Raw genomic sequence first — 69,668 nt, forward strand, 5'->3', positions numbered from 1 at the left:
TTAATATTAACACAATTATTTAAAATTTCCTATTTATCAGTGTAAAATACGTCATGTACATTCATCATTTTGGGAAGGTAAACATCACTGGAGGAAACAAAATAAGGAACTTGAACTTTGTTTTTTTGAAAACTGCAGCATGATTTCCTGTTGTTTGTTTATAAATAGGAAAAGCCCTGCTCTTCCTACCTAAGCAGGGCTCCAAAGGAGAAACCCTAGACCAATATCTATAGGAGAATGATGCTCTAAACTGAAAGGCAACAAAATTCAGCCTTTAAAATGAGGAAAGATTTTTATTAGATGCTCTTTGAAATCTTCTTCCTTAACTATACAATGAAAGCTCTCCAATTAGCTCTACAACTCTTGAAGACTTTAAGAAAATGGTGGGAGAGATATGGCTCCTTAGGAGTTTCTGTGTTTTAATGAGTTTCATGGTGTATTTTGGTGCTGAGTCAATGAAACTTGGGTACTGAGAGGAGAATGATGCAATTGTGCGAAAAAGTAAAGTCAGGAGGAAAATTTGAAGTGACTTGGAGTATTAATGGGCAGAACTGAGGGCTGTTACTAAGAAAGCCTCCCTGGGGACTTGTTAGGGCAGATAATTGGAGGCCATGATTACAGACAGGCAAAGACAGTGTGCTGAGAAAAGTCTTGGTTGGTTTTAGTGAAGCAGAACGGTCAAGGACTGACCCAAGCCACTGGGAGGGGAGATCCTGCACCCCAACGTCTGGATCAGGAATGTTCCTGGGGGTCTGTGGGGTGTGGTGGGCAGTGTGATGCCACGAGAAGAACAGTGATATGACACCTCCCTGCTTCTGCACAGGGTTGCAAGGAAGCAAAGAGGCTGCACTGCAATGACTATATTTTATCTCCTCATAAGCCCTAGCCAAAGTGACAAAAACATCAGAGCTGTTGGGGCCTTCCCTTCTTGCCAGCACCCTCGGCCTTCTCCTCTGCAGGCTTTCCTGTGCTGTCCCACACTTTGCCCTATTTCCTTGAAGTCTGCAGACACCCATCTCTGTTCACCACCTTGCTCTCATCCCAGCATTTCCATCATTTCACCGATGTCTCATCAACCCTCACCTGCTGTTCCTTGAAACACAAAGTAAGGGTCCGATCATAGATACTCACCAGCATCTTCCAAGCCATGGGCCAGCTGCTGGCCTTGCAGATTCTTGGCTAGACACACCCAAGCCTTGTGCCTCCTGCTGTCCAGTCATGTACTTGAGCAGAAGGGACAGGACAACCCATATTCGAGCCTTCTTTCTGTCTGGGTGTTGTGGTTTAGCCCGGCTGGCAGCTAAACACCACACAGCCGTTCGCTCACCCTCCCCACTCCCTCTCTGGGATGGGGGAGACAAACGGGAAAGTGAAGCCTGTGAGTTGAGATAAAGACAGTTTATTAAGACAGGAAAATAATAATAACAACAATAATAATAATAATAATAATAGTAGTATTAATAATAATAATGTGTACAAAACAAGTGATGCACAATGCAATTGCTCACCACCTGTTGACCGATGCCCAGCCTATCCCCGAGCAGCCACCCCGCCCCACCCCGGCTAGCCACCCCTATATATTGTTCAGCATGACGTCAGATGGTATGGAATACCCCTTTGGCCAGTTTGGGTCAGCTGTCCTGGGTCTGTCCCCTCCCAGCTCCTGCTGCATCCCTAGCCTGCTCGCTAGCAGGACAGAGCGAGAAGCTGAAAAGTCCTTGGCTTGGTGTAAGCACTGCTCTACAACAATTAAAACATCAGCATGTTATCAGCGCTCTTCTCATTCTAATCCAAAACATAGCACCCTGCCAGCTACTAGGAGGAAAATTAACTCTGTCCTAGCTGAAACCAGGACACTGGGTCCTCCTGGGTATGTAGGCAGAGGGGATCCCACAGTCAGCATGCCAACTGCTGGCCTACCAGGTCCACTGGCAGATGTCAGCCAAAAAGTGCAGATCCTAGGTAGGAGTCAAGGGTGACCTGTCAGCTACTTCAGAAGAAGTGACCTCACAGTCCCTTTCTGTGACACGTTCCTGCTGCTGCCCTATCAACATCTCTCCTGGCCAGGCTTATCCTGACTTCCCCATATCAGTCATCTCCTTAGGGGCAGCTTTCTGATGGCTTTCATGATCTCAGAGTATCTGCCTCACCTCTCTTGGCTACTCTGTTTCCGAGAAGGAAGCAGCTCCTAAGCTAGCATGGAGAAGGACACAAAGGCTGTAGGAGAACCCTGCACAATGTGCCCAGCAGCTCTGCAACACCACAGAAGTGTGCTTCCTACCTTCAACTTTGGTTCCAGAATGGACCTATGGACACAGGGTAGGTTTTTCCAGGCCCTCATGCAGGCTTTATGTTCCCCCAGGCATCTGGGAGGCAGTGGCCTGCTCTGTGTAGAAAACTGAAAGCAGCCCTGAAGGATGAATTAGGGAAAAGCTGAAACCTCTGACATGACAACCCCTATCCAAGACCTCTTCCACTATGGGGGGTACCAGCTACTTAGGAAGAGAGGATCTCACAAACTGTGTGCAAAGCAGATGCATCTGCTGTCCCGTCATGGAGACCAGCAGATGTGAGCGTAAAGGCACAGATCCCAGCCAGAAGCCAAGGGATAACCTGTCAGCTCCTTCAGAAAAAAGTCAACTCACAGGCCACTTAACAGCCATTAGCTTCCTACTGGACTTAGAGCTTCTGAGGCACCACTAAGCTCATAATACCATACCTACAAAACACCCCCTTTTTGGGCCAGAATCTGCCCAGGTAGAAGTGATCTGGTTTTGGTCCTTCAAGCCCATAGCACACCTGCTGGGCTCCCAGCCTGTCTGATGCATGAGAGCCAGTTCTGTGCCAGTCCTGTGAGGTGCTAGGGCAGGAGGGACTTTGCAGGCAATGTCCAAGCCCCATGCCTGTTGGTGGTCTCTCAGCTCCTTACACAAAATGGAGATCACATTCGTATCCAGAAGCCCTGTGCCTGAAGGTGGCCTAGAAGACACTCAGGGGAAGCGCCCTCCCAGCCCCAGCCCCAGCCCCAGCCCCACCTGGCGGTGCTGCTCTGCAGAGCGAGGGGGCTGTGCTGCCCGGGGCACGGGGGCACTCTGCAGGGCTGTGCTGGGCAGGCTGGGAGGCAGACCCAGCTCATGGGGTCACTGCCATTGCCCCAGGGCTGCAACGAATCACTCACCAGACTCCTTTGCTGGGGCTGCTGCATGCCCTAGGGCTGCAGAGCTCTCATCTGCCTGCTCACACCAGATTGAGCACTTGAGCTCTGGTCAGTCCACAAGGGACAGGCTCATGCTCTGCGGGCTCCATTCACTGCTGTCTCCTGGGCTCACGCTGCCCTTGCATATATCCCCAAATGCTTTGCTCACATTACTCTTGCCCACAGGTCCCACGTGTCTCTCCAACCTTCCCCTCTTCCCCTGAAGTAATGGCATCTCACTGGAGGAAGTTTGTGCATCCCTCTTAGCACATGGACTGCTCAGATTTGACTTTTCCTTTACCAGACTTTTCTTTGGATAGTCACTCATTTTGTGAAGTTTTCTATTCACTATGCACTGAGCTCATTGTCCCTGGGTTCCAGTGACATCTCCTGGCAGCTCCGGATTCCTCTCCAGGCTAGCATCAACCATGAGACCCACTGCAGGGGGCACAGTCCCATTCTGATGAGTCCAAGACCAATTGTTGTCTGCTTGGGGAAGTGCCACCACAAATGCAGCTCTTGGTCCATCACTTTGTTCCTTCACAGACCGCCCTGGGACTTTCCGCCTCTGTCCTTCACTCCACAAAGAACCCCAGAAAACAGAAAAACAAGGCGCAACCCCTTGGCTGTATTTCTGACAGCAGCTTTGGAAGAGGCCTCCAGGCTTCTGGGTTTGCCCTGAGCAGCCACTTTCATTACTGCCATGCTAGCAGGCAGGCCAGCCGTGACCCAGAGCTGCACATTGCCTGCTGCTGCCTGCTGGGACTGGGATGCCACTGCAGGGACAACAGGACTGTCACCAACATACATGAGATCTAAAGGCTTACCCAAATACAAGAGCACAAGAAAACAATGTGGAAGTCAAAAGAGAGCAGCAGTGAAAAGGCCACGTCCTGCTGCTGGCCATGGCCATGGCTCCAGGGAAACAGCAGCCCTGATCCGAAGACAGTAGAGGGGCAGAGTCCAGCGGGAAGTGAGGGGCAGCCCTGAGGGCCACCGGAGTTGCTCCTCCATGTAGCAGCTTGGTTCTTGGCCTTGGGCCCCTCCTGCATGCTGGGGCTGCTCCCCCAGCTCCAGAGGAGATGGGAAGAGATACCAACGAAATTCACAGCTTCTTTATTCTCTTTATCCACACAGAGAGCCTAGTTCTGTAGGTATATTAGATGTTTGGGTGACAGAAAATAAAATAATTAATAGGCAGGATGACATGAGTAGAATTCAATCAAAATCACAAGTTTAAGAAATAATTTTAAAAATAATAAAAGAATTACAAGCTATTGTATGAAGAGGTTTTTCAGATAACCTGTCTGTCCTGTTAGTTTTATAGGCACGTTATTGATGCCAAAGAAGCATGTGTCCAAAGAGTTTCCACAAGGCTTCCTTGAGCTCCTGGTTCCTCATGCTGTAGATGAGGGGGTTCACTGCTGGAGGCACCACCGAGTACAGAAATGACACCACAAGGGAAAGGGATGGGGAGGAGATGGAGGTAGGCAGGTAGGCAACTATGACAGTGCTGATAAACAGGGAGACAACGGCCAGGTGAGGGAGGCACATGGAAAAGGCTTTGTGCCGGCCCTGCTTAGAGGGCATCCTCAGCACCGCTCTGAAGATCTGCACATAAGAAAATGAAATGAAAACAAAACATGCAAATGCTAAACAGAGACTAACTACAAGAAGCACAATCTCCCTTAGCCATGACTCTGAGCAGGAGAGCTTGAGGATCTGGGGGATTTCACAGAAGAACTGGTCCACTGCATTGCCTTGGCAGAGGGGCAGGGAAAATGTATTGGCCATGTGCAGGACAGCATCGAGAAAGCCACTGCCCCAGGCAGCTGCTGCCATCTTGGCATAAGCTCTGGTGCCCAGAAGGCTCCCATAGTGCAGGGACTTGCAGATGGCAACGTAGCGGTCGTAGGCCATGGCGGTGAGAAGGGAATATTCTGCTCCAAACAAGAAGACAGAAAAAAAGACCTGTGCAGCACATCCTTGATAGGAGATGGCCCTGGTGTGCCAGAGGGAATTGGCCATGGCTTTGGGCAGAGTGGTAGAGATGCAGCCCAGGTCGAGGAGGGCAAGGTTGAGGAGGAAGAAGTACATGGGGGTGTGGAGGCGGTGGTCGCAGGCTACAGCAGTGAGGATGAGGCCGTTGCCCAGGAGGGCAGCCAGGTAGATGCCCAGGAAGAGCCCGAAGTGCAGGAGCTGCAGCTCCCGCTTGTCTGCGAATGCCAGCAGGAGGAACTCGCTCACAGAGCTGCTGTTGGGCATCTGCTGGTTCTGGCCATGGGGTCCTGCCCAAGGAACAGAAAGACGATGATAATTAACCATAGATTTATCTGAGAAAAACAATTTCCATTCCTTTTTTAAGCACTCCAATGTGCTTCCCCACTTCCAGGCACATATTGGCAGGTCTCTTTTATGTGTCCTGATTGATGCTGAGGGTGTCTCTGGGAGCACGGGACTCTGCTATGGGCAATGCAGGTGTCAGCTCTGCCCTAAAGAAAAGGAACATGTGAAAATCTCAGATTAAATTCACTCCTGAAATATTGAAATTATCCACTTTGTTGTTCCTTGTTTACCCATCTGTGGTGGAGGGCTGATGGGAAATCTTTGTTGTATATTTTCATTCCTTTTCATTCATACTCAGAGGCAAAGGACTGTCCCTGTAGTGCAGAGTGTCCTTCAGAGAGGACAGCCAGTCTGTCCATAAAGGCTGGTCTCTTCTGCTGGCATCTCTTTGAGCTTCACGACAATTACATTCAAATATTCACCTGAAAAAAATCAGGACACTGCTGGAAGTAGAAGAATCTAGGCTCAGAGGGCACAGCTCCAGACACCTCAACCTGTCCCCATACCCCCCTTCCCCCAAACCCACCAAGGGCTCACTCCATGTGCATGTGAAACCCCCATCCCCAGCCAGCCTGGAAACAAGAATAGCAGCAGCACGGCCAGGTGGAGAAGCCAGGAGGAATGCCAGCGTGCTGCTGCCAGGGGAGGCAAGACCAGGGAGGGACAGATGTTCATTGTTTCTGTCCTCACCAGGAGCTGTTTGTCTCCACCTCTCCTCCCTGTCCGCACTCACAGACCCCATTCCACAAGCTCCGTGCTCAGCTCTGCCCTATAGAGGACTCCTGAGGACAGGGCACTGTCCAGGAGCATCACAGAGGTTGCAGCTCCTAAAGATCGGCTCAGGTAAGCCCTGAGGAGAGTATAAGCATGATATTGCTGTCGTCTGTACGCTGAGATGTGAGAAGAGAGTTTATAAGTCTCATCATTTCCATATTGGTCTCTCAGTTCAATACTCCAGGAGTCTCAGTCTCCTGTACAATCCTGACAACCCATTATCATGAAACCTGCCTTCCCACCACTGCAGGAATCTGAAAGCAGACTACATAAAATGCCTTCCCCTTCAGATAAACCAAGTCTTCATCTTCCTCTCGAGATTTCCCCTCACAAATGCCATTCTCTAAAGCATCTTCTACTCCTCGCTGGAGAAAGAGGAAGAGCCATCCAAACAGATGCTATCAGGCATCAGATGTGCCAGCTGTAGAAAACACCTCTGGCAACCTCACCTGCATTGCCCTGCTGCCAGAGACTCACAGTGTCAAGAGTCTGCAGATCTCTCCTGCCACATGCTGCCCTCTGTTGTTGTGCTCCTCACTGCCTCCAAGCCCTCTCTCCTTCTCTCCTCTCCCTGTGCCACCTGCGGTCAGAGCCCCCAGCCCTGCTGCGCTGTGCAGAGGAGCTGCTCCTGGGCAGAGCTGTCTCTCTGCAGTGCTGCCCACTTGCCACGAGCTCCCTGCAGCACAGGAGCCTGGCCCAGCTCAGCAGCACAGCACCCAACCATGATATCACTTCCTCTGTCCCACTGGGCTCCCTCAAGATGTCCCTGGGCTCCCCACAAACCTCCTTGGAAACACACCAAAGCAATCACCGATGTTGCCTCCCTCAGCTGCTGGGAGGCTTCTTTCAATCCGTGTCATTCCTCCTGCCAGAGACAGAGCTGGGTATGAGAAACTCCTCCCCTTGTCCTGTCACAGGCAGGACAGATGGGCAGTGACAGGCAGGGATCTGTGTACCCCTGCTAAGGGACAGGATTCAGCTGTGTCCATTGAGGCATCTCATTCGGGGTCTGTAGTCCTGGGGCTGGAAGGGGGCTCAGCTCCTTCCATCCACACCTCATCTGGGCATTCCCCCTGCCTCTGTTCTGCTGGGCACAAAATCTCCTTGTCCCATGTTAAAGGATGGAGATGGAGAGCAGCAGGGAGTGGTTTGGATGGAAGCACCTGGTGACATCTCAGGTGCCAGAGCTGCTCCAAGGTATTTGTGGGTATCTGCAAGCTCCAATGCAGTAACTCTGGGAGTCAGGGCCACATCTGAGGACATCCTCTTGGATCCTGCTGGGAAGTCCCTTTGGCCAAGGGAAATGAAAGCAAAGGCCCACAGGTAGACCAACGAAACCTTCTCCTTACTCACTATGTTCAGGGCAGCCTGCAGAGGTAACTGTGGTGATTTTACCTCGCTAGGCAGCTGAACTTCACAACAACTGCTCTCTCTCACTCCCCCTCCTTAGAAGAGGGTGAGAAGAAAGCATGCTAGAAAGAAAAAAACTCATGGATTGTGATAGGTACAATTTAAGTAAAGGGAAAATGAGAAGGGAAAAACAAACAAGTAAAAAACAACAAAACAACAACAGAAAAGGCTGTGTGGCAGCACAGAGATAGATGAAAGAGATAAAGAAATTACTCTCTATTTCCCATCAACAAGTGATGTTAGGCCACGTCCCAGGAAGAAAGACTCCAATATGCATAGTGGTTGTATGGGAGGATGACCGTTATTATAATGAGAACCTTTTCCCACCTTTTATTGCTGTTTTTATAACAAGAGCCCTTTCCCACATCTTATTGCTGAGTGTGACATCATATGGTTGGTTTAGCTCAGCTGCCCTGGTGATGTCCCCTCCTCACCTCTTGCCCAACCCCACCCTGCTGACTCTTGGGAGGGGGTTAGAGTGAGTCCTTATACTGTGCCAGCATTGCTCAACAATAGACAAAACACTGCTGAGATAACAATACTCTTCCAGCCACAAGTGCAGAGCACAGCACTGTATGGGCTGCTGTAGGGAAAGTTAACTCCGTCCCAGCTAGACCCAGTACACAACATAAGGGTGAATTATTTATAGCTCGATGGGCACATGACACCTCAGGCCATCAAGGCAGAGATGAAACATACAGATGGGCTCATGATTGAGGGGTGAACCTGACCATGGACACTATAGCACAGGTTATTCATGATTGTGAAATGTGCTGCAAACAAGCAAGCCAAGCGGTCAAAGCCTCTTTGATATGGAGGATGATGGCTGAAATACAAATATGGAGAGGCCTGGCAGATTGATTACATCACACTCCCCCAAACCCGCAACGGCAAGCGCCACGTACTTACAATGGTGGAAGCAACCACCGGATGGCTGGAAACATATCCTGTGCCCCATGCCACCGCCCGGAACACTATCCTGGGCCTTGAAAAGCAAGTCCTATGGCGACATGGCACCCCAGAAAGAATTGAGTCAGACAATGGCACTCATTTCTGAAACAACCTTATAGACACTTGGGCCAAAGATCATGGTATTGAGTGGGTATATCACATCCCCTATCATGCACCAGCCTCCGGGAAAGTTGAACAATACAATGGACTGTTAAAGACTACACTGAAAGCAATGGGTGCTGGGACATTCAAAAATTGGGAAACACATTTGGCAAAGGCCACCTGGTTAGTCAATACTAGAGGATCTGCCAACCGAGCTGGACCTGCCCAATCAAACCTGTTATGCACTGTAGAAGGGGATAAAGTTCCTGTAGTGCACGTAAGAAACATGCTGGGTAAGACGGTCTGGGCTACTCCTGCCGCAGGAAAAGGCAAGCCCATTCGTGGGATTGCTTTTGCCCAGGGACCTGGATGCACTTGGTGGGTAATGCAAAAGAATGGGGAGGTCCGGTGTGTACCTCAAGGGGACCTAATATTGGGTGAGAATAGCCCATGAGTTGAATTGTAGTATGTTAATTATCATATAACACTGTATGTCATCACTACCATGGTTGCTATATATCATAGATGAAAATGGTGATTAATTAGAAGGTATTGGAAAGAGTGTAACCTGAGCATGACATAAATGGTATGGAATAAGGGGTGGATATCTGTCCTGGTTTCAGGTAGGACAGAGTTAATTTTCCTCCTAGTAGCTGGCAGGGTGCTATGTTTTGGATTAGGATGAGAAGAGCGCTGATAACATGCTGATGTTTTAATTGTTGTAGAGCAGTGCTTACACCAAGCCAAGGACTTTTCAGCCTCTCGCTCTGTCCTGCTAGCGAGCAGGCTAGGGATGCAGCAGGAGCTGGGAGGGGACAGACCCAGGACAGCTGACCCAAACTGGCCAAAGGGGTATTCCATACCATCTGATGTCATGCTGAACAATATATAGGGGTGGCTAGCCGGGGTGGAGGGGGCGGCTGGCTGCTCGGGGATAGGCTGGGCATCGGTCAACGGGTGGTGAGCAATTGCATTGTGCATCACTTATTTCGTACACATTATTATCAGTAGTATTATTATAATTACTATTATTTTCTTTTCTGTCCTAATAAACTGTCTCTATCTCAACCCACAGGCTTCATTTTCCTGTTTCTCTCCCCCATCCCAGAGAGGTAGAGGGGAGGGTGAGTGAACGGCTGTGTGGTGCTTAGCTGCCGGCCGGGTTAAACCACAACACCATCCCTGGAGGTCTTTAAAAGACATTTAGATGTAGAGCTTAATGATATGATTTAGTGGAGGACTTGTCAATTTTAGGTCAGAGGTTGGACTAGGTGATCTTGGAGCTCTCTTCCAACGTCAATGACTCTGTGATTCTGTGATTCTTGATTTTGAAACATGTCAAGGCATTAGATTCCTCAAGGAATCCCTGAGCTCCTGGTTCCTCATACTATAGATGAGGGGATTCACTGCGGGAGGCACCACTGAGTATATCAATGACACCACCAGGTCCAGGGGTGGGAAGGAGATATAGGGGGGCTTCAGGTGGGCAAACATGGCAGTGCTGACAAACAGGGAGACAACGGCCAGGTGAGGGAGGCACGTGGAAAAGGCTTTGTGCCGGCCCTGCTCAGAGGGCATCCTCAGCACAGCCCTGAAGATCTGCACATAGGACACCACAATGAAAACAAAACAACCGAAAATTAAACAAAGGCTAAAAGCAATAATCCCAGCTTCTCTGGAGTAGTCTGACTCTGAGCAGGAGAGCTTGAGGATCTGGGGAACTTCACAGAAGAACTGGTCCACTGCATTGCCTTGGCAGAGGGGCAGGGAAAATGTATTGGCCGTGTGCAGGACGGCATTGAGAAAGCCACTGCCCCAGGCAGCTGCTGCCATCTGGGCACAAGCTCTGCTGCCCAGGAGGCTCCCGTAGTGCAAGGGCTTGCAGATGGCAATGTAGCGGTCATAGGACATGATGGTGAGAATGCAATATTCTGTTGACATAAAAAATACAAACAAAAAGACCTGTACAGCACATCCTTGATAGGAGATGGCCCTGGTGTCCCAGAGGGCATTGGCCATGGCTTTGGGCAGAGTGGTGGAGATGCAGCCCAGGTCGAGGAGGGCAAGGTTGAGGAGGAAGAAGTACATGGGGGTGTGGAGGCGGTGGTCGCAGGCTACGGTGGTGAGGATGAGGCCGTTGCCCAGGAGGGCAGCCAGGTAGATGCCCAGGAAGAGCCCAAAGTGCAGGAGATGCAGCTCCCGCGTGTCTGCGAATGCCAGGAGGAGGAACTCACTCACAGAGCTGCTGTTGGGCATTTGCTGCCCTTCATCAGGGACACTGCCAAAGAAGAAAAAATGTAGAGTGTTAGAGAAAATTGCTCTGAGCTATACTCATTTGATTCTTCAATGAAGCCTTCACATTGCCTTTCTTTCTAGGGGACCTTTGTGTCTCTCCCTGTCTGAAGCCCTGCTGTGTGCTGGCTGAGTGTCCTGTACACAGCAGCCGCCTCTGCCCATCAGCTCCATTGGCCGTCGCTGCTCCAGAGCAGTGGTACACAGAGGTGTCAACAGAGTCATGTGCTTGGAGGAGGGTTCCAGGGAAGGGGATCCCTCTGTTGAGTGAGGGGTGTTTGGCCGTGTGATTCCATGTGAGTCTTCCCTTCCCTTCTCCACCCAGAGAGATGAAATCATCTTGCAGACCACCTGTATCTGGCAGGAGAGAACAGGGAGCATCTCCTCCTGCTTCACCCCCCTTGCACAGCACTCCCTGTCAGAATCAGACACCACCAGCTGCCACGCTGGGCAAGGGAGAGAAGCAGGCATGGGCAGGCAGGGCGGACCCAACCCAGTGCAGAGGCTGCGGTGTTGGTGAGGTAGAGCCTGTCCTCACACCCCTGTGCCATGTGCCCTGCACAGACAGCGGAGGGTAAAGAGCTCTGGAGGATGCCTTCCGCCACGGAGGAAGGTGGCTGGGGTGGGATTGCAGCAAATGTGTCTACTTACACAGAGTTTTGGGTTTCAGACACCCCATCCCATCTGGAAGGTGTTGTTGGTAATGTTAAACAAGCCCCATGGCCCAGTTGTTGAGGTCACATCCAGGAGGGCTGCTCTGTTCATCCCCTGGTGCCCAGCTGCTAGCTGCTTGCAGCACTCAGCTGGGGGATGGCTGCACTCAGAGGTTGTGTTGGAAAATCACCTGGGCTGTGCTGGGATAGGAGGGCACCAGCTCCAAGGGCAGATGGAAATGACTCCCTTTTAGCGCAGCTGTGCAGAATTCAAGTACATGGCAAGGATGCTGATTCACATGGGCAGATCAAGGGATCTTGGATATAGCAAAGACTGTAAATGATACTCTGCAGGAGCTCTCACTTCTTGCCCATGTCCCTGCTGCCTGCAGCTGTCCCTCCAGCAGCTGTTTCTCTGTCCCCACGTCTCCTCCCGTCCATGCTCACAGACCCCATCCCACCAGCTGTGTGCCCAGCTCTGCCCTACAGACATCTCCCGGGGATAGGGACAGTTCTGGGGACATCTCCCTGTCGGCAGGTCCTTAATGAAAAGCTCAGAAAACCCCTGGTGCAGTCCGTAAGCAGAGATAAGTGTTTTCTAAGGTTTGTCACTAACCTGTCTATGTCTCAGTTCAATGCAATAGGAAGCTCAGTCACCTGTGCAAATCCAACCACCCCATTAACACAAAGCCTGCCCCAGAATCAGAGCAGGAAAGCACAGGCAGAGACTGCAGAAAGTACCTTCTCTTCGCAGGCAGCCCCTGCCCTGCCCTTCCTCTGTCCAAGCCCCTGGGCTCCCCGGGCAGGCTGAGTGCTGAGCCTGGCAGGCGGCAGAGGCCTTGCCCCAGCACACAGCCCCTGGGGCACAGCAGGGACCCTGCTCTGCACCACAGCCCTGGGCACCCCTGCAGGTGCCCTGTAGCACCTTCTCCTCCACACCGCACAAGCCACGATTGACATCCTGGCAGCTCCTGGCCAGGCAGAGACGTCCCGGATTCAGGAGCTCCTTCCAGAAACCTCCCCTGCACTGTCCTGCAGCCAGAGACTTACCGTGTGCAGAGCTGTGAAGAATTTCTCCTGCACTGAGTTCTCGTCTGCCCGCACCCTCCAAGGCTGCCTGGAATCCCTTTCTGCCTGGGTGCCTGCGGTCAGAGCCCCCAGCCCTGCTGCGCTGTGCAGAGGAGCTGCTCCTGGGCACAGCTGTCTCTCTGCACCAGGGCCCTCTTGCCAGGAGCTCTCTCTGTCCCAGGAGCCCGGCCCAGCTCAGCAGCAGAGGCCCAGCCCAAGGCATTGTAATCACCCCTCTGGTAGGCTTTGGTGATGAGCCCACAAACCTCAGGCACTGAGAGACAATTGAAGAAATCTCTTCAAGAAGTCCAAGTCAGATGCAAGTTTCCTGGAGTGCCCCCCTGAGGGCCAGCACTGACATAGCCTCCCTTGGAGCTCGTTAGAGCAGAGCACTGGAGGCAGTGAGGACAAGTAGACAAAGGCAATGTGAAGGTGACACTGATGTGTAGACAAACTGGATGTGTTTCACCAAGCATAAGGGCCAAGCCTTGACCCTTGGCCCCTGGGAGAGGAGATCCTTTCCCTTCATACATTGCTCAGTGCTCTTCCTGGGGCAGTAGGAGATGGGGATGTGCATGGCCAAATGCAGGAGAATGGTACGACCCCTGCTTAGTTCATGGGTGGGGGCGAGGAGGCAATGAGACCCTGGTGCTTTAATGATAGGCTGTCTCCTCATCGGTGTCAGTGTCAGAGACAACAGCCATAGCCATTGACACAAAGACCTCAGTCCTGTTGGGACTTTCAGCCTTGCCACAACCCTCTATCCTGTGACATCAGGCTGTCTGAGGAACTCCCAGACCTGCATTTCTTTCCCTGCTGGTTCTAGACCTTTGTCCTCGTGATATCACAGCACATTTGAGCTGAGTGCAATAACTCAGATTTTCTTGGTGGCCATGCTCCTCGTAAGGCAGCTCTGTAGGAAGCTGGCTTGGTTCCTGGTGAGCAGGCACCACTGCTCGTATGGCATCCGTCGTGGTGCCGATGCCCTCCTCCTCCTGGGCACTGCTCACTCAGCAGGGTTCCAGTCTGCCCTGATGTGTGGGGTTCCTCTTCCTCCAGGTGCAGGACTAGGCTCTTCTTCTTGTAAATGCCAAGAGGCTTCTGTAGGCAAAATCCTGCAGTTTCTCAACGTTCCCCCACACTGATGCTCCATACTGTCAGATGTTCATGTCTGCAAGCAGACCATTCAACCTTTGTGTTATTGTGATATCTCTCACAGGATAGCAGCATCAGGAGTTGCAGGAAAGTTTGGATAATACAGGAGTAACCAGTTGAATGGAATTGCAGCACAGAGTCACAGAAGGGTACGGCATGCAAGGCTGCCAGGTTCCACCTCTTCTCTGCTTCCTTCTCATGAATGCTGTCAGTTTGTCTGGAGCTGTGTCCTAAATGTTATGGAGTTGTGCAGGTCAAAATTAGAAAGGCCAAAGCCCAGCTGGAGCTCAATCCATCTATTACTGTCAAAAACAATAAAACTGTTTATATAAATACTTTAAGGAAGGGAGAATTAAGGAGAATCACCATCCTTTCTTGGATGTGGGGGGAAACCTGGTGACAAGAGATGAGGTAAAGGCAGAGGCACTTAATGCCTTCTTTGCCTCAGTCTGTAGCAGCAAGACCAGTTGTTCCCCTGGATATTTCTTCCTCCTTACGGCCGGTGCCAACATTTTAAGTTGCACTTTGTGGCAGTTTTTTCTCTCCTGCTCTTTCCTACTACCACAGAAAGCTCCATCAGGGTGGAAACCACTCCTAAAGTAGGAATTCCAACCCATCAGGCTCCTTGCGTCCTGTCAGCCAACCAGACAGAAGTCACCTCACCTGCATCTTCCAAGCCATGGGCCAGCTGCTGGCCTTGCAGCTTCTTGGCTAAACACACCCAAGCCTTGTGCCTCCTGCACTCCAGTCATGTGACTCAAGCAGAAGGGACAGGACAACCCATTTTCGGGGCCTTCTTTCTGTCTGGGTCCTCCTGGGTATGTAGGCAGAGGGGATCCCACAGTCAGCATGCCAACCAGGTGCCTTCTGCTGGCCTACCAGGGCCACTGGCAGATGTCAGCCAAAAAGTACAGATCCCAGGGAGAAGTCAAGGGTGACCTGCCACCTACAGACAGAAGTGACCTCACAGTCCCTTTCTGTGACACGTTCCTGCTGGTTCCCTATCAAATCCAGAGACAGAAGTGACCTCACAGTCACTTTCACAGTCACATTCCTCCTGCTGGTTCAGGAGATCCTGAGGTAGAGCTGAACTCTCTCTATTCCTTTAGGGACTAGGGCCCACCATTCTGCGTTAGAGAGTAAATGGGAAGGTTTGGTGTTCTGTGTGTATCAGGTCTGTGGTTAGCATATGGGCAAGCTCTGTGGTTTAGGGGTTTTTTTTAGGTCTGCCAAGAACTTGTCTAGGGCTAAATAGAGCATTTTAATGCCGGTGTTAAGGGAAGGGATTAGGGTGAGCAAGAGAATAAAGGTAAGGGAAAGGGGCTATGGGCTGAGTTTTGCTTCAAGAGATACTTTGAGTTCAAGCATTAGAGAAGTGGATTCCTGTCAGAGTGTTAGAGTAGCATTTAGGTTTAGGGATTAAAATTACTGGTTCAAATAAGGTAAGGGCCATACATGACTGTTTTAAGTCAATGTTACCACAGCATCGACATTACATGACCCCTCTTACCTCTACGAAATCATTAATTACTGCTGGCCATGCTCCACTTCCCACCCCAAAATCTCACATCTCTCTTGTCCAGGCTGCTCCTGAATTCCCCATATCTTATTGGGACCAGCTTTCTGATAACATTCATGATTGCAGAGTATCGTTCTCACCTCTTTGGCTACTCCATTCCTGAGAAGGAAATGGCATTGTAGTTAGGAGGGAAAAGGACACACAGGTCTTTAGGAGCATCCTCCACAATGTGCCCATCAGCTCTGCACCTCCTCAAAAATATGCTTCCTAGTTTTAAGTTTTGTTTCCCAAATGGCTTCTATGGATCCAGGTTTATTTTTCCTAGACCCTCATGCATGCTTCAGTTTTGGATGTGCAGGGATGGGATAAGGAAAGCCAAGGCACGGATGGAACTGAGCTTAGCAAGGGATGCAAAGAATAATAGGAAGAGATTCTATAGATATATTTCTCAGAAAAGAAAGGCCAAGGAGAGTGTACCCCCTCTCTGATGGATGAGAAGGTTGAACTGGTAACAATAGATATGGAGAAGGCTAAGGTACTCAGTAATGTCTTTGCCTTAGTCTTAGTATTCACTGCCAGTCAGGCTTCCCAAGTCTTTCATTTCCCTGAACCCATAGAAGGAGGCTGGGGGGCAAGGTCCCACCTGCTGTAAGTAAAGAGCAGGTTCGAGACCACCTGATGAAACTGAACACATACAAGTCTATGGGACCTGATGACTTGCATCCCACGGTCCTGAGGGAACTGGCTGATGTAGTTTCCAAGCCTCCCTCCATCATATTTGAAAAGTCCTTGCAGTCAGGTTATGTCCCTAGTGACTGGAAAAAGGAAAACATCACTCCCATTTTTAAAAAGTTTAGAAAAGAGGACCCAGGGAACTACCGAATGGTGAGCCTCACCTCTGTGCCTGGCAAGATCATGGGAAAGATCCTCCTGGAATCAATGTCAAGGCACATGCAAGACAAAGAGGTGATCCGAGATGGCCAGCATGGCTTTACCAAAGGGTAAATCGTGCCTTACCAATAGAGTGGCTTTCTTCAATGGAATGACTGCATCAGACGACAAGGGAAGACTGACCGATGTCATCTACTTGGACTTCTGTAAGACCCTTGACACGGTCCCACATGATATCCTAGTCTCCAAATTGGAGAGATACGCATTTGGTGGGTGGACCATTCAGTGGATAAGGAGTTGGCTTGAAGGTCACACCCAGAGAGTGGTGGCCAACGGCTCTATGTCCAAGTGGAGGCTGGTGACAAGTGATTTACCTCAGGGGTGTGTCCTCGGACCAGTAATGTTTAATATCTTTATCTATGACATAGACAGTGACTTCGATAGTGAGACAGTGAGACAGTGAGATCAAAAGTGAGACAGTGAGACAGTACATTCTGCACTTGTAGCCCAGAAGGCCAACTGTATCCTGGGCTGCATCAAAAGAGGAGTGGCCACCAGGTGGAAGCAGGTGATTGTCCTCCTCTGCTCTGCCCCTGTGAGGCCCACTTGGAGTCCTGCGTCCATGTATGGGGTCCCCAGCACAAGAAGGATGTGGATCTGTTAGAATGGGTTCAGAGGATGGCCACAAAGATGATCAAGGGGCTGGAGCACCTCTCCTATGGGGATGTTCAGCCTGGAGAAGAGAAAGCCCCTGGGTGACCTCTTTGTGGCATTTCGGTATTTAAAGGGGGCTTATAAAAAAGATGGAGAGTGACTCTTTACTCAATCAGATAATGACAGGACAAGGGGGAATGGTTTTAAACTAAAAGAGGGGAGATTTAGGTTAGAGGTTAGGAGGAAATTCTTCACTCAGAGGGAGGTGAGGCAGTGGAACAGGTTGCTGAGAGACCTTAGAGATGCCCCATCCCTGGAGCTGTTCAAGAGCAGGCTAGATGAGGCCCTGGACAACCTGATCTCATGGGGGGCATTTCTGCTTATGGCCAGGGGGGTTGGAACTAGATGATATTTAAGGTCCCTTCCAACACGAGCCATTCTATGATTCTATGGTCTTATAAACTATACCTCAAGCATGACTCCCATCCCATCAGCCTTCCTGTGGTCTGTCACCTGACCAGAACAGAAGGTGCCTCACCATCATCTTCAATGCCATGTCCATGCTTCTGGCCTTTACGGTCCCTATCTGTGCCACATTCCTCCTGCTGGTCTGTCAGCTCCAGAGACAGAAGTGACCTGCCAGACTCCTTCACAGCCACGTGCCTCCTGCAGGCCCAGCAGATCCCGAGGCACACCTGACCTCATCACAGCATTCCCAGCCAGCTCCTCCTTGTGGCCTTTGATCTGATCACATACATTTCATCTCACATGCCTCTTCCAAAGCCACGCACTGCTGCAGGACCTCATTGTCCATGACCTGCCCCAAGAGAATAAACAGCTTAAGTTAAGGGTAGGAGTGGGGTTAAAGCTGAGATGTGTTGTGTGCATGCTGGAGGGCTTTGGGAGTTAGGTGTTCAGGTTAATGTTTAGGGATTAGAGATCACATTCCAGGGTTAAGGGAATGGCAAGGGCATTGAGGGAGGGATTGGTTTTCTGCTCAAGGATCCTGCTCAAGGTTTAGGATAAGGGAAGATTTGAGGCTTTTAGTTTAGGTCTGGGTTGGGGGCTAAGGCTAAATCTGGCATTTTACTCCTTGGTTAGGCTTAATCATCCTTCTGCTTGCCCTTCTACTAGAAGATGGATTTGACATCTGCCTTTTCCAAGTTCCAAGGAATGTCTTTGATCAATTTGTCCTTTCCAAGGTCTTTGAGACAGGTCTTATGATGACATCTGCAGCTCCACTAGCTCTCACCCTTCCAGAACCACCTCTAAGCAACCTGAGGATTGATGAGGGGGATGATGAAGGTTTGGGAAAGAGATTAAGATCTCTGAGGAGGGCTGTTCTGCTCTTCACACAGACAGTGATGGCGGTGTCATAGAAAGCAGTGACACTCATGAGGACAATAGAGCAGGTGGATAAGGCCTTGGGCCTGCCAACACAGAACACACACACATGAAAACTGCATGAGAGGAAGATTGGATCCAAAATATACATTATGAAAGCAAAGACAATGAGTATCACCATGGCACTGCAGGAGAGCTCCAGCAACGGGACAAAATCACAGAAGGGGTCCATGACACTGGGGCCACAGAACTGTAGCTGGGAGGAGGAGAAATAATTACTGTACATGAGAGAAATTCCCCTAGTTAAGGTACAGCTGCCTTCTGGATTCAGACCTTCCACTTCCCAAGCCTTGCAGAGAACAGGGATGGCATACAGCCCAGGGCTGACCGTAGGACATGGCCCCCAGCAGGAAGCACTCCGGTCATGCAGAAGATGCAGCTGATAGTGCTCCCACCTCTGTGAGCAAAGGGGGTGCTGTCCCCAGTCAGGAAGCTGGCCAGCAGCTGGCGCAGGGTGGTGGAGCTGTACAAGGTCTGCAAGGAGGACAAATCTCCCCCAGGAAGAAGGCCACGGGCATCTGCAGGTGTTTGCTTGTAGGCGCCAGCACAGTGATGAGGGTGTTCCACATCCCAGTCACCGTGGTGGTCATGCAAAAGAAGAAGAAGAAATTTGTCTATGGGTAGAGTATCTTCCAGATGGACAGCTGGGGAAACTTAACGAATGGTGTCTTAGTGTCCCATTCCCCTTTCTTCAGGGAAACCCCTTTAGAGCATTCTGGTCCCCCCTCTCTTGTTAGGACCAATGAGCAAGATGTTTCTTTCTCAGTTCCTAAAAGAAATATTGAAGGGTTTTCAAAGGGTTAAAATGATCCCTGGCAGTCATGGCTGAGGTGTGCTACCGCACCATGGAAAAGGAAAGGATTAAGGGAGGGAATCATTTGTACTCATGTTAGACAACCTCAGTCCAATAGCACAAATCACACTTCTAAAATGCATCTCTCCTGTGTTCAGAGAGGAGCAGTCGGTGATGACTTCAGCCTCCTTCAAACACCACACCCCAGCAGAGACCCTGCTGCCTTCGGGAGCTGTCAGCCCTGAGGCCTTGGGGACACCTCGAGGGAGTCCAATGGCACAGAGCAAGCGATGCCATGGTCCGGTGCTGTGCAGCTGAGCTGGGCCGGGCTCCTGGGCCCAAGGGGAGCTCGTGGCAAGTGGGCAGCACTGCAGAGAGACAGCTCTGCCCAGGAGCAGCTCCTCTGCACAGCGCAGCAGGGCTGGGGGCTCTGACCGCAGGTGGTACAGGGAGAGGAGAGAAGGAGGGAGGGCTTGGAGGCAGTGAGGAGCGCAACAACAGAGGGCAGCTTGCAGCAGGACAGATCTGCAGGCTCTTGACACCGTGAGTCTCTGGCAGCAGGGCAATGCAGGTGCAGTTGCCAAAGGGGTCTTCTACAGCTGGCACATCCTATGGCTGATAGCATCTGTCAGGATGGGTCTCACTCTATCTGGAATGTGGACTAGAAGATGCTTTAGAGAATGGCATTTATGAGGGGGTATTTCAAAAGGAAGACCACGTCTTGGTTAATCTGAAGAGGATTTTTTTTGGTTGTGTGCTTTCAGATTCCTGCTGAGGAGGGAAGGCAGGTTTCATGGCAATGGATTTTCAGGACTGTAGAGGAGACTGAGATTCCTAGAGTATTGCACTGAGAGATTAATATGTCAGCGATGAACTTGATAAAGTCCTTTCAGCCACTACAGCTGGAAGACTGCACCAGCATCATGTGTGTGTTCTCCTCAGTATTTACCGGAGCTTCTGTTTAGGAGCTGCAACCCCTGTGATGCCCATGGACAGGGCCCTGTACTCAGGAGTCCTCTGCAGGGCAGAGCTGAGCACACAGCTTGTGGGATGAGGTCTGTGAGTGTGGACAGGGAGGAAACATGGGGACACAGAACCAGCTCCCAGCAGGGACATGGGCAGGCAGCAGGGACATGGGCAAGCGGTGAGAGGGAGCTGCTGCCAGAAACGCTGTGCGAGGGAGAGCTCAGGCACCTCCCTGCCATCCCCTGCAGGGCAGAAGCCTTCCCTGGGACACCCCCTGCTCTTTTCTCCCACCAGCAGAGCTTCTGCCCTCAAGCCCCCGCTGTCCCCAGCAGGAGCTACCTCCTCTGCAGGTAGAGCTGCAGCACAGGAGGGTCTGCTGAGTGTCCGTCTGTCCCTCCCTGGCCTTGCCTCCCCTGGCAGCAGCACGCTGGCATTCCTCCTGGCTTCTCCACCTGGCCGTGCTGCTGCTGTTCTTGTTTCCAGGCTGGCTGGGGATGGGGGTTTCACATGCCCATGGAGTGAGCCCTCAGTGTGCTTGGGGGAAGGGGAGTACGGGGACAGGGTGAGGGGTCTGGAGATGTGCATTTTGAGCCTGGATTCTTCTGCACTCAGCAGTGTCCAGGTTTTGTAGGCACTGGAACAGGCACCATGGGGAAAGTGTCACAGCACTGAGGCTGCCAGAATTCAACAAACATTTGGGCTTCCCCCTCAGGCATATGGACTGATTTTGGGGTGTTCATGTACAGGTTCAGGGGTGGAATTTGATGATCCTTGTGGAACCCTTCCAAGTCAGAATATTCTATGATTCTACAACTCTAGGAACATAGGAGCAGAATTGTCCTGTAGCTCAAAGATCTGCCAGCACAGGGCAGCTGAGACCAGGACTGATGGACAGACTGGATCTCCTCTCTGAAGAGCACTCTGCTCTAAAAAGGCAGTATCTGTAACTCTGAGAATCTACAAGACTTCACTTGGAGTGCAGCAGAAATGCCCAGGATTTATGCCATAGGAAAAGTCCTTAGAAGTGGGGTGAGCAGCTAATCAAACAAACAAATAAAAAACAAAACAAAAACAAAAAATATGCACACACAAAAAAAAAAAAATCCCAACAGCCCTGCTCTGCAGTTGGATGAACTGGAAGCAACAATATGGAAAAAGTCTTTATTATCAGGTGATTGAATCTGGAATTACCCAATGTTCCTTTTCACCTCCTGGTGTAGGGCAGGACTGACTCCTGCACTTCCTAGAGCAGAGTCCCCTGCTCCCAGGGACACTGCCAGGCAGCATCAATCAGAACTCCTGAAAGGGACCTGCCAAATGTGTGCCTGAAAGGGGACAAGTGTTTAGGGGGTGTTAAGAGAAAAATGGAACAAGTTCTTCTCAGATAAGTATTCTTACTTATTAATACATTTTTCATCCTTGGGCAGGACTCCATTCCCAGAAACAGCAAATGCCTAACATCAGCTCTGTGAGTGAGTTCCTCCTGCTGGCATTCGCAGACACGTGGGAGCTGCAGCTCCTGCACTTCGGGCTCTTCCTAGGCATCTACCTGGCTGCCCTCCTGGGCAACGGCCTCATCCTCACCGCCGTAGCCTGCGACCACCGCCTCCACACCCCCATGTACTTCTTCCTCCTCAACCTCGCCGTCCTCGACCTGGGCTGCATCTCCACCACTCTGCCCAAAGCCATGGCCAATGCCCTCTGGGACAACAGGGCCATCTCATATCAAGGATGTGCTGCACAAGTCCTCTTTTTAGTCTTCTTCATTGGAGCAGAGTTTTCCCTTCTCACCGTCATGGCCTATGACCGCTACATTGCCATCTGCAAGTCCCTGCACTATGGGAGCCTCCTGGGCAGCAGAGCTTGTGCCCAGATGGCAGCAGCTGCCTGGGGCAGTGGCTTTCTCAATGCTGTCCTGCACACAGCCAGTACATTTTCCCTGCCCTTCTGCCAAGGCAATGCTGTGGACCAGTTCTTCTGTGAAATCCCCCAGATCCTCAAGCTCTCCTGCTCAGATGCCTACCTCAGGGAAGTTGGGGCACTTGTATTTAGTTTTTCTTTAGCATTTGATTGTTTTGTTTTCATTGTGTTGTCCTATGTGCAGATCTTCAGAGCCGTGCTGAGGACGCCCTCTGAGCAGGGCCAGCACAAAGCCTTTTCCATGTGCCTCCCTCACCTGGCCGTTGTCTCCCTGTTTATCAGCACTGCCATGTTTGCCTACCTGAAGCCTCCCTCGATCTCCTCCCCATCCCTAGACCTGGTGATGGCAGTTCTGTACTCACTTGTACCTCCAGCAGTGAACCCCCTCATCTACAGCATGAGGAACCAGGAACTAAGGGAAGCAGTGAGGACACTGCTAGAATACACAATTATACAGCATATTCACCTATAATAATATACATAAAATCAATAATGCTGTGTTTTCTCAGGAAATTTTAAGATATATTTTTTAGTATTTGTCTTTATTATTATTTTCACTAACTATTGTTTCTGATAGAAATAATATTCTTATTCTCCTACTTGTTAATCATTAACCTATAGATCCCGGTTTCCTGTGTAGATAAACCCAATAAGGAAGTTTTCAGAATTTCAGTCTTCTCAGCTGCCATCTCTTCCCACCTCCTCTGGGGCTGAGGGAGCAGCCCCAGCATGCAGGAGGGGCTCAAGGCCAAGAGCCCAGCTGCCACATGGAGGAGCAGCCCTGGTGGCCCTTGGGGCTGCCCCTCATTGCCCGCTGGGCTCTGCCTCTCTGCTGCCTTTGGGTCGGGGCTGCTGCTTCCCTGGAGCCATGGCCATGGCCAGCAGCAGGACGTGGCCTTTTCACTGCTGCTCTCTTGGCTTCCACATTGTTCTCTTGTGCTCTTGTGTCTGGGTTAGTCCTGAGGTCTCATGTGCCTCGATGACAGTCTTGTTGTCTCTGCAGTGACATTCCTGTCCCTGCAGGCAGCAGCAGGCAATGTGCAACCCTGGGTCACAGCTGGCCTCCCTGCTAGCACCACGGAAACAAAAGGGGCTGCTCAGGGCAAACCCAGAAGCCTGGATCCCTCTTCCAAAGCTGCTGCCAGGAATACAGCCAAGGGGTTGCTCCCTGCTCTTCTGTTTTCTGGGCTTCTTCATGGAGTGAAGGACACAGGCTGAAAGTCCTAGGGTGATCTGTGAGGGACCAAGGGCAGGACCAAGAGCTACCTTTATGACAGCACTTGCCAAAGCAGAAAACAACTGGTCTTGGACTCATCTGCATGAGAATGTGTCCAAAGCAGTGGGGCTGATGGCCAATGCCAGCCTGGAGAGGAATCTGGAGCTGCCAGGAGATGTCAGGGGAACCCAGGCACAGTGTGCTCAGTGAGTAGTGATTAGAACTCAGAAAATGAGTGACCATCCAAAGAATCTTTTAGAGGGAAAAACGAATCTGAGGTGTCCAGGGGCTAAGGAGGGATCTGCAATGCCAGGGGAGGTGGTGAAGATACAGCAGGTGAAGGCACATAAGACAGGAGAATAATTGAGGAGACCCAGTTTAAAGACCTGTGGTCCAGCTCTGGTGCAGCATTTTCCTGTCTTTTGTGCCCTTAGAGTCACCCCATGGTCCTGCCAAGCACTGCCTTGTGCTTATTTTCAAAAATAAATCAACCCCGCAAAATGATGAATATGCAATATTTCACCATCTCTGCAAACAGCCTCTGAGAAACTTCTACCCGGTCTTCGAAAGATAACCCCAATATTTATTGCTGAGCACCATGTCACTGAGTGCCACCTGGGAGACAGTGCTGGGCAGTGGGGAGGGCCAGGAGAAAGACTTGTGTGAAGGCTGTGAGAAACAAGGAAACTCAGGGCTTTGGCAGATGTCTATGGGTGGAGGAGGAAAAGGAGGGGAGTCCTGAGACTGGGGCAGTGCTGAAGGGCCCTACACAAAGCTGGACTGCTGGAGAAGTGTCGATCTTGCACGTGTACCTCAGCCTGGGAGAAGGGGCCTGCCCGCAGTGCGGGATGACTGGGCTGTGCTCAGCCATGCCCCAGGAGCTGACCTTGCTCTCTTCCTCGCCACCACTCCCCACATGGGGCAGGCCCTCAGGAAACACCCCTGAGACTGGAGATGCACCAACCTGCTGCGGTGAGGTGCCACTACTGCAGGGGAAGAGGGGAGGGTTGGAGAGACACGTGGGACCTGCGGGCAAGAGTGGTGTGTGCAGAGCATGCGCGGACATCTCCAGGGGCAGCATGATCCCAGGAGACAGCAGTGAATGGAGCCAGTAGAGCATGAGCCTGTCCGAGGTGGACTGACCAGAGCTCAAGTGCTCAATCTGGTGTGAGCAGGCAGAGGAGAGCTCTGCACCCCTAGGGCACGCAGCAGGCCCAGCAAAGGAGTCTGGTGAGTGATTCCTTGCAGCCCTGGGGCAATGGTAGTGACCACATGAGCTGGGTCTGCCTCCCAGCCTGCCCAGCACAGCCCTGCAGAGTGCCCCTGTGCCCTGGGCAGCACAGCCCCATTGCTCTGCAGAGCAGCACCGCCAGGTGGGGCTGGGGCTGGGGCTGGGGCTGGGAGGGCGCTTCCCCTGAGTGTCTTCTAGGCCAGCTTCAGCACATGGCTTCTGGACATGAGCATGATCCTCTCTGTGCACAAGGAGCTGAGAGACTGCCAACAGGTACGGAGCTTGGACATTGCCTGCAAGGTCCCTCCTGCCCTAGCACCTCTCAGGACTGGCACGGAACTGGCTCCCATGCATCAGAGAGTCTGGGAGTCCAGCAGCAGTGCCATGGGCTTGAAGGATCACAAACAGATCACTTCTACATGGGCAGGTCCTAGGCCAAAAAGGGGGAGTTTTGTAGGTGTGGTATTATAAGGTCAGTGGTGCCTCAGAAATTCTAAGTCTAGCAGGAAGTGAATGGCTGTTAAATGGCCTGTGAGGTGGCTTCTTTGAGAAATAGCTGGCAGCTCATCCCTTGACTCCTGGCTGGGATCAGTGCCATTAGGCTCACACCTGCGAAAGTACCTGAAAGGCAAGCAGAAGGCTCTTGCTGTGCATGTAGTTTGTGAGATCCGCTCTTTCTAAGTACATGGTAGGCCACATAAAGGAAGAGGTCTTGGGCAGGAGTTGGCATGTTAGAGGTGTCAGCATTTGCCTAAAGTCATCCTTCAGGGCTGCTTTCTGTTTTCTACACAGAGTGGGCTACTGCCTCCAAGATGCCCAGGGCAAACTGAACCATGCATGAGGGCCGGAAAAAGTTACCCTGGATCCATAGGACCCATTCTATATCCAAAAGTTAGAGGCAGGAAACAAATTTTTGGGGTGGTACAGAGCTGCTGGGCACATTGTGCAGTGTGCACCTACAGCCTTTGTGTTCTTTTCCATCCTGGCTTAGGTGCTGCATCTGTCTCAAGAAAGGAGTAGCCAACAGAGGTGAGACAGATACTCTGAGATCATGAAAGCCATCAGAAAACTGCCCCTAAGAAGATGAGTGATATGGGGAGGTCAGGAGAAGCCTGGCCAGGAGAGATGTGAGATCTGGGAGAGGGAAGAGGAGCTTGGCCAGCAGAAATTGATTTCTGGGAGGTTAGAAGGTTCAGGCAATGTTGATTTTGCTGTAACACTGACTTAAAGGAGTCATGTAAAGACCTTGCCCTATTTTAACTAGCAACATTAATCCTTAAACCTAAATGCTACTCCACACACTGTCAGGAATCCACTACTCTAATGCCTGACTTCAAAGCACCCCTTGAAGCCAAAACTCAGCCCATAGCCCCTTCCCCTTGCTTTTACTCTCTTAATCACTCTGATCCCTGCCCTTAACACTAGCATTAAAATGCTCTATTTAACCCTAGGAAACTGCTTGAGAGACCTAAACAAAACCCTAAAACACAAAGCTTGTCCATACCCTAAACACAGACCTGACACCCACCTGGTGCAACCAGCAGAATTTCGGGTTTTTTGATCACGGGAAGGTCTACGCAACACCGGGCCTGCTGGCACCACATGGGATGCGCCTCTCTCAGAGAGGGGTGAGGATTTTTGATCAGGAGTTGGCAGGGCTGATAGATAGGGCTTTAAACTAGAGCTGAAGGGGGAAGGGGATAAAACCAGGCATGCTGGTGATGAGCTAAGGGATGGTGTGCTAGAATCAGAGGGACTGTGTGCTAGTGAGGCCCTTCGGTTGGCTACACAAGATAGTGTGTAGGCAGGCGCATTTGAAGTGCTTCTACGCAAATGCACGCAGTAGGAGGAATAAAATGGATGAGCTAGAAGTCTTGGCCCAGTCCCGCAGCTACGACATCATCGGCATAAGCGAAACCTGGTGGGATGAGTCCTGTGGCTGGTGTGTTGCAATAGACGGTTACAGGCTCTTCAAGAGGGACGGGCAGGGTAGGCAAGGTGGGGGGGGTGGCAATGTATGTGAAGCATGGGCTGGACTGCGTGGAACTTCAAGTTGGTGATGGCAAAGTTGAGAGCCTCTGAGTAAGGATTAAGGGACGAACAAATAAAGGGGATGTTGTTGTGGGAGTCTATTACAGACCACCTGCCCAGGACGACAACGCCGATGAATTATTCTTTACAGAACTAAGAGATGCCTCAAGATCAACTCCCCGTGTCCTAATGGAGGATTTCAACTTGCCAGACATCAACTGGGATCACCACACAGCTGACACGAGCAAGTCCAGGAGGTTCATAAAGCACCTAGATGATAACTTCTTGGTGCAGGTGCTAAGGGAGCCAACTAGGAAAGGTGCCCTCCTAGATCTGTTGCTGGAGAACAGAGAGGGTCTTATGGGAGAAGTGGCAATTGGCGGCCGTCTCGGTCATAGCAACCATGAAGTGGTTGAGTTTAGAATTTATGGTGACAGAAGGAAAACTGTCACCAAAACTTCGGCCCTGGATATGGGGAAAGCAGACTTCAGGCTGCTCAGGGAACTAGTCAGCAAGGTCCCCTGGGAAACTGCTTTTGAAGGCATTGGCGCCCATCAGTGCTGGTCAATCTTTAAGCACTGCTTCCTAAAAACACAAGATCAGGCGATTCCAAAATATCGGAAGTCAGGCAAGCGGGGCAGAAGGCCGGCCTGGCTGACAAGGGAACTTCTACTGGAGCTTAGGCAAAAAAAGAAAGTGTACGGCTGCTGGAAGGAGGGTCAGGCAATGAGGAAGGAATACAGGGATGCTGTTTGTGTTCGTAGGGAGAAAATTCGTGTGGCCAAAGCCTAACTAGAATTGAAGCTGGCCATGTCTATGGGAGACAATAAAAAAGGTTTTTTTAGATATGTGAACACAAAAAGGAGAACCAAAGAAAACATAGGTCCACTACTAGATGGGGAGGGGCTCCTCACAGACAATGACACAGGCAAAGCAGAAACATTTAACGCCTTCTTCACCTCTGTCTTCAACACTGATGATGGGCTTCGGGACCCAGGGTACCCTGAGCTGGAGGACCATGACGGTGGGAATGACAAACTCCCAACCGACCCTGAACGTGTGCGGGATTTGCTGCTCCACCTGGATCCATACAAGTCTATGGGTCCAGATGGAATTCATCCCAGGGTGCTTAAAGAGCTGGCTGATGTCATTGTGGGACCTCTCTCAATTATTTTTCAAAGATCTTGGGAATCTGGAGAGGTCCCATTGGACTGGAAGCTGACAAATGTTGTGCCAATTTTCAAGAAGGGCAAGAAAGAAGACCCTAGCAATTACAGGCCTGTCAGTCTCACGTCAGTGCTTGGTAAAATTATGGAGAGGATGATCCTTGAAGTTACTGAAGCGCACCTGGGGGAAAATGCAGTCATTGGTCCCAGCCAACATGGGTTTGTTAACAAATTAACAAATTTGATTTCTCTTTATGATAAGATCACCCATCTAGTCAATCAAGGGAAATCAGCTCATGTGATCTTTTTGGACTTCAGTGAAGCTTTTGACACGGTTTCCCATAGGATCCTACTGGACAAAATGTCCAGCATACAGCTGAACAAAAACATCATACGATGGGTGAGCAATTGGCTGACGGACAGGGCTCAAAAGGTTGTGGTTAATGGGGCCACATCTGGCTGGCGGATGGTCACTAGTGGGGTCCCTCAAGGCTCCATTTTAGGGCCAGTCCTCTTCAATGGTTTTATAAATGATTTGGATGTGGGACTAGAAGGTGTTCTGAGCAAATTTGCTGACGACACCAAACTTGGAGGAGTTGTAGACTCGGCTGAGGGTGGAAAGGCCTTGCAGAGAGATCTGGACAGATTGGAGAGCTGGGCAATCACCAGCCACATGAAGTTTAACAAGAGCAAGTGCCGGGTCCTGCACCTGGGATGGGGCAACCCTGGCTATACGTACAGACTGGGCAACGAGACGCTGGAGAGCAGCCCCACAGAGAGGGATCTGGGGGTTGTGGTTGACAGCAAGTTGAATATGATCCAGCAGTGTGCCCTGGCAGCCAGGAGGGCCAACCGTATCCTGGGATGCATCAAGCACAGCATTGCTAGTCGGTCGAGGGAAGTGATTGTCCCGCTCTACTCTGCGCTGGTGCGGCCTCACCTCGAGTACTGTGTGCAGTTCTGGGCACCACAGTACAAAAAGGACATGAAACTGTTGGAGAGTGTCCGGAGGAGGGCGACGAAGATGGTGAAGGGCCTAGAGGGGAAGACATATGAGGAGTGGCTGAGGTCACTTGGCCTGTTCAGCCTGGAGAAGGGGAGGCTGAGGAGGGACCTCATCGCAGTCTACAACTTCCTCACAACGGGGAGTGGAGAGGCAGGTGACCTATTCTCCATAATCACCAGTGATAGGACCTGTGGGAACGGTGTCAGGCTGAGGCAGGGGACGTTTAGGCTGGACATCAGGAAGAGGTTCTTCACCGAGAGGGTGGTCGCACACTGGAACAGGCTCCCCAGGGAAGGAGTCACTGCACCAAGCCTGTCTGAATTTAAGAAGCGATTGGACTGTGCGCTTAGTCACATGGTCTAAACTTTTCGGCAGACCTGTGCGGTGCCAGGAGTTGGACTTGATGATCCTTATGAGTCCCTTCCAACTTGGGATATTCTATGATTCTATGATTCTATGGACTGCAGGAGGCACAAGGCTTGGCTGTGTCTAGCCAAGAAACTGCAAGGCCAGCAGCAGGCCCATGGCCTGGAAGATGCTGGTGAGGTGACTTCTGTCTGGTTGGCTGACAGGCCGCAAGAAGGCTGATGCATTGGGATGCCTACTTTAGGAGTGGTTTCCACCCTGATGGAGCTTTCTTCAGTAGTAGGAAAGAGCAGGAGAGAAAAAACTGCCACAAAGTGCACTTTGGAATGTTGGTACTGGCCACGAGGAGGAAGAAATGTCCCTCAAAGTGTTGTGCTGTGGTGTCTGAGGTCATCCAAAGAGTGTCTTTGATCAGACCGTCGCTTTGTGTTTGAAGGAACAGCTAGTGAGTGTTGATGAGACATTGGTGAAATTATGGAAATGGTGGGATGAGAGCAAGGTGGTGAACAGAGATGGGTGTCTGCAGTCATCAAGGAAACAGGTGAAAGTCATCAAAGTCAACAAAGTGCTCTGCTGGGCACTGCCCAGCCCAGCCCAGCCCCTGCCCACCTCTCCCTACCTCCCTGCCCTCTCCCCAGCCCAGCCCAGCCCAGCCCAGCCCAGCAGCCCAGGCTGGGCTGGCCCCAGGGCAGTGCCCACCGCAGGCTGCTGCAGGGCTCTGGGCACAGCCACCACAGCCCCAGCCCCTCGCAAGGCACCGCAGCTGCTGGGACAAAGGCAGCTCTGGGCCTCCCCAGCAGCCCCCGGGCTGGGGCCAGCCACAGCTCAGGAGATGGAGGTCCGTGAAGCTGCAGGAGCCCTGGTCTCTTGCCTGGGAGATCCCCAGCACAGAGTGCCTGTGCCGCGCAGGGCCAGCCCCGTTCCTCAGGCCAGGACAAGAGGCCTGGCCCAGGCACAGAGCAGCTCCAGATTCCTCTCCAGGATGCCATTTGCAATCAGCCCCAGCACCAGTGGGACAGTCCCAGGCCAGTTAGAGTACAGTTACTTTTTTCTGGGCCATGTGTCATCAAGGCAGGAGCTCCCAGGCCAGTCTTTGGTCCTTCACCTATCATCTGAAGCTCTGATTGAATGTCAGCACAGAAAAGTAAAAACCTTTTCAGGGAGCAGCTGCTTGGTTGTATTCCTGACACCATATTTGGAAGACGTGTGCAGAGATGCGTCAGAGATGCCACTGTACAAACAACAGGACTGTCACCCCAAGAGAACCTGAGAGCTAAGAGAAATGGAAGGGTGTAAGCAGAGAGTGTGGAAGTGAAACAAGAAAAGACCAGGTCCTGCTGCTGGCCATGGCCATGGCTCCAGGGAAGCAGCAGCCCCGACCCGAAGGCAGCAGAGAGGCAGAGCCCAGCGGGCAATGAGGGGCAGCCCCGAGAGCCACTGGGGCTGCTCCTCCATGTGGCAGCTGGGCTCTTGGCCCTGAGCCCCTCCTGTGTGCTGGGGCTGCTCCCCCAGCTCCAGAGGGGTTGGGAAGAGATGGCAGCTGAGACCAGTGTATATCTGATGGCTTCTTTGTTGTCTTTATTTACAGAGAAACCCCCAGAGTTTCCTCATTGCATCCTTCAGCTGTGGGTTCCTCATGCTGTAGATGAGGGGGTTCACTGCTGGAGGCACCACCGAGTACAGAACTGCCACCACCAGGTCCACAGATGGGGAGGAGTTAGAGGGGGGCTTCCAGTAGTCAAACATGGCAGTGCTGATAAACAGGGAGACCATGGCCAGGTGAGGGAGGCATGTGGAAAAGGCTTTGTGCCGGCCCTGCTCAGAGGGCATCCTCAGCACAGCTCTGAAAATCTGCACATACGAGAAAACAATGAAAACAAAACAACCAAAGACTAAAGAAAAACTGAACACAAGTAGCTCAACTTCCCTGAGGTAGGCATCTGAGCAGGAGAGCTTGAGGATCTGGGGGATTTCACAGAAGAACTGGTCCACTGCATTGCCTTGGCAGAGGGGCAGGGAAAATGTGTTGGCCATGTGCAGGACAGCATTGAGAAAGCCACTGCCCCAGGCAGCTGCTGCTATCTTGGCACAAGCTCTGGTTCCCAGGAGGCTCCCATAGTGCAGGGACTTGCAGATGGCAATGTAGCGGTCGTAGGCCGTGATGGTGAGGAGGGAATACTCTGAACCAAAGAAGAAGATGAAAAAGAGGACTTGTGCAGCACATCCTTGATAGGAGGTAGCCCTGGGGTCCCAGAGGGAATTGGCCATGGCTTTAGGGACAGTGGTGGAGATGCAGCCCAGGTTGAGGAGGGCGAGCTTGAGGAGGAAGAAGTACATGGGGGTGTGGAGGCGGTGGTTGCAGGCTACGGCGGTGAGGATGAGGCCGTTGCCCAGGAGGGCAGCCAGGTAGATGCCCAGGAAGAGCCCAAAGTGCAGGAGCTGCAGCTCCCGTGTGTCTGCGAATGCCAGCAGGAGGAACTCACTCACAGAGCTGATGTTGGGCATTTGCTGACTTTGGACACAGGTGTCTTTGAAGAGGAGAAAAAAACATAGTTAGAACTGACTTCAAGGAGGAAAACATATTGCATGTCTTAGAAACCCCACAGACAAGCCTCTCTCTTTGCAGGAGAACCTTTCTGCAGCTCTCTTGCTTGAGCTGCGGCTGGTGCTGGCTGAAAGTGGCACTGGGAGCAGGGGCTGCTGTGGGCTCCAGAGGAGTCCTTCCTGCTGTGCAGCAGGAGGGAAGCAGGAACATGGGGGAAACTCAAGTCCAGTCCACTTGTCATATCCATGAGCTTTGCAGTGTTGTTGCAAACAACTCATCTGAATGCAGAGCCTAGCTGTAGGGATTTTGTTTGCTTTGTTTTATTCCAGTTGCCCTTGTAATTCTTAGGAGAGGTACTGGATGGTTGAACACCCGGACATTTCCTGTGCACTCCTGGTGAAGTCCTGTGTGTGCCAGGAGGCAAAGGGACTGTCCCTTGTTGAAGACTGAGCAGAGCAGCTCTGCCCACCAGTCCTGTTCTCAGCTGACCTGTGCTACCCCTCTGTGAGCTGCAGGACCATCCCAGTAAGGTGTTTCCCTGAGAAGAAACTGGAAACAGCTGAGAGCAGAGAAGCCCCAGTCCAAGTGCAGCTGGACAGCATCGTTGTCTCTGGCTGAAGCTCACAACCAGAATGAGCTGAGGAGATTGTCCTTGTCTGGGCTCTGCCTGCTGTGCTAGCCATGCCTGCCCCACAGCCCATGGGCTCCAGGGGGGAGAGGAGGCCAGGGAGGGGCGTTTCTGGCAACAGCTCCTTCTGGCTGCCTGCCCCTCTCTCTGCTGCCTGCAGCTGTCCCTGCCGGGAGCTGCTGCTCTGCGCCCACCTCTTCTTTCCCCCTGCCGGTGCTCACAGACCCCATCCCACGCGGCTGTGCTCAGCGCTGCCCTGCAGCACCCTGCCACCAACAGGGCCCTGCCAAGGGGCACCTCCATGGCTGCAGGAGCTACGGGACAGCTGACAGAGAGCCCGGCATGGCCAGCCAGGCCAGGATGTTCTGGGCTGACCAGGGGCACCTGGCTTAGGGCACTCCAAGGGGCTTCTGCCAGACTTCCTCACCTCGCAGTGCAATCCAGCAGGACTCTCAAAGCCTACTGCATTGCCCACTGCCCTCCCAGAAACAAGACCCACGAGGAGACCCTTCCAGGACCTGCAGCCGCATGGCCCTGCAGCCAGAGACTTACCTTGTCAAGGGCTGTGCAGATTTCTCCTGCAGTCAGCTCTCAGCATCCTCCCACTCCCAATCGCCTCCAACCCCTCTCTCCTTCTCTCCTCTTTGCATGCCACTTGTGGTCAGAGCCCCCAGCCCTGCTGCGCTGTGCAGAGGAGCTGCTCCTGGGCAGAGCTGTCCCTGCGCCAGGGCCCTCTTGCCAGGAGCTCTCTCTGTCCCAGGAGCCCGGCCCAGCTCGGCACCAGAGGCCCAGCCCAAGGCATTGGAATGACTCCTCTGGTGGCTTTGGTGATGTGCCCACGAACCTCAGGCACTGAGGGACAATTGAAGAAATCTCTCAAGAATCAAATGCAAGGTTCTGGAGTGCCCCCCTGAGGGCCAACACTGACATAGCCTCCCTTGGAGCTCGTTAGAGCAGAGCATTGGAGGCAGTGAGGACAAGTAGACAAAGGCAATGTGAAGGTGACACTAATGTATTGAAAAACAGGCTTTGACCCTTGGCCCCTGGGACAGGAGATCCTTTAACTTCACACACTGCTCAGTGCTCTTCCTGGGGCAGTAGGAGATGGGGATGTGCATGGCCAAGTGCAGGAGAATGGTACGACCCCTGCCTGGTTCATGGGTGGTGGTGAGGAGGCAATGAGGCCCTGGTGCTTTAACGATAAGCTGTCTCCTCATAGGCCTCACTGTCAAAGGCAACAGCCATAGCCATTGACACAAAGACCTCAGTCCTGTTGGGACTTTCAGCCTTTCCAGTGTCCTTGCTCCTCTCCACACCAGGCTGTCCAAGGGACTCACAGACCTGCACCTCTTTCTCTGCTGACTGTAGACCCCCATCTGTGTGGTGTCGCACCCGATCTGAGCTGAGTACAGTAACTTACATTTTCCTGGTGGCCATGCCCCTCGTAGGGCAGCTCTGTAGGAAGCTGGCTTGGTTCCTGGTAAGCAGGCACCACTGCTCATATGGCATCCCTCGTGGTGCCCAGGCCCTCCTCCTCCCGGGCACTGCTCACTCAGCAGGGTCCCAGTCTGCCCTGATGTGTGGGGTTACTCTTCCTCGGGTGCAGGACTACGACTCTTCTCCTTGTAAAGGTCAAGAGGTTTCTGTAGGCAAAATCCTGCAGTTTCTCAAGGTTCTCCTGGACAGATGCTCCATTCTGTCAGATGTTAATTTCTGCAGGAAGATGGCTCACCCTGATTGTGCTGTCTCACAAGATAGCATCAATGAGGAGTTACTGGATACTGTGGACAGTAGAGGACTAACTAGTTGAATGGAATTGCAGCCAAGACTCACAGAAGGCTAGTGGATGGAAGGCTGCCAGATTTCACCTTTTCTGTGGTTCTCATGTATGCTGTCATTTTGTCTGAAGCTGTGTCCTAAATGTTGTTAAGCTGTGCAAGGACCAAATTGGAAGGCCCAGACCCTAGTGGAGCTCAATCTATCTATTACTGTCAGAGACAATAAAAAATGTTTTTATAAAAACATTGAAAAAGAAAAGAAAGGAGAAGAAAGGAGAAGAAAAAAAGAAAAAGAAAAAGAAAAAGAAAAAGAAAAAGAAAAAGAAAAAGAAAAAGAAAAAGAAAAAGAAAAAGAAAAAGAAAAAGAAAAAGAAAAAGAAAAAGAAAAAGAAAAAGAAAAAGAAAAAGAAAAGAAAGAAAAAGAAAAAGAAAAAGAAAAAGAAAAAGAAAAAGAAAGAAAAAGAAAAAGAAAAAGAAAAAGAAAAAGAAAAAGAAAAAGAAAAAGAAAAAGAAAAAGAAAAAGAAAAGAAGAGAAAAGGAAAGGAAAGGAAAGGAAAGGAAAGGAAAGGAAAGGAAAGGAAAGGAAAGGAAAGGAAAGGAAAGTGAAAAGAAAAGAAAAGAAAAGAAAAGAAAAGAAAAGAAAAGAAAAGAAAAGAAAAGAAAAGAAAAGAAAAGAAAAGAAAAGAAGAAAATTAGGGAGAATCTTCATCCTTTATTGGATGTGGGAAAACAGAATTAGAAGAGATGAGGAAAAGGCTGAGGTACTTAGTGCATTCTTTACCTCAGTGTTTAGCAGCAAGACCAGTTGTTCCCCTAGTACTCAGCCCCCTGAGCTGGTAGATAAGGACCTTGAGCAGAATGAAGCTCTCATAACTCATGAGGAAATGGTTAGAAAACTGCTACTGCACTTAGATGTACACAAGTCTAGGGGGCTAGATGGGATCCACCCATCTGAAGTACTGAGGGAGCTGGCTGAAGTGCTCTCCAAGCCGCTTTCCATCATTGATCAGCAGTCCTGGCTATCAGGGGAGGTCCCAGTCAACTGGTGACTAGCAAATATGACATCTGTCTACAAGAAGGGCCGGAAGGAGGATCCGGGGAACTACAGGCCTGTCAGTCTGACCTTGGTGCTGGGGAAGCTCCTGGAGCAGATTATCTTGAGTACCATCACGCAACATTTTCAGGACAACCAGGTGATCAGGCCCAGTCAGCATGGGTTTATCAAAGCCAGGTCCTGCTTGGCAAATCTGATCTCCTTCGAAGACACGGTGATGTTCTCAGTGGGCAAGGGAAAGGCTGTGGATGTGGTCTACCTGGACCTCAGTAAGGCTTTTGAAACCATTTCCCACAGCATTCTCTTGGAGGAACTGGCTGCTCAAGGCCTGGATGGATGTATGCATCAATGGGTTAAAAACTGGCTGGGTGGCCAGGTCCAAAGAGCCGTGGTGAACAGAGCTAAATGCAGCTGGAGGCCAGTCACTAGTGGTGTCCCCCAGGGCCCAGGACTGGGGCCAGTTCTCTTCAATATCTCCATCAATGATCTGGACGAGGGGATCAAGTGCACCCTCAGGAAGTTTGCAGATGACACCAAGTTCAGAGAGAGTGTTGATCTGCTCGAGGGTAGGAGGGCTCTGCAGAGGGATCTGGATAGGCTGCACCCATGGGCTGAGACCAACTGTATGAAGTTCAACAAGGCTAAGTGCCGGGTCCTGCACTTGGGCACAACAACCCCATGTAATGCCACAATCTGGGGGAAGAGTGTGTGGAAAGCTGCCCAGCAGAAAGGGTCCTGGGGATATTGGTTGACAGTTGGCTGAATATGAGCCAGCAGTGTGCTCAGGTAGCCAAGAAGGCCAACAGCATCCTGGCTTGTACCACGAATAGTGTGGTCAACAAGACTATGGAAGGGATTGTCCCTCTGTACTCAGCCCTGGTGAGGTCACACCTCAAGTACTGCGTTTAGCTCCCAGGCCCCCAGCACAGGAAGGACACGGGTCTATTAGAATGAGTCCAGAGGAGGGCCATGAGGATGATCAAGGGGCTGGAGCACCTGTCCTATGAAGATGGGCTGAGGGCATTGGAGTTGTTCAGCCTGGAGAAGAGAAGGCTCTGTGGAGACCTTACAGTGGCCTTCCAGTACCTAAAGAAGCCTACAGGAAAGCTGGGGAGGGACTCTTCATCAAAGAGTGTAGTGATAGGACAAGGGGTAATGGTTTTAAACTGCAAGAGGGTAGATTCAGATTAGATATTAGAAAGAAGTTCTTTACTCAGAGGATGGTTAGGCACTGGAACAGGCTGCCCAGAGAAGCTGTGGATGCCTCATCTCTGGAAGTATTCAAGGCCAGGTTGGATGGGGCTTTCAATAACCTGGTCTAGTGGAAGATGTCTCTGCCCATGGCAGGTGATCTGTAAGGTCCTTTCCTACCCAAACGGTTCTGTGATTCTGTAAATATGAAAGACAGCACCATACCAGCTACTAGGAAGAAAAATTAACTCTATCGCAGCCAAAACTAGGACAATATCCACCCCTCATTCCATACCATATACGTCATGCTCAGGTCCAACACTTTTCAGTTGATCACCACCACCTTTCCTGTCTTTTGATATGCACACAAAAATATCATGCCCTTAGTCTATTGGTGCCTGTAACAATAACAATAACAATAACAACTTATTCCTTTTGTGTCTTTTTTTTTTTTTTTTTTTCCTCCCAGTTCTCTCCTTCATCCCATTGCATGAGCAGATTTGTAGTGCTGAGCTGCCTTCTGGGTCAAACCACAACAAGTCTTTTTGGTGCCTAGCGTGGAGCACAAAGGTTGAGATGACAGATCTGACCAGAGCGTTTTAAAAGTAAATTGTTATAAGCATTAGAACAGTTTAACAGTTGCTGATCACAATGTTGATCATTTTGATCTCAGGTCTGTTGTGCTTGTTTTCAGAATTGTGTTGTGTAGCACACTACTAACTGTCTGTCTTCCATGCCATGCTGTTTATCAATTCTGCGGGCTGGTTTAAGGTACCCTTTTGATGTATTGGATAACACTGACTTATGACAGGATAAAATTATTGCCACCTCTGTACCTCAGAAACCATCTCTTCATCTCTTAAAACTATTAATAATTACATTCTTTTACACTTTTTGCCTTTTCTCCTCAGGGAGTAAATCTATGCGTGGTGGGGCAGGAGGTGGGGGGATGGAACTGGTATGGACAGTAGGGGACGCTTTTCCCCACTTCTTCACTCTCCCTTTCTCCTTCACCTCCCCCTTCTCCTCCAGGCTAATTACACTAGCTCTTCAAAGCTTTGAATATCCTTGGGATGGTCAAACCATCATGTTCCTATTGTTACATCTCCTGAATGTGATTCAGGTTTTCTTTAAGTTTAAACAACTACTTAAGCATGCCATCCAGAGATCTGTCCAGAGGCAGGAGAGTTAGGAGTGGCAGGGAGTGTGAGAGGATATGGGCAGGCACCTAGAGCAGTGGGCACCTCAAGTGCTTTGGAACTTCACCTCTGAGAATGTGCAGAATCCTAAAAAAAACTGTGAAATGCTTGAAAACTCTGTGTCATCACACTGGCATTTCCAAAGAGACACAAATCACTGCAATGTGCTGGGGCTTGACCTATGCTTAACAAGCCACAGTCAACACCTCTCCAACCCCTGTGACTTTTCCTGCAGGCACACGCCAGCCCCTGTGGCAGGCCCATCAGCCACTCCAACTTCTCCTAGACAGATTCTCCATTCTGTCAGCTGTTAATTTCTGCAGGCAGATGGCTCACCCTGATTGTGCTGTCTCTCACAAGATAACAGCAACAGGAGTTGCAGGACAGTTTGGACAATACAGGAGTAAGCAGTTGAATGAAATTGCAGCATAGACTCAGAGAAGGGCAGGGGATGGAAGGCTGCCAGGTTCCACCTTTTCTGTGCTTTTTTTCCATCCATTCTTTCATGTTGTGTGGAGCTCAGTCCTCCATGTCTCGAAGCTGTGCAGGGACAAAATCAGAATGGCCAAATCCTAACTGGAGCTCTATCTGACTATTACTATCAAAAAGAGTAATTATATATAACACATATATATACATAACAAGAGCATTGAGGAGCATCTCCATCCTATATTGGATATGGGGGGAAAGATAGCGACATAGAAACATAGAAGACATGAGGAAAAGGCTGAAATAATTAATTCCTTTTTTGCCTCAGTTTTTAGCAGCAAGACCAGCTGTTCCCCTGGTACTAAGCCTCCAAAGCTGGTAGATAAGTACAGGGAGCAGAATGAAGCCCTCATAATCCATGAGGAAATAGTTAAAGACCTGCTACTCCACTTAGATGTACACACATCTATGGAGCCAGATTGGATCCACCTGTCACTACTGAGGGAGCTGGCGGAACCACTTGCCAAGCTGCTTTCCATCATTGATCAGCAGTCCTGGCTACCAGGGGAGGTCCCAGTCAACTGGCGCCTAGCAAATATGATGTCTGTCTACAGGAAGGGCTGGAAGGAGGAGTCGGGGAACTACGGATCTGTTATTCTGTCCACGGTGTTGGAGAAGCTCATGGATCAGATTATGCTGAGTACCATCACACAACACTTAAAGGACAATCAGGTCATCAGGCCAATTCAGTAGGTGGTTATCAAAGAGAGGTCCTGCTTGACAAATCTGATCTCCTAAGACAAAGCAATGTGCTCAGTGGACGAGGGAGTGGCTGTGGATGTGGTCTACCTGGACATCACTAAGGCTTTCAACACCGTTTCTCACAGCTTTCTCCCAGAGAAACTGGCTGCTCAAGGCTTGGGCACGTGTATGCTTACCGTCGCGTACCGCATGTTCATGGGGAACCCGGTACTAAATCATTCATGGATGACCTGATTCTGGGTCAGGGTTTCGTATGTAGCAGAGCAGCTCCCTCGCTGCGATCTATTGGGAGTCAGTCCTCGACACAAGCTTTTGTCGCTTTTCGCCCTTGCCGCCTGTCCTGGTTTCAGGTAGGACAGAGTTAATTTTCCTCCTAGTAGCTGGTAGGGTGCTATGTTTTGGATTAGGATGAGAAGAACGCTGATAACATGCTGATGTTTTAATTGTTGTAGAGCAGTGCTTACACCAAGCCAAGGACTTTTCAGCTTCTCGCTCTGTCCTGCTAGCGAGCAGGCTAGGGATGCAGCAGGAGCTGGGAGGGGACAGACCCAGGACAGCTGACCCAAACTGGCCAAAGGGGTATTCCATACCATCTGATGTCATGCTAAACAATATATAGGGGTGGCTAGCCGGGGTGGAGGGGGGGCCGGCTGCTCGGGGATAGGCTGGGCATCGGTCAACGGGTGGTGAGCAATTGCATTGTGCATCACTTATTTCGTACACATTATTACTATTAATACTATTATTATTATTATTATTATCATTGTTATTATTTTTCCTGTCTTAATAAACTGTCTTTATCTCAACTCACAGGCTTCACTTTCCCGTTTCTCTCCCCCATCCCAGAGAGGGAGTGGGGAGGGTGAGCGAACGGCTGTGTGGTGTTTAGCTGCCAACCGGGTTAAACCACAACAGTCCATTTGGCGCCCAACGTGGGGCAAGAAGGGTTGAGATATCGACAGATTTGACCAGAGTGTGTTAAACTAAAATTGGTGTAAGTATTCGACCTGCTTAATAGTTGCTAGTCACAATGTTGATTGCCTTAATCTCGAGTCTGCTGTGCCTGTTTCCCAAATTGAGTTTTATAGCACGTTACTTTCTGTATGTGCTCCCTGTCGTGCTGTTTATCCTTTCCGGGCCCTGGTTTAAGATTGTTATGGTACTGTGTGGTGTAACGATGGCTTATGAAATGATGAGATTTCTGGTCATGACTCTAACCTGGTATTTGTACTCAGCACTGTCGTCGACTCTATACTTCGGAAACCATATCTCAGAAACATAGCCCTACCATTTGCCATGGACTGATCCAGTCTGCGCTGGAGCAGGGGGAGGCTCCTGAACACCTGCAGTACATCGATGACATCATTGTGTGGGGTGACACTGCAGAGGAAGTTTTCGAGAAAGGGAAGAAAATAGTCCAAATCCTTCTGAAGGCCGGTTTTGCCATAAAACAAAATAAAGTTAAAGGACCTGCACGAGAGATCCAGTTTTTAGGAATAAAATGGCAAGATGGACATCATCAAATCCCAATGGATGTGATCAACAAAATAACAGCTATGTCTCCACCAACTAGCAAAAAGGAAACACAAACTTTCCTAGGTGTTGTGGGGTTTTGGAGAATGCATATTCCAAATTACAGTCTGATTGTAAACCCGCTCTACCAAGTAACCCGTAAGAAGAATGCTTTCGAATGGGGCCGTGAGCAACGACAAGCCTTTGAACAAATTAAACAGGAAATAGTTCATGCAGTAGCCCTTGGGCCAGTCCAAACAGGACCAGATGTAAAGAATGTGCTCTACACCGCAGCCAGGGAGAATGGTCCCACCTGGAGCCTCTGGCAGAAAGAACCTGGGGAAACTCGAGGTCGACCCCTGGGGTTTTGGAGTCGGGGATACAGAGGATCTGAGGCCCGCTATACTCCAACCAAAAAGGAGATATTGGCAGCATATGAGGGAGTTTGATCTGCTTCGGAAGTGGTCGGTACTGAAGCGCAGCTCCTCCTGGCACCCCGACTGCCGGTACTGGGTTGGATGTTCAAAGGAAGGGTCTCCTCTACACATCATGCAACTGATGCTACATGGAGCAAGTGGGTTGCACTGATTACTCAGCGGGCTCGAATAGGAAACCCCAGTCGCCCAGGAATCCTGGAAGTGATTATGGACTGGCCAGAAGGCAAGTACTTTGGGATATCAGCAGAGGAGGAGGTGGTCCGTGCTGAAGAAGCCCCACTGTACAACAAGCTACCAGAAAATGAGAAGAAATATGCCCTGTTCACTGATGGGTCCTGTCGTATTGTGGGAAAGCATCGGAGATGGAAAGCTGCTGTATGGAGTCCTACACGACGAGTTGCAGAAGCTGCTGAGGGAGAAGGTGAATCGAGTCAGTTTGCAGAAGTGAAAGCCGTTCAGCTGGCCTTAGATATTGCTGAACGAGAAAAGTGGCCAGTTCTCTATCTCTATACTGATTCATGGATGGTAGCAAATGCCCTGTGGGGGTGGTTACAGCAATGGAAGCAGAACAACTGGGAACGCCGGGGCAAACCCATCTGGGCTGCTGCATTGTGGCAAGATATTGCTGCCCGGGTAGAGAACCTGGTTGTAAAGGTATGCCATGTAGATGCTCATGTGCCCAAGAATCGGGCTACTGAAGAACATCAAAATAACCAGCAGGTGGATCAGGCTGCTAAGATTGAAGTGGCTCAGGTGGACCTGGACTGGCAACATAAAGGTGAATTATTTATAGCCCGATGGGCCCATGACACCTCAGGCCATCAAGGTAGAGATGCAACATACAGATGGGCTCGTGACCGAGGGGTGGACCTGACCATGGACACTATAGCACAGGTTATTCATGATTGTGAAACATGTGCTGCAATTAAACAAGCCAAACGGTCAAAGCCTCTTTGGTATGGAGGACGATGGCTGAAATACAAATATGGAGAGGCCTGGCAGATTGATTACATCACACTCCCCCAAACCCGCAACGGCAAGCGCCACGTACTTACAATGGTGGAAGCAACCACCGGATGGCTGGAAACATCCTGTGCCCCATGCCACCGCCCGGAACACTATCCTGGGCCTTGAAAAGCAAGTCCTATGGCGACATGGCACCCCAGAAAGAATTGAGTCAGACAATGGCACTCATTTCTGAAACAACCTTATAGACACTTGGGCCAAAGAACATGGTATTGAGTGGGTATATCACATCCCCTATCATGCACCAGCCTCCGGGAAAGTTGAACGATACAGTGGACTGTTAAAGACTACACTGAAAGCAATGGGTGCTGGGACATTCAAAAATTGGGAGACACATTTGGCAAAGGCCACCTGGTTAGTCAATACTAGAGGATCTGCCAACCGAGCTGGACCTGCCCAATCAAACCTGTTACGCACTGTAGAAGGGGATAAAGTTCCTGTAGTGCACGTAAGAAACATGCTGGGTAAGACAGTCTGGGCTACTCCTGCCTCAGGAAAAGGCAAGCCCATTCGTGGGATTGCTTTTGCCCAGGGACCTGGATGCACTTGGTGGGTAATGCAAAAGAATGGGGAGGTCCGGTGTGTACCTCAAGGGGACCTAATATTGGGTGAGAATAGCCCATGAGTTGAATTGTAGTATGTTAATTATCATATAACACTGTATGTCATCACTACCATGGTTGCTATATATCATAGATGAAAATGGTGATTAATTAGAAGGTATTGGAAAGAGTGTAACCTGAGCATGACATAAATGGTATGGAATAAGGGGTGGATATCTGTCCTGGTTTCAGGTAGGACAGAGTTAATTTTCCTCCTAGTAGCTGGCAGGGTGCTATGTTTTGGATTAGGATGAGAAGAACGCTGATAACATGCTGATGTTTTAATTGTTGTAGAGCAGTGCTTACACCAAGCCAAGGACTTTTCAGCTTCTCGCTCTGTCCTGCTAGTGAGCAGGCTAGGGATGCAGCAAGAGCTGGGAGGGGACAGACCCAGGACAGCTGACCCAAACTGGCCAAAGGGGTATTCCATACCATCTGATGTCATGCTAAACAATATATAGGGGTGGCTAGCCGGGGTGGAGGGGGGGCCGGCTGCTCGGGGATAGGCTGGGCATCGGTCAATGGGTGGTGAGCAATTGCATTGTGCATCACTTATTTCGTGCACATTATTATCAGTAGTATTATTATAATTACTATTATTTTCTTTTCTGTCCTAATAAACTGTCTCTATCTCAACCCACAGGCTTCATTTTCCTGTTTCTCTCCCCCATCCCAGAGAGGTAGAGGGGAGGGTGAGTGAACGGCTGTGTGGTGCTTAGCTGCCGGCCGGGTTAAACCACAACACCATCCCTGGAGGTCTTTAAAAGGCATTTAGATGTAGAGCTTAATGATATGATTTAGTGGAGGACTTGTCAATTTTAGGTCAGAGGTTGGACTAGGTGACCTTGGAGCTCTCTTCCAACGTCAATGACTCTGTGATTCTGTGATTCTTGATTTTGAAACATGTCAAGGCATTAGATTCCTCAAGGAATCCCTGAGCTCCTGGTTCCTCATACTATAGATGAGGGGATTCACTGCGGGAGGCACCACTGAGTATATCAATGACACCACCAGGTCCAGGGGTGGGAAGGAGATATAGGGGGGCTTCAGGTGGGCAAACATGGCAGTGCTGACAAACAGGGAGACAACGGCCAGGTGAGGGAGGCACGTGGAAAAGGCTTTGTGCCGGCCCTGCTCAGAGGGCATCCTCAGCACAGCCCTGAAGATCTGCACATAGGACACCACAATGAAAACAAAACAACCAAAAATTAAACAAAGGCTAAAAGCAATAATCCCAGCTTCTCTGGAGTAGTCTGACTCTGAGCAGGAGAGCTTGAGGATCTGGGGAACTTCACAGAAGAACTGGTCCACTGCATTGCCTTGGCAGAGGGGCAGGGAAAATGTATTGGCCGTGTGCAGGACAGCATTGAGAAAGCCACTGCCCCAGGCAGCTGCTGCCATCTGGGCACAAGCTCTGCTGCCCAGGAGGCTCCCGTAGTGCAAGGGCTTGCAGATGGCAATGTAGCGGTCATAGGACATGACGGTGAGAATGCAATATTCTGTTGACATAAAAAATACAAACAAAAAGACCTGTACAGAACATCCTTGATAGGAGATGGCCCTGTTGTCCCAGAGGGCATTGGCCATGGCTTTGGGCAGAGTGGTGGAGATGCAGCCCAGGTCGAGGAGGGCAAGGTTGAGGAGGAAGAAGTACATGGGGGTGTGGAGGCGGTGGTCGCAGGCTACGGTGGTGAGGATGAGGCCGTTGCCCAGGAGGGCAGCCAGGTAGATGCCCAGGAAGAGCCCAAAGTGCAGGAGCTGCAGCTCCCGCGTGTCTGTGAATGCCAGCAGAAGGAACTCACTCACAGAGCTGCTGTTGGGCATTTGCTGCCCTTCATCAGGGACACTGCCAAAGAAGAAAAAATGTAGAGTGTTAGAGAAAATTGCTCTGAGCTATACTCATTTGATTCTTCAATGAAGCCTTCACATTGCCTTTCTTTCTAGGGGACCTTTGTGTCTCTCCCTGTCTGAAGCCCTGCTGTGTGCTGGCTGAGTGTCCTGTACACAGCAGCCGCCTCTGCCCATCAGCTCCATTGGCCGTCGCTGCTCCAGAGCAGTGGTACACAGAGGTGTCAACAGAGTCATGTGCTTGGAGGAGGGTTCCAGGGAAGGGGATCCCTCTGTTGAGTGAGGGGTGTTTGGCCGTGTGATTCCTTGTGAGTCTTCCCTTCCCTTCTCCACCCAGAGAGATGAAATCATCTTGCAGACCACCTGTATCTGGCAGGAGAGAACAGGGAGCATCTCCTCCTGCTTCACCCCCCTTGCACAGCACTCCCTGTCAGAATCAGACACCACCAGCTGCCACGCTGGGCAAGGGAGAGAAGCAGGCATGGGCAGGCAGGGCGGACCCAACCCAGTGCAGAGGCTGCGGTGTTGGTGAGGTAGAGCCTGTCCTCACACCCCTGTGCCATGTGCCCTGCACAGACAGCGGAGGGTAAAGAGCTCTGGAGGATGCCTTCCGCCACGGAGGAAGGTGGCTGGGGGGGGGTGCAGCAAATGTGTCTACTTACACAGAGTTTTGGGTTTCAGACACCCCATCCCATCTGGAAGGTGTTGTTGGTAATGTTAAACAAGCCCCATGGCCCAGTTGTTGAGGTCACATCCAGGAGGGCTGCTCTGTTCATCCCCTGGTGCCCAGCTGCTAGCTGCTTGCAGCACTCAGCTGGGGGATGGCTGCACTCAGACGTTGTGTTGGAAAATCACCTGGGCTGTGCTGGGATAGGAGGGCACCAGCTCCAAGGGCAGATGGAAATGACTCCCTTTTAGTGCAGCTGTGCAGAATTCAATGACAAGTACATGGCAAGGATGCTGATTCACAAGGGCAGATCAAGGGATCTTGGATATAGCAAAGACTGTAAATGATACTCTGCAGGAGCTCTCACTTCTTGCCCATGTCCCTGCTGCCTGCAGCTGTCCCTCCAGCAGCTGTTTCTCTGTCCCCACGTCTCCTCCCGTCCATGCTCACAGACCCCATCCCACCAGCTGTGTGCCCAGCTCTGCCCTACAGACATCTCCCGGGGATAGGGACAGTTCTGGGGACATCTCCCTGTAGGCAGGTCCTTAATGAAAAGCTCAGAAAACCCCTGGTGCAGTCCGTAAGCAGAGATAAGTGTTTTCTAAGGTTTGTCACTAACCTGTCTATGTCTCAGTTCAATGCAATAGGAAGCTCAGTCACCTGTGCAAATCCAACCACCCCATTAACACAAAGCCTGCCCCAGAATCGGAGCAGGAAAGCACAGGCAGAGACTGCAGAAAGTGCCTTCTCTTTGCAGGCAGCCCCTGCCCTGCCCTTCCTCTGTCCAAGCCCCTGGGCTCCCCGGGCAGGCTGAGTGCTGAGCCTGGCAGGCGGCAGAGGCCTTGCCCCAGCACACAGCCCCTGGGGCACAGCAGGGACCCTGCTCTGCACCACAGCCCTGGGCACACCTGCAGGTGCCCTGCAGCACCTTCTCCTCCACACCGCACAAGCCACGATTGACATCCTGGCAGCTCCTGGCCAGGCAGAGACGTCCCGGATTCAGGAGCTCCTTCCAGAAACCTCCCCTGCACTGTCCTGCAGCCAGAGACTTACCGTGTGCAGAGCTGTGAAGAATTTCTCCTGCACTGAGCTGTCATCTGCCCGCACCCTCCAGGCTGCCTGGAATCCCTTTCTGCCTGGGTGCCTGCGGTCAGAGCCCCCAGCCCTGCTGCGCTGTGCAGAGGAGCTGCTCCTGGGCACAGCTGTCTCTCTGCACCAGGGCCCTCTTGCCAGGAGCTCTCTCTGTCCCAGGAGCCCGGCCCAGCTCAGCAGCAGAGGCCCAGCCCAAGGCAGTGTAATCACCCCTCTGGTAGCTTGGTGATGCGCCCACAAACCTCAGGCACTGAGAGACAATTGAAGAAATCTCTTCAAGAAGTCCAAGTCAGATGCAAGTTTCCTGGAGTGCCCCCCTGAGGGCCAGCACTGACATAGCCTCCCTTGGAGCTCGTTAGAGCAGAGCACTGGAGGCAGTGAGGACAAGTAGACAAAGGCAATGTGAAGGTGACACTGATGTGTAGACAAACTGGATGTGTTTCACCAAGCATAAGGGCCAAGCCTTGACCCTTGGCCCCTGGGAGAGGAGATCCTTTCCCTTCATACATTGCTCAGTGCTCTTCCTGGGGCAGTAGGAGATGGGGATGTGCATGGCCAAATGCAGGAGAATGGTACGACCCCTGCTTAGTTCATGGGTGGGGGCGAGGAGGCAATGAGACCCTGGTGCTTTAATGATAGGCTGTCTCCTCATCGGTGTCAGTGTCAGAGACAACAGCCATAGCCATTGACACAAAGACCTCAGTCCTTTGGGACTTTCAGCCTTGCCACAACCCTCTATCCTGTGACATCAGGCTGTCTGAGGGACTCCCAGACCTGCATTTCTTTCCCTGCTGGTTCTAGACCTTTGTCCTCGTGATATCACAGCACATTTGAGCTGAGTGCAATAACTCAGATTTTCTTGGTGGCCATGCTCCTCGTAAGGCAGCTCTGTAGGAAGCTGGCTTGGTTCCTGGTGAGCAGGCACCACTGCTCGTATGGCATCCGTCGTGGTGCCGATGCCCTCCTCCTCCTGGGCACTGCTCACTCAGCAGGGTTCCAGTCTGCCCTGATGTGTGGGGTTACTCTTCCTCTGGTGCAGGACTAGGCTCTTCTTCTTGTAAATGCCAAGAGGCTTCTGTAGGCAAAATCCTGCAGTTTCTCAAGGTTCCCCCACACTGATGCTCCATACTGTCAGATGTTCATGTCTGCAAGCAGACCATTCAACCTTTGTGTTATTGTGATATCTCTCACAGGATAGCAGCATCAGGAGTTGCAGGAAAGTTTGGATAATACAGGAGTAACCAGTTGAATGGAATTGCAGCACAGAGTCACAGAAGGGTACGGCATGCAAGGCTGCCAGGTTCCACCTCTTCTCTGCTTCCTTCTCATGAATGCTGTCAGTTTGTCTGGAGCTGTGTCCTAAATGCTATGGAGTTGTGCAGGTCAAAATTAGAAAGGCCAAAGCCCAGCTGGAGCTCAATCCATCTATTACTGTCAAAAACAATAAAACTGTTTATATAAATACTTTAAGGAAGGGAGGATTAAGGAGAATCACCATCCTTTCTTGGATGTGGGGGGAAACCTGGTGACAAGAGATGAGGTAAAGGCAGAGGCACTTAATGCCTTCTTTGCCTCAGTCTGTAGCAGCAAGACCAGTTGTTCCCCTGGATATTTCTTCCTCCTTACGGCCGGTGCCAACATTTTAAGTTGCACTTTGTGGCAGTTTTTTCTCTCCTGCTCTTTCCTACTACCACAGAAAGCTCCATCAGGGTGGAAACCACTCCTAAAGTAGGAATTCCAACCCATCAGGCTCCTTGCGTCCTGTCAGCCAACCAGACAGAAGTCACCTTACCTGCATCTTCCAAGCCATGGGCCAGCTGCTGGCCTTGCAGCTTCTTGGCTAAACACACCCAAGCCTTGTGCCTCCTGCACTCCAGTCATGTACTCAAGCAGAAGGGACAGGACAACCCATATCCGGGCCTTCTTTCTGTCTGGGTCCTCCTGGGTATGTAGGCAGAGGGGATCCCACAGTCAGCATGCCAACCAGGTGCCTTCTGCTGGCCTACCAGGGCCACTGGCAGATGTCAGCCAAAAAGTACAGATCCCAGGGAGAAGTGAAGGGTGACCTGCCACCTACAGACAGAAGTGACCTCACAGTCCCTTTCTGTGACACGTTCCTGCTGGTTCCCTATCAAATCCAGAGACAGAAGTGACCTCACAGTCACTTTCACAGTCACATTCCTCCTGCTGGTGCAGGAGATCCTGAGGTAGAGCTGAACTCTCTCTATTCCTTTAGGGACTAGGGCCCACCATTCTGCGTTAGAGAGTAAATGGGAAGGTTTGGTGTTCTGTGTGTATCAGGTCTGTGGTTAGCATATGGGCAAGCTCTGTGGTTTAGGGGTTTTTTTTAGGTCTGCCAAGAACTTGTCTAGGGCTAAATAGAGCATTTTAATGCCGGTGTTAAGGGAAGGGATTAGGGTGAGCAAGAGAATAAAGGTAAGGGAAAGGGGCTATGGGCTGAGTTTTGCTTCAAGAGATACTTTGAGTTCAAGCATTAGAGAAGTGGATTCCTGTCAGAGTGTTAGAGTAGCATTTAGGTTTAGGGATTAAAATTACTGGTTCAAATAAGGTAAGGGCCATATGTGACTGTTTTAAGTCAATGTTACCACAGCATCGACATTACATGACCCCTCTTACTTCTACGAAATCATTAATTACTGCTGGCCATGCTCCACTTCCCACCCCAAAATCTCACATCTCTCTTGTCCAGGCTGCTCCTGAATTCCCCATATCTTATTGGGATCAGCTTTCTGATAACATTCATGATTGCAGAGTATCGTTCTCACCTCTTTGGCTACTCCATTCCTGAGAAGGAAGTGGCATTGTAGTTAGGAGGGAAAAGGACACACAGGTCTTTAGGAGCATCCTCCACAATGTGCCCATCAGCTCTGCACCTCCTCAAAAATATGCTTCCTAGTTTTAAGTTTTGTTTCCCAAATGGCTTCTATGGATCCAGGTTTATTTTTCCTAGACCCTCATGCATGCTTCAGTTTTGGATGTGCAGGGATGGGATAAGGAAAGCCAAGGCACGGATGGAACTGAGCTTAGCAAGGGATGCAAAGAATAATAGGAAGAGATTCTATAGATATATTTCTCAGAAAAGAAAGGCCAAGGAGAGTGTACCCCCTCTCTGATGGATGAGAAGGTTGAACTGGTAACAATAGATATGGAGAAGGCTAAGGTACTCAGTAATGTCTTTGCCTTAGTCTTAGTATTCACTGCCAGTCAGGCTTCCCAAGTCTTTCATTTCCCTGAACCCATAGAAGGAGGCTGGGGGGCAAGGTCCCACCTGCTGTAAGTAAAGAGCAGGTTCGAGACCACCTGATGAAACTGAACACATACAAGTCTATGGGACCTGATGACTTGCGTCCCACGGTCCTGAGGGAACTGGCTGATGTAGTTTCCAAGCCTCCCTCCATCATATTTGAAAAGTCCTGGCAGTCAGGTTATGTCCCTAGTGACTGGAAAAAGGAAAACATCACTCCCATTTTTAAAAAGTTTAGAAAAGAGGACCCAGGGAACTACCGAATGGTGAGCCTCACCTCTGTGCCTGGCACGATTATGGGAAAGATCCTCCTGGAATCAATGTCAAGGCACATGCAAGACAAAGAGGTGATCCGAGATGGCCAGCATGGCTTTACCAAAGGGTAAATCGTGCCTTACCAATAGAGTGGCTTTCTTCAATGGAATGACTGCATCAGACGACAAGGGAAGACTGACCGATGTCATCTACTTGGACTTCTGTAAGACCCTTGACACGGTCCCACATGATATCCTAGTCTCCAAATTGGAGAGATACGCATTTGGTGGGTGGACCATTCAGTGGATAAGGAGTTGGCTTGAAGGTCACACCCAGAGAGTGGTGGCCAACGGCTCTATGTCCAAGTGGAGGCTGGTGACAAGTGATTTACCTCAGGGGTGTGTCCTCGGACCAGTAATGTTTAATATCTTTATCTATGACATAGACAGTGACTTCGATAGTGAGACAGTGAGACAGTGAGATCAAAAGTGAGACAGTGAGACAGTACATTCTGCGCTTGTAGCCCAGAAGGCCAACTGTATCCTGGGCTGCATCAAAAGAGGAGTGGCCACCAGGTGGAAGCAGGTGATTGTCCTCCTCTGCTCTGCCCCTGTGAGGCCCACTTGGAGTCCTGCGTCCATGTATGGGGTCCCCAGCACAAGAAGGATGTGGATCTGTTAGAATGGGTTCAGAGGATGGCCACAAAGATGATCAAGGGGCTGGAGCACCTCTCCTATGGGGCTGTTCAGCCTGGAGAAGAGAAAGCCCCTGGGTGACCTCTTTGTGGCATTTCGGTATTTAAAGGGGGCTTATAAAAAAGATGGAGAGTGACTCTTTACTCAATCAGATAATGACAGGACAAGGGGGAATGGTTTTAAATTAAAAGAGGGGAGATTTAGGTTAGAGGTTAGGAGGAAATTCTTCACTCAGAGGGAGGTGAGGCAGTGGAACAGGTTGCTGAGAGACCTTAGAGATGCCCCATCCCTGGAGCTGTTCAAGAGCAGGCTAGATGAGGCCCTGGACAACCTGATCTCATGGGGGGCATTTCTGCTTATGGCCAGGGGGGTTGGAACTAGATGATATTTAAGGTCCCTTCCAACACGAGCCATTCTATGATTCTATGGTCTTATAAACTATACCTCAAGCATGACTCCCATCCCATCAGCCTTCCTGTGGTCTGTCACCTGACCAGAACAGAAGGTGCCTCACCATCATCTTCAATGCCATGTCCATGCTTCTGGCCTTTACGGTCCCTATCTGTGCCACATTCCTCCTGCTGGTCTGTCAGCTCCAGAGACAGAAGTGACCTGCCAGACTCCTTCACAGCCACGTGCCTCCTGCAGGCCCAGCAGATCCCGAGGCACACCTGACCTCATCACAGCATTCCCAGCCAGCTCCTCCTTGTGGCCTTTGATCTGATCACATACATTTCATCTCACATGCCTCTTCCAAAGCCACGCACTGCTGCAGGACCTCATTGTCCATGACCTGCCCCAAGAGAATAAACAGCTTAAGTTAAGGGTAGGAGTGGGGTTAAAGCTGAGATGTGTTGTGTGCATGCTGGAGGGCTTTGGGAGTTAGGTGTTCAGGTTAATGTTTAGGGATTAGAGATCACATTCCAGGGTTAAGGGAATGGCAAGGGCATTGAGGGAGGGATTGGTTTTCTGCTCAAGGATCCTGCTCAAGGTTTAGGATAAGGGAAGATTTGAGGCTTTTAGTTTAGGTCTGGGTTGGGGGCTAAGGCTAAATCTGGCATTTTACTCCTTGGTTAGGCTTAATCATCCTTCTGCTTGCCCTTCTACTAGAAGATGGATTTGACATCTGCCTTTTCCAAGTTCCAAGGAATGTCTTTGATCAATTTGTCCTTTCCAAGGTCTTTGAGACAGGTCTTATGATGACATCTGCAGCTCCACTAGCTCTCACCCTTCCAGAACCACCTCTAAGCAACCTGAGGATTGATGAGGGGGATGATGAAGGTTTGGGAAAGAGATTAAGATCTCTGAGGAGGGCTGTTCTGCTCTTCACACAGACAGTGATGGCGGTGTCATAGAAAGCAGTGACACTCATGAGGACAATAGAGCAGGTGGATAAGGCCTTGGGCCTGCCAACACAGAACACACACACATGAAAACTGCATGAGAGGAAGATTGGATCCAAAATATACATTATGAAAGCAAAGACAATGAGTATCACCATGGCACTGCAGGAGAGCTCCAGCAATGGGACAAAATCACAGAAGGGGTCCATGACACTGGGGCCACAGAACTGTAGCTGGGAGGAGGAGAAATAATTACTGTACATGAGAGAAATTCCCCTAGTTAAGGTACAGCTGCCTTCTGGATTCAGACCTTCCACTTCCCAAGCCTTGCAGAGAACAGGGATGGCATACAGCCCAGGGCTGACCGTAGGACATGGCCCCCAGCAGGAAGCACTCCGGTCATGCAGAAGATGCAGCTGATAGTGCTCCCACCTCTGTGAGCAAAGGGGGTGCTGTCCCCAGTCAGGAAGCTGGCCAGCAGCTGGCGCAGGGTGGTGGAGCTGTACAAGGTCTGCAAGGAGGACAAATCTCCCCCAGGAAGAAGGCCACGGGCATCTGCAGGTGTTTGCTTGTAGGCGCCAGCACAGTGATGAGGGTGTTCCACATCCCAGTCACCGTGGTGGTCATGCAAAAGAAGAAGAAGAAATTTGTCTATGGGTAGAGTATCTTCCAGATGGACAGCTGGGGAAACTTAATGAATGGTGTCTTAGTGTCCCATTCCCCTTTCTTCAGGGAAACCCCTTTAGAGCATTCTGGTCCCCCCTCTCTTGTTAGGACCAATGAGCAAGATGTTTCTTTCTCAGTTCCTAAAAGAAATATTGAAGGGTTTTCAAAGGGTTAAAATGATCCCTGGCAGTCATGGCTGAGGTGTGCTACCGCACCATGGAAAAGGAAAGGATTAAGGGAGGGAATCATTTGTACTCATGTTAGACAACCACACGCTCTAGCACAAATCACACTTCTAAAATGCATCTCTCCTGTGTTCAGAGAGGAGCAGTCGGTGATGACTTCAGTCTGCTTCAAACACCACACCCCAGCAGAGACCCTGCTGCCTTCAGGGAGCTGTCAGCCCTGAGGCCTTGGGGACACCTCGAGGGAGTCCAATGGCACAGAGCAAGCGATGCCATGGTCCGGTGCTGTGCATGCTGAGCTGGGCCGGGCTCCTGGGCCCAAGGGGAGCTCGTGGCAAGTGGGCAGCACTGCAGAGAGACAGCTCTGCCCAGGAGCAGCTCCTCTGCACAGCACAGGCAGGGCTGGGGGCTCTGACCGCAGGTGGTACAGGGAGAGGAGAGAAGGAGGGAGGGCTTGGAGGCAGTGAGGAGCGCAACAACAGAGGGCAGCTTGCAGCAGGACAGATCTGCAGGCTCTTGACACTGTGAGTCTCTGGCAGCAGGGCAATGCAGGTGCAGTTGCCAGAGGGGTCTTCTACAGCTGGCACATCCTATGGCTGATAGCATCTGTCAGGATGGGTCTCACTCTATCTGGAATGTGGACTAGAAGATGCTTTAGAGAATGGCATTTATGAGGGGGTATTTCAAAAGGAAGACCACGTCTTGGTTAATCTGAAGAGGATTTTTTTTGGTTGTGTGCTTTCAGATTCCTGCTGAGGAGGGAAGGCAGGTTTCATGGCAATGGATTTTCAGGACTGTAGAGGAGACTGAGATTCCTAGAGTATTGCACTGAGAGATTAATATGTCAGCGATGAACTTGATAAAGTCCTTTCAGCCACTACAGCTGGAAGACTGCACCAGCATCATGTGTGTGTTCTCCTCAGCATTTACCGGAGCTTCTGTTTAGGAGCTGCAACCCCTGTGATGCCCATGGACAGGGCCCTGTACTCAGGAGTCCTCTGCAGGGCAGAGCTGAGCACACAGCTTGTGGGATGAGGTCTGTGAGTGTGGACAGGGAGGAAACATGGGGACACAGAACCAGCTCCCAGCAGGGACATGGGCAGGCAGCAGGGACATGGGCAAGCGGTGAGAGGGAGCTGCTGCCAGAAACGCTGTGCGAGGGAGAGCTCAGGCACCTCCCTGCCATCCCCTGCAGGGCAGAAGCCTTCCCTGGGACACCCCCTGCTCTTTTCTCCCACCAGCAGAGCTTCTGCCCTCAAGCCCCCCCTGTCCCCAGCAGGAGCTACCTCCTCTGCAGGTAGAGCTGCAGCACAGGAGGGTCTGCTGAGTGTCCGTCTGTCCCTCCCTGGCCTTGCCTCCCCTGGCAGCAGTACGCTGGCATTCCTCCTGGCTTCTCCACCTGGCCGTGCTGCTGCTGGTCTTGTTTCCAGGCTGGCTGGGGGTGGGGGATTTCATATGCACATGGAGTGAGCCCTTGGTGTGCTTGGGGGAAGGGGAGTACGGGGACAGGGTGAGGGGTCTGGAGATGTGCATTTTGAGCCTGGATTCTTCTGCACTCAGCAGTGTCCAGGTTTTGTAGGCACTGGAACAGGCACCATGGGGAAAGTGTCACAGCACTGAGGCTGCCAGAATTCAACAAACATTTGGGCTTCCCCCTCAGGCGTATGGACTGATTTTGGGGTGTTCATGTACAGGTTCAGGGGTGGAATTTGATGATCCTTGTGGAACCCTTCCAAGTCAGAATATTCTATGATTCTACAACTCTAGGAACATAGGAGCAGAATTGTCCTGTAGCTCAAAGATCTGCCAGCACAGGGCAGCTGAGACCAGGACTGATGGACAGACTGGATCTCCTCTCTGAAGAGCACTCTGCTCTAAAAAGGCAGTATCTGTAACTCTGAGAATCTACAAGACTTCACTTGGAGTGCAGCAGAAATGCCCAGGATTTATGCCATAGGAAAAGTCCTTAGAAGTGGGGTGAGCAGCTAATCAAACAAACAAATAAAAAACAAAACAAAAACAAAAAATATGCACACACAAAAAAAAAAAAAAATCCCAACAGCCCTGCTCTGCAGTTGGATGAACTGGAAGCAACAATATGGAAAAAGTCTTTATTATCAGGTGATTGAATCTGGAATTACCCAATGTTCCTTTTCACCTCCTGGTGTAGGGCAGGACTGACTCCTGCACTTCCTAGAGCAGAGTCCCCTGCTCCCAGGGACACTGCCAGGCAGCATCAATCAGAACTCCTGAAAGGGACCTGCCAAATATGTGCCTGAAAGGGGACAAGTGTTTAGGGGGTGTTAAGAGAAAAATGGAACAAGTTCTTCTCAGATAAGTATTCTTACTTATTAATACATTTTTCATCCTTGGGCAGGACTCCATTCCCAGAAACAGCAAATGCCCAACATCAGCTCTGTGAGTGAGTTCCTCCTGCTGGCATTCGCAGACACGTGGGAGCTGCAGCTCCTGCACTTCGGGCTCTTCCTGGGCATCTACCTGGCTGCCCTCCTGGGCAACGGCCTCATCCTCACCGCCGTAGCCTGCGACCACCGCCTCCACACCCCCATGTACTTCTTCCTCCTCAACCTCGCCGTCCTCGACCTCGGATCCATCTCTACCACTCTGCCCAAAGCCATGGCCAATGCCCTCTGGGACAACAGGGCCATCTCATATCAAGGATGTGCTGCACAAGTCCTCTTTTTAGTCTTCTTCATTGGAGCAGAGTTTTCCCTTCTCACCGTCATGGCCTATGACCGCTACGTTGCCATCTGCAAGTCCCTGCACTATGGGAGCCTCCTGGGCAGCAGAGCTTGTGCCCAGATGGCAGCAGCTGCCTGGGGCAGTGGCTTTCTCCATGCTCTCCTGCACACAGCCAGTACATTTTCCCTGCCCTTCCGCCAAGGCAATGCAGTGGACCAGTTCTTCTGTGAAATCCCCCAGATCCTCAAGCTCTCCTGCTCAGATGCCTACCTCAGGGAAGTTGGGGCACTTGTATTTAGTTTTTCTTTAGCATTTGATTGTTTTGTTTTCATTGTGTTGTCCTATGTGCAGATCTTCAGAGCCGTGCTGAGGATGCCCTCTGAGCAGGGCCAGCACAAAGCCTTTTCCACGTGCCTCCCTCACCTGGCCGTGGTCTCCCTGTTTATCAGCACTGCCATGTTTGCTTACCTGAAACCGCCCTCCATGTCTCTCCCATTGCCTGGACCTGCTGGTGTCACTTCTGTACTCGGTGGTGCCTCCAGCAGTGAACCCCCTCATCTACAGCATGAGGAACCAGGAACTAAGGGAAGCAGTGAGGACACTGCTAGAATACACAATTATACAGCATATTCACCTATAATAATATACATAAAATCAATAATGCTGTGTTTTCTCAGGAAATTTTAAGATATATTTTTTAGTATTTGTCTTTATTATTATTTTCACTAACTATTGTTTCTGATAGAAATAATATTCTTATTCTCCTACTTGTTAATCATTAACCTATAGATCCCGGTTTCCTGTGTAGATAAACCCAATAAGGAAGTTTTCAGAAATTCAGTCTTCCCAGCTGCCATCTCTTCCCACCTCCTCTGGGGCTGAGGGAGCAGCCCCAGCATGCAGGAGGGGCTCAAGGCCAAGAGCCCAGCTGCCACATGGAGGAGCAGCCCTGGTGGCCCTTGGGGCTGCCCCTCATTGCCCGCTGGGCTCTGCCTCTCTGCTGCCTTTGGGTCGGGGCTGCTGCTTCCCTGGAGCCATGGCCATGGCCAGCAGCAGGACGTGGCCTTTTCACTGCTGCTCTCTTGGCTTCCACATTGTTCTCTTGTGCTCTTGTGTCTGGGTTAGTCCTGAGGTCTCATGTGCCTCGATGACAGTCTTGTTGTCTCTGCAGTGACATTCCTGTCCCTGCAGGCAGCAGCAGGCAATGTGCAACCCTGGGTCACAGCTGGCCTCCCTGCTAGCACCACGGAAACAAAAGGGGCTGCTCAGGGCAAACCCAGAAGCCTGGATCCCTCTTCCAAAGCTGCTGCCAGGAATACAGCCAAGGGGTTGCTCCCTGCTCTTCTGTTTTCTGGGCTTCTTCATGGAGTGAAGGACACAGGCTGAAAGTCCTAGGGTGATCTGTGAGGGACCAAGGGCAGGACCAAGAGCTACCTTTATGACAGCACTTGCCAAAGCAGAAAACAACTGGTCTTGGACTCATCTGCATGAGAATGTGTCCAAAGCAGTGGGGCTGATGGCCAATGCCAGCCTGGAGAGGAATCTGGAGCTGCCAGGAGATGTCAGGGGAACCCAGGCACAGTGTGCTCAGTGAGTAGTGATTAGAACTCAGAAAATGAGTGACCATCCAAAGAATCTTTTAGAGGGAAAAACGAATCTGAGGTGTCCAGGGGCTAAGGAGGGATCTGCAATGCCAGGGGAGGTGGTGAAGATACAGCAGGTGAAGGCACATAGGACAGGAGAATAATTGAGGAGACCCAGTTTAAAGACCTGTGGTCCAGCTCTGGTGCAGCATTTTCCTGTCTTTTGTGCCCTTAGAGTCACCCCATGGTCCTGCCAAGCACTGCCTTGTGCTTATTTTCAAAAATAAATCAACCCCGCAAAATGATGAATATGCAATATTTCACCATCTCTGCAAACAGCCTCTGAGAAACTTCTACCCGGTCTTCGAAAGATAACCCCAATATTTATTGCTGAGCACCATGTCACTGAGTGCCACCTGGGAGACAGTGCTGGGCAGTGGGGAGGGCCAGGAGAAAGACTTGTGTGAAGGCTGTGAGAAACAAGGAAACTCAGGGCTTTGGCAGATGTCTATGGGTGGAGGAGGAAAAGGAGGGGAGTCCTGAGACTGGGGCAGTGCTGAAGGGCCCTACACAAAGCTGGACTGCTGGAGAAGTGTCGATCTTGCACGTGTACCTCAGCCTGGGAGAAGGGGCCTGCCCGCAGTGCGGGATGACTGGGCTGTGCTCAGCCATGCCCCAGGAGCTGACCTTGCTCTCTTCCTCGCCACCACTCCCCACATGGGGCAGGCCCTCAGGAAACACCCCTGAGACTGGAGATGCACCAACCTGCTGCGGTGAGGTGCCACTACTGCAGGGGAAGAGGGGAGGGTTGGAGAGACACGTGGGACCTGCGGGCAAGAGTGGTGTGTGCAGAGCATGCGCGGACATCTCCAGGGGCAGCATGATCCCAGGAGACAGCAGTGAATGGAGCCAGTAGAGCATGAGCCTGTCCGAGGTGGACTGACCAGAGCTCAAGTGCTCAATCTGGTGTGAGCAGGCAGAGGAGAGCTCTGCACCCCTAGGGCACGCAGCAGGCCCAGCAAAGGAGTCTGGTGAGTGATTCCTTGCAGCCCTGGGGCAATGGTAGTGACCACATGAGCTGGGTCTGCCTCCCAGCCTGCCCAGCACAGCCCTGCAGAGTGCCCCTGTGCCCTGGGCAGCACAGCCCCATTGCTCTGCAGAGCAGCACCGCCAGCTGGGGCTGGGGCTGGGGCTGGGGCTGGGAGGGCGCTTCCCCTGAGTGTCTTCTAGGCCAGCTTCAGCACATGGCTTCTGGACATGAGCATGATCCTCTCTGTGCACAAGGAGCTGAGAGACTGCCAACAGGTACGGAGCTTGGACATTGCCTGCAAGGTCCCTCCTGCCCTAGCACCTCTCAGGACTGGCACGGAACTGGCTCCCATGCATCAGAGAGTCTGGGAGTCCAGCAGCAGTGCCATGGGCTTGAAGGATCACAAACAGATCACTTCTACATGGGCAGGTCCTAGGCCAAAAAGGGGGAGTTTTGTAGGTGTGGTATTATAAGGTCAGTGGTGCCTCAGAAATTCTAAGTCTAGCAGGAAGTGAATGGCTGTTAAATGGCCTGTGAGGTGGCTTCTTTGAGAAATAGCTGGCAGCTCATCCCTTGACTCCTGGCTGGGATCAGTGCCATTAGGCTCACACCTGCGAAAGTACCTGAAAGGCAAGCAGAAGGCTCTTGCTGTGCATGTAGTTTGTGAGATCCGCTCTTTCTAAGTACATGGTAGGCCACATAAAGGAAGAGGTCTTGGGCAGGAGTTGGCATGTTAGAGGTGTCAGCATTTGCCTAAAGTCATCCTTCAGGGCTGCTTTCTGTTTTCTACACAGAGTGGGCTACTGCCTCCAAGATGCCCAGGGCAAACTGAACCATGCATGAGGGCCGGAAAAAGTTACCCTGGATCCATAGGACCCATTCTATATCCAAAAGTTAGAGGCAGGAAACAAATTTTTGGGGTGGTACAGAGCTGCTGGGCACATTGTGCAGGGTGCACCTACAGCCTTTGTGTTCTTTTCCATCCTGGCTTAGGTGCTGCATCTGTCTCAAGAAAGGAGTAACCAACAGAGGTGAGACAGATACTCTGAGATCATGAAAGCCATCAGAAAACTGCCCCTAAGAAGATGAGTGATATGGGGAGGTCAGGAGAAGCCTGGCCAGGAGAGATGTGAGATCTGGGAGAGGGAAGAGGAGCTTGGCCAGCAGAAATTGATTTCTGGGAGGTTAGAAGGTTCAGGCAATGTTGATTTTGCTGTAACACTGACTTAAAGGAGTCATGTAAAGACCTTGCCCTATTTTAACTAGCAACATTAATCCTTAAACCTAAATGCTACTCCACACACTGTCAGGAATCCACTACTCTAATGCCTGACTTCAAAGCACCCCTTGAAGCCAAAACTCAGCCCATAGCCCCTTCCCCTTGCTTTTACTCTCTTAATCACTCTGATCCCTGCCCTTAACACTAGCATTAAAATGCTCTATTTAACCCTAGGAAACTGCTTGAGAGACCTAAACAAAACCCTAAAACACAAAGCTTGTCCATACCCTAAACACAGACCTGACACCCACCTGGTGCAACCAGCAGAATTTCGGGTTTTTCGATCACGGGAAGGTCTACGCAACACCGGGCCTGCTGGCACCACATGGGATGCGCCTCTCTCAGAGAGGGGTGAGGATTTTTGATCAGGAGTTGGCAGGGCTGATAGATAGGGCTTTAAACTAGAGTTGAAGGGGGAAGGGGATAAAACCAGGCATGCTGGTGATGAGCTAAGGGATGGTGTGCTAGAATCAGAGGGACTGTGTGCTAGTGAGGCCCTTCGGTTGGCTACACAAGATAGTGTGTAGGCAGGCGCATTTGAAGTGCTTCTACGCAAATGCACACAGTAGGAGGAATAAAATGGATGAGCTAGAAGTCTTGGCCCAGTCCCGCAGCTACGACATCATCGGCATAAGCGAAACCTGGTGGGATGAGTCCTGTGGCTGGTGTGTTGCAATAGACGGTTACAGGCTCTTCAAGAGGGACGGGCAGGGTAGGCAAGGTGGGGGGGGTGGCAATGTATGTGAAGCATGGGCTGGACTGCGTGGAACTTCAAGTTGGTGATGGCAAAGTTGAGAGCCTCTGAGTAAGGATTAAGGGACGAACAAATAAAGGGGATGTTGTTGTGGGAGTCTATTACAGACCACCTGCCCAGGACGACAACGCCGATGAATTATTCTTTACAGAACTAAGAGATGCCTCAAGATCAACTCCCCGTGTCCTAATGGAGGATTTCAACTTGCCAGACATCAACTGGGATCACCACACAGCTGACATGAGCAAGTCCAGGAGGTTCATAAAGCACCTAGATGATAACTTCTTGGTGCAGGTGCTAAGGGAGCCAACTAGGAAAGGTGCCCTCCTAGATCTGTTGCTGGAGAACAGAGAGGGTCTTATGGGAGAAGTGGCAATTGGCGGCCGTCTCGGTCATAGCAACCATGAAGTGGTTGAGTTTAGAATTTATGGTGACAGAAGGAAAACTGTCACCAAAACTTCGGCCCTGGATATGGGGAAAGCAGACTTCAGGCTGCTCAGGGAACTAGTCAGCAAGGTCCCCTGGGAAACTGCTTTTGAAGGCATTGGCGCCCATCAGTGCTGGTCAATCTTTAAGCACTGCTTCCTAAAAACACAAGATCAGGCGATTCCAAAATATCGGAAGTCAGGCAAGCGGGGCAGAAGGCCGGCCTGGCTGACAAGGGAACTTCTACTGGAGCTTAGGCAAAAAAAGAAAGTGTACGGCTGCTGGAAGGAGGGTCAGGCAATGAGGAAGGAATACAGGGATGCTGTTTGTGTTCGTAGGGAGAAAATTCGTGTGGCCAAAGCCTAACTAGAGTTGAAGCTGGCCATGTCTATGGGAGACAATAAAAAAGGTTTTTTTAGATATGTGAACACAAAAAGGAGAACCAAAGAAAACATAGGTCCACTACTAGATGGGGAGGGGCTCCTCACAGACAATGACACAGGCAAAGCAGAAACATTTAACGCCTTCTTCACCTCTGTCTTCAACACTGATGATGGGCTTCGGGACCCAGGGTACCCTGAGCTGGAGGACCATGACGGTGGGAATGACAAACTCCCAACCGACCCTGAACGTGTGCAGGATTTGCTGCTCCACCTGGATCCATACAAGTCTATGGGTCCAGATGGAATTCATCCCAGGGTGCTTAAAGAGCTGGCTGATGTCATTGTGGGACCTCTCTCAATTATTTTTCAAAGATCTTGGGAATCTGGAGAGGTCCCATTGGACTGGAAGCTGACAAATGTTGTGCCAATTTTCAAGAAGGGCAAGAAAGAAGACCCTAGCAATTACAGGCCTGTCAGTCTCACGTCAGTGCTTGGTAAAATTATGGAGAGGATGATCCATGAAGTTACTGAAGCGCACCTGGGGGAAAATGCAGTCATTGGTCCCAGCCAACATGGGTTTGTTAACAAATTAACAAATTTGATTTCTCTTTATGATAAGATCACCCATCTAGTCAATCAAGGGAAACCAGCTCATGTGATCTTTTTGGACTTCAGTGAAGCTTTTGACACGGTTTCCCATACGATCCTACTGGACAAAATGTCCAGCATACAGCTGAACAAAAACATCATACGATGGGTGAGCAATTGGCTGACGGACAGGGCTCAAAAGGTTGTGGTTAATGGGGCCACATCTGGCTGGCGGATGGTCACTAGTGGGGTCCCTCAAGGCTCCATTTTAGGGCCAGTCCTCTTCAATGGTTTTATAAATGATTTGGATGTGGGACTAGAAGGTGTTCTGAGCAAATTTGCTGACGACACCAAACTTGGAGGAGTTGTAGACTCGGCTGAGGGTGGAAAGGCCTTGCAGAGAGATCTGGACAGATTGGAGAGCTGGGCAATCACCAGCCACATGAAGTTTAACAAGAGCAAGTGCCGGGTCCTGCACCTGGGACGGGGCAACCCTGGCTATACGTACAGACTGGGCGACGAGACGCTGGAGAGCAGCCCCACAGAGAGGGATCTGGGGGTTGTGGTTGACAGCAAGTTGAATATGATCCAGCAGTGTGCCCTGGCAGCCAGGAGGGCCAACCGTATCCTGGGATGCATCAAGCACAGCATTGCTAGTCGGTCGAGGGAAGTGATTGTCCCGCTCTACTCTGCGCTGGTGCGGCCTCACCTCAAGTACTGTGTGCAGTTCTGGGCACCACAGTACAAAAAGGACATGAAACTGTTGGAGAGTGTCTGGAGGAGGGCGACGAAGATGGTGAAGGGCCTAGAGGGGAAGACATATGAGGAGTGGCTGAGGTCACTTGGCCTGTTCAGCCTGGAGAAGGGGAGGCTGAGGAGGGACCTCATCGCAGTCTACAACTTCCTCACAACGGGGAGTGGAGAGGCAGGTGACCTATTCTCCATAATCACCAGTGATAGGACCTGTGGGAACGGTGTCAGGCTGAGGCAGGGGAGGTTTAGGCTGGACATCAGGAAGAGGTTCTTCACCGAGAGGGTGGTCGCACACTGGAACAGGCTCCCCAGGGAAGGAGTCACTGCACCAAGCCTGTCTGAATTTAAGAAGCGATTGGACTGTGCGCTTAGTCACATGATCTAAACTTTTGGGTAGACCTGTGCGGTGCCAGGAGTTGGACTTGATGATCCTTATGAGTCCCTTCCAACTTGGGATATTCTATGATTCTATGATTCTATGGACTGCAGGAGGCACAAGGCTTGGGTGTGTCTAGCCAAGAAACTGCAAGGCCAGCAGCAGGCCCATGGCCTGGAAGATGCTGGTGAGGTGACTTCTGTCTGGTTGGCTGACAGGCCGCAAGAAGGCTGATGCATTGGGATGCCTACTTTAGGAGTGGTTTCCACCCTGATGGAGCTTTCTTCAGTAGTAGGAAAGAGCAGGAGAGAAAAAACTGCCACAAAGTGCACTTTGGAATGTTGGTACTGGCCACGAGGAGGAAGAAATGTCCCTCAAAGTGTTGTGCTGTGGTGTCTGAGGTCATCCAAAGAGTGTCTTTGATCAGACCGTCGCTTTGTGTTTGAAGGAACAGCTAGTGAGTGTTGATGAGACATTGGTGAAATTATGGAAATGGTGGGATGAGAGCAAGGTGGTGAACAGAGATGGGTGTCTGCAGTCATCAAGGAAACAGGTGAAAGTCATCAAAGTCAACAAAGTGCTCTGCTGGGCACTGCCCAGCCCAGCCCAGCCCCTGCCCACCTCTCCCTACCTCCCTGCCCTCTCCCCAGCCCAGCCCAGCCCAGCCCAGCCCAGCAGCCCAGGCTGGGCTGGCCCCAGGGCAGTGCCCACCGCAGGCTGCTGCAGGGCTCTGGGCACAGCCACCACAGCCCCAGCCCCTCGCAAGGCACCGCAGCTGCTGGGACAAAGGCAGCTCTGGGCCTCCCCAGCAGCCCCCGGGCTGGGGCCAGCCACAGCTCAGGAGATGGAGGTCCGTGAAGCTGCAGGAGCCCTGGTCTCTTGCCTGGGAGATCCCCAGCACAGAGTGCCTGTGCCGCGCAGGGCCAGCCCCGTTCCTCAGGCCAGGACAAGAGGCCTGGCCCAGGCACAGAGCAGCTCCAGATTCCTCTCCAGGATGCCATTTGCAATCAGCCCCAGCACCAGTGGGACAGTCCCAGGCCAGTTAGAGTACAGTTACTTTTTTCTGGGCCATGTGTCATCAAGGCAGGAGCTCCCAGGCCAGTCTTTGGTCCTTCACGTATCATCTGAAGCTCTGATTGAATGTCAGCACAGAAAAGTAAAAACCTTTTCAGGGAGCAGCTGCTTGGTTGTATTCCTGACACCATATTTGGAAGACGTGTGCAGAGATGCGTCAGAGATGCCACTGTACAAACAACAGGACTGTCACCCCAAGAGAACCTGAGAGCTAAGAGAAATGGAAGGGAGTAAGCAGAGAGTGTGGAAGTGAAACAAGAAAAGACCAGGTCCTGCTGCTGGCCATGGCCATGGCTCCAGGGAAGCAGCAGCCCCGACCCGAAGGCAGCAGAGAGGCAGAGCCCAGCGGGCAATGAGGGGCAGCCCCGAGAGCCACCAGGGCTGCTCCTCCATGTGGCAGCTGGGCTCTTGGCCTTGAGCCCCTCCTGCGTGCTGGGGCTGCTCCCCCAGCTCCAGAGGGGTTGGGAAGAGATGGCAGCTGAGACCAGTGTATATCTGATGGCTTCTTTGTTGTCTTTATTTACAGAGAAACCCCCAGAGTTTCCTCATTGCATCCTTCAGCTGTGGGTTCCTCATGCTGTAGATGAGGGGGTTCACTGCTGGAGGCACCACCGAGTACAGAACTGCCACCACCAGGTCCACGGATGGGGAGGAGTTAGAGGGGGGCTTCCAGTAGTCAAACATGGCAGTGCTGATAAACAGGGAGACCATGGCCAGGTGAGGGAGGCATGTGGAAAAGGCTTTGTGCCGGCCCTGCTCAGAGGGCATCCTCAGCACAGCTCTGAAAATCTGCACATACGAGAAAACAATGAAAACAAAACAACCAAAGACTAAAGAAAAACTGAACACAAGTAGCTCAACTTCCCTGAGGTAGGCATCTGAGCAGGAGAGCTTGAGGATCTGGGGGATTTCACAGAAGAACTGGTCCACAGCATTGCCTTGGCAGAGGGGCAGTGAAAATGTGTTGGCCGTGTGCAGGACAGAATAGAGAAACCCGCTGCCCCAGGCAGCTGCTGCCATCTGGGCACAAGCTCTGGTGCCCAGGAGGCTCCCATAGTGCAGGGGCTTGCAGATGGCAATGTAGCGGTCGTAGGCCGTGATGGTGAGGAGGGAATACTCTGAACCAAAGAAGAAGATGAAAAAGAGGACTTGTGCAGCACATCCTTGATAGGAGGTAGCCCTGGGGTCCCAGAGGGAATTGGCCATGGCTTTAGGGACAGTGGTGGAGATGCAGCCCAGGTCGAGGAGGGCGAGCTTGAGGAGGAAGAAGTACATGGGGGTGTGGAGGCGGTGGTCGCAGGCTACGGTGGTGAGGATGAGGCCGTTGCCCAGGAGGGCAGCCAGGTAGATGCCCAGGAAGAGCCCGAAGTGCAGGAGCTGCAGCTCCCGTGTGTCTGCGAATGCCAGCAGGAGGAACTCACTCACAGAGCTGATGTTGGGCATTTGCTGACTTTGGATACAGGTGTCTTTGAAGAGGAGAAAAAAACATAGTTAGAACTGACTTCAATGAGGAAAACATATTGCATGTCTTAGAAACCCCACAGACAAGCCTCTCTCTTTGCAGGAGAACCTTTCTGCAGCTCTCTTGCTTGAGCTGCGGCTGGTGCTGGCTGAAAGTGGCACTGGGAGCAGGGGCTGCTGTGGGCTCCAGAGGAGTCCTTCCTGCTGTGCAGCAGGAGGGAAGCAGGAACATAGGGGAAACTCAAGTCCAGTCCACTTGTCATATCCATGAGCTTTGCAGTGTTGTTGCAAACAACTCATCTGAATGCAGAGCCTAGCTGTAGGGATTTTGTTTGCTTTGTTTTATTCCAGTTGCCCTTGTAATTCTTAGGAGAGGTACTGGATGGTTGAACACCCGGACATTTCCTGTGCACTCCTGGTGAAGTCCTGTGTGTGCCAGGAGGCAAAGGGACTGTCCCTTGTTGAAGACTGAGCAGAGCAGCTCTGCCCACCAGTCCTGTTCTCAGCTGACCTGTGCTACCCCTCTGTGAGCTGCAGGACCATCCCAGTAAGGTGTTTCCCTGAGAAGAAACTGGAAACAGCTGAGAGCAGAGAAGCCCCAGTCCAAGTGCAGCTGGACAGCATCGTTGTCTCTGGCTGAAGCTCACAACCAGAATGAGCTGAGGAGATTGTCCTTGTCTGGGCTCTGCCTGCTGTGCTAGCCATGCCTGCCCCACAGCCCATGGGCTCCAGGGGGGAGAGGAGGCCAGGGAGGGGCGTTTCTGGCAACAGCTCCTTCTGGCCTCCCGCCCCTCTCTCTGCTGCCTGCAGCTGTCCCTGCCGGGAGCTGCTGCTCTGCGCCCACCTCTTCTTTCCCCCTGCCGGTGCTCACAGACCCCATCCCATGCGGCTGTGCTCAGCGCTGCCCTGCAGCACCCTGCCACCAACAGGGCCCTGCCAAGGGGCACCTCCATGGCTGCAGGAGCTACGGGACAGCTGACAGAGAGCCCGGCATGGCCAGCCAGGGCAGGGTGTTCTGAGCTGACCAGGGGCACCTGACTTAGGGCACTCCAAGGGGCTTCTGCCAGACTTCCTCACCTCGCAGTGCAATCCAGCAGGACTCTCAAAGCCTACTGCATTGCCCACTGCCCTCCCAGAAACAAGACCCACGAGGAGACCCTTCCAGGACCTGCAGCCGCATGGCCCTGCAGCCAGAGACTTACCTTGTCAAGGGCTGTGCAGATTTCTCCTGCAGTCAGCTCTCAGCATCCTCCCACTCCCAATCGCCTCCAACCCCTCTCTCCTTCTCTCCTCTTTGCATGCCACTTGTGGTCAGAGCCCCCAGCCCTGCTGCGCTGTGCAGAGGAGCTGCTCCTGGGCACAGCTGTCTCTGCGCCAGGGCCCTCTTGCCAGGAGCTCTCTCTGTCCCAGGAGCCCGGCCCAGCTCGGCACCAGAGGCCCAGCCCAAGGCATTGGAATGACTCCTCTGGTGGCTTTGGTGATGTGCCCACGAACCTCAGGCACTGAGGGACAATTGAAGAAATCTCTCAAGAATCAAATGCAAGGTTCTGGAGTGCCCCCCTGAGGGCCAGCACTGACATAGCCTCCCTTGGAGCTCGTTAGAGCAGAGCATTGGAGGCAGTGAGGACAAGTAGACAAAGGCAATGTGAAGGTGACACTAATGTATTGAAAAACAGGCTTTGACCCTTGGCCCCTGGGACAGGAGATCCTTTAACTTCACGCACTGCTCAGGGCTCTTCCTGGGGCAGTAGGAGATGGGGATGTGCATGGCCAAGTGCAGGAGAATGGTACGACCCCTGCCTGGTTCATGGGTGGTGGTGAGGAGGCAATGAGGCCCTGGTGCTTTAACGATAAGCTGTCTCCTCATAGGCCTCACTGTCAAAGGCAACAGCCATAGCCATTGACACAAAGACCTCAGTCCTGTTGGGACTTTCAGCCTTTCCAGTGTCCTTGCTCCTCTCCACACCAGGCTGTCCAAGGGACTCACAGACCTGCACCTCTTTCTCTGCTGACTGTAGACCCCCATCTGTGTGGTGTCGCACCCGATCTGAGCTGAGTACAGTAACTTACATTTTCCTGGTGGCCATGCCCCTCGTAGGGCAGCTCTGTAGGAAGCTGGCTTGGTTCCTGGTAAGCAGGCACCACTGCTCATATGGCATCCCTCGTGGTGCCCAGGCCCTCCTCCTCCCGGGCACTGCTCACTCAGCAGGGTCCCAGTCTGCCCTGATGTGTGGGGTTACTCTTCCTCGGGTGCAGGACTACGACTCTTCTCCTTGTAAAGGTCAAGAGGTTTCTGTAGGCAAAATCCTGCAGTTTCTCAAGGTTCTCCTGGACAGATGCTCCATTCTGTCAGATGTTAATTTCTGCAGGAAGATGGCTCACCCTGATTGTGCTGTCTCACAAGATAGCATCAATGAGGAGTTACTGGATACTGTGGACAGTAGAGGACTAACTAGTTGAATGGAATTGCAGCCAAGACTCACAGAAGGCTAGTGGATGGAAGGCTGCCAGATTTCACCTTTTCTGTGCTTCTCATGTATGCTGTCATTTTGTCTGAAGCTGTGTCCTAAATGTTGTTAAGCTGTGCAAGGACCAAATTGGAAGGCCCAGACCCTAGTGGAGCTCAATCTATCTATTACTGTCAGAGACAATAAAAAATGTTTTTATAAAAACATTGAAAAAGAAAAGAAAGGAGAAGAAAGGAGAAGAAAGGAGAAGAAAAAGAAAAGAAGAGAAAAGGAAAGGAAAGGAAAGGAAAGGAAAGGAAAGGAAAGGAAAGGAAAGGAAAGGAAAGGAAAGGAAAGGAAAGGAAAGGAAAGGAAAGGAAAGGAAAGGAAAGGAAAGGAAAGGAAAGGAAAGGAAAGGGAAGGGAAGGGAAGGGAAGGGAAGGGAAGGGAAGGGAAGGGAAGGGAAGGGAAGGGAAGGGAAGGGAAGGGAAGGGAAGGGAAGGGAAGGGAAGGGAAGGGAAGGGAAGGGAAGGGAAGGGAAGGGAAGGGAAGGGAAGGGAAGGGAAGGGAAAAGAAAAGAAAAGAAAAGAAAAGAAAAGAAAAGAAAAGAAAAGAAAAGAAAAGAAAAGAAAAGAAAAGAAAAGAAAAGAAAAGAAAAGAAAAGAAAATTAAGGAGAATCTTCATCCTTTATTGGATGTGGGAAAACAGAATTAGAAGAGATGAGGAAAAGGCTGAGGTACTTAGTGCATTCTTTACCTCAGTGTTTAGCAGCAAGACCAGTTGTTCCCCTAGTACTCAGCCCCCTGAGCTGGTAGATAAGGACCTTGAGCAGAATGAAGCTCTCATAATTCATGAGGAAATGGTTAGAAAACTGCTACTGCACTTAGATGTACACAAGTCTAGGGGGCTAGATGGGATCCACCCATCTGAGGTACTGAGGGAGCTGGCTGAAGTGCTCTCCAAGCCGCTTTCCATCATTGATCAGCAGTCCTGGCTATCAGGGGAGGTCCCAGTCAACTGGTGACTAGCAAATATGACGTCTGTCTACAAGAAGGGCCGGAAGGAGGATCCGGGGAACTACAGGCCTGTCAGTCTGACCTTGGTGCTGGGGAAGCTCCTGGAGCAGATTATCTTGAGTACCATCATGCAACATTTTCAGGACAACCAGGTGATCAGGCCCAGTCAGCATGGGTTTATCAAAGCCAGGTCCTGCTTGGCAAATCTGATCTCCTTCGAAGACACGGTGATGTTCTCAGTGGGCAAGGGAAAGGCTGTGGATGTGGTCTACCTGGACCTCAGTAAGGCTTTTGAAACCATTTCCCACAGCATTCTCTTGGAGGAACTGGCTGCTCAAGGCCTGGATGGATGTATGCATCAATGGGTTAAAAACTGGCTGGGTGGCCAGGTCCAAAGAGCCGTGGTGAATGGAGCTAAATGCAGCTGGAGGCCAGTCACTAGTGGTGTCCCCCAGGGCCCAGGACTGGGGCCAGTTCTCTTCAATATCTCCATCAATGATCTGGACGAGGGGATCAAGTGCACCCTCAGGAAGTTTGCAGATGACACCAAGTTCAGAGAGAGTGTTGATCTGCTCGAGGGTAGGAGGGCTCTGCAGAGGGATCTGGATAGGCTGCACCCATGGGCTGAGACCAACTGTATGAAGTTCAACAAGGCTAAGTGCCGGGTCCTGCACTTGGGCACAACAACCCCATGTAATGCCACAATCTGGGGGAAGAGTGTGTGGAAAGCTGCCCAGCAGAAAGGGTCCTGGGGATATTGGTTGACAGTTGGCTGAATATGAGCCAGCAGTGTGCTCAGGTAGCCAAGAAGGCCAACAGCATCCTGGCTTGTACCACGAATAGTGTGGTCAACAAGACTATGGAAGGGATTGTCCCTCTGTACTCAGCCCTGGTGAGGTCACACCTCAAGTACTGCGTTTAGCTCCCAGGCCCCCAGCACAGGAAGGACACGGGTCTATTAGAATGAGTCCAGAGGAGGGCCATGAGGATGATCAAGGGGCTGGAGCACCTGTCCTATGAAGATGGGCTGAGGGCATTGGAGTTGTTCAGCCTGGAGAAGAGAAGGCTCTGTGGAGACCTTACAGTGGCCTTCCAGTACCTAAAGAAGCCTACAGGAAAGCTGGGGAGGGACTCTTCATCAAAGAGTGTAGTGATAGGACAAGGGGTAATGGTTTTAAACTGCAAGAGGGTAGATTCAGATTAGATATTAGAAAGAAGTTCTTTACTCAGAGGATGGTTAGGCACTGGAACAGGCTGCCCAGAGAAGCTGTGGATGCCTCATCTCTGGAAGTATTCAAGGCCAGGTTGGATGGGGCTTTCAATAACCTGGTCTAGTGGAAGATGTCTCTGCCCATGGCAGGTGATCTGTAAGGTCCTTTCCTACCCAAACGGTTCTGTGATTCTGTAAATATGAAAGACAGCACCATACCAGCTACTAGGAAGAAAAATTAACTCTATCGCAGCCAAAACTAGGACAATATCCACCCCTCATTCCATACCATATA

The 69,668-nt window shown here is 51.2% G+C and overlaps 6 protein-coding genes across 6 annotated transcripts; 1 reads left to right on the forward strand and 5 right to left on the reverse strand.

Annotated features, from left to right (window-relative positions):
- Positions 1-4,528: 4,528 nt before the first annotated feature.
- On the reverse strand, positions 4,529-5,461 carry LOC126913716 (olfactory receptor 14A16-like). The gene has a single exon (XM_050716800.1). It carries the CDS (start codon positions 5,459-5,461, stop codon positions 4,529-4,531), a length of 933 nt encoding a protein of 310 aa, XP_050572757.1.
- A 4,656-nt stretch (positions 5,462-10,117) lies between these two features.
- On the reverse strand, positions 10,118-11,035 carry LOC118260752 (olfactory receptor 14C36-like). Its single transcript, XM_035571213.1, has one exon. The coding sequence runs from the start codon at positions 11,033-11,035 to the stop codon at positions 10,118-10,120; it is 918 nt and encodes a 305-aa protein (XP_035427106.1).
- Positions 11,036-21,612: 10,577 nt separating this feature from the next.
- LOC118260775 (olfactory receptor 14C36-like) lies at positions 21,613-22,566 on the forward strand. The gene has a single exon (XM_035571231.2). The coding sequence runs from the start codon at positions 21,625-21,627 to the stop codon at positions 22,564-22,566; it is 942 nt and encodes a 313-aa protein (XP_035427124.1). The 5' UTR covers positions 21,613-21,624.
- Positions 22,567-24,956: 2,390 nt separating this feature from the next.
- LOC118260776 (olfactory receptor 14J1-like) lies at positions 24,957-31,447 on the reverse strand. Its single transcript, XM_035571232.1, has 2 exons — positions 30,773-31,447; positions 24,957-24,971 (listed from the first exon to the last, which is right to left on the reverse strand). The coding sequence occupies exons 1-2, from the start codon at positions 31,445-31,447 to the stop codon at positions 24,957-24,959; spliced, it is 690 nt and encodes a 229-aa protein (XP_035427125.1).
- Positions 31,448-43,179: 11,732 nt separating this feature from the next.
- On the reverse strand, positions 43,180-44,097 carry LOC118260777 (olfactory receptor 14C36-like). Its single transcript, XM_035571234.1, has one exon. It carries the CDS (start codon positions 44,095-44,097, stop codon positions 43,180-43,182), a length of 918 nt encoding a protein of 305 aa, XP_035427127.1.
- Positions 44,098-63,754: 19,657 nt separating this feature from the next.
- LOC118260778 (olfactory receptor 14J1-like) lies at positions 63,755-64,681 on the reverse strand. Its single transcript, XM_035571235.1, has one exon. The coding sequence runs from the start codon at positions 64,679-64,681 to the stop codon at positions 63,755-63,757; it is 927 nt and encodes a 308-aa protein (XP_035427128.1).
- Between the last annotated feature and the right edge of the window lie 4,987 nt (positions 64,682-69,668).

This window comes from Cygnus atratus, unplaced genomic scaffold (assembly GCF_013377495.2).
Source record: "Cygnus atratus isolate AKBS03 ecotype Queensland, Australia unplaced genomic scaffold, CAtr_DNAZoo_HiC_assembly HiC_scaffold_37, whole genome shotgun sequence".
Lineage (NCBI taxonomy): Eukaryota > Metazoa > Chordata > Aves > Anseriformes > Anatidae > Cygnus > Cygnus atratus.

Excerpts from the sequence above, each read along its gene's own strand:
- LOC126913716 (XM_050716800.1), bottom strand. The coding sequence starts at position 5,461 with ATGCCCAACAGCAGCTCTGTGAGCGAGTTCCTCCTGCTGGCATTCGCA.
- LOC118260777 (XM_035571234.1), bottom strand. The coding sequence starts at position 44,097 with ATGCCCAACAGCAGCTCTGTGAGTGAGTTCCTTCTGCTGGCATTCACA.
- LOC118260775 (XM_035571231.2), top strand. The coding sequence starts at position 21,625 with ATGCCTAACATCAGCTCTGTGAGTGAGTTCCTCCTGCTGGCATTCGCA.
- LOC118260778 (XM_035571235.1), bottom strand. The coding sequence starts at position 64,681 with ATGCCCAACATCAGCTCTGTGAGTGAGTTCCTCCTGCTGGCATTCGCA.
- LOC118260776 (XM_035571232.1), bottom strand. The coding sequence starts at position 31,447 with ATGTACTTCTTCCTCCTCAAGCTCGCCCTCCTCAACCTGGGCTGCATC.
- LOC118260752 (XM_035571213.1), bottom strand. The coding sequence starts at position 11,035 with ATGCCCAACAGCAGCTCTGTGAGTGAGTTCCTCCTCCTGGCATTCGCA.